General features: G+C 51.1%; 1 protein-coding gene across 1 annotated transcript; it reads right to left on the bottom strand.

Annotated features, from left to right (window-relative positions):
* Positions 1 to 238: 238 nt before the first annotated feature.
* Positions 239 to 39,298, bottom strand: FADS2 (fatty acid desaturase 2). The gene is made up of 12 exons (XM_032153058.2): positions 38,929 to 39,298; positions 29,735 to 29,845; positions 27,101 to 27,298; positions 26,907 to 27,008; positions 19,389 to 19,514; positions 10,503 to 10,563; positions 10,044 to 10,120; positions 4,517 to 4,614; positions 4,208 to 4,304; positions 3,801 to 3,880; positions 2,316 to 2,441; positions 239 to 1,955 (listed from the first exon to the last, which is right to left on the bottom strand). The coding sequence occupies exons 1-12, from the start codon at positions 39,133 to 39,135 to the stop codon at positions 1,904 to 1,906; spliced, it is 1,335 nt and encodes a 444-aa protein (XP_032008949.1). The 5' UTR covers positions 39,136 to 39,298; the 3' UTR covers positions 239 to 1,903.
* Between the last annotated feature and the right edge of the window lie 21,650 nt (positions 39,299 to 60,948).

The raw sequence follows: 60,948 nt of genomic DNA, 5'->3' as shown, positions 1-60,948 counted from the left end.
GTCGGCTGCTGAGAGGAGGAAGATGGGCCAATGTTTTTGGGTCATTTCCACCAAGTTCCGGGCCCCAGAATGAACTTCAGAGGCAGCAGGGAGAGGCGAGTGGGATGGCCACAGGTGAGGGAGGGGATACAGAAAGATGCAAGCATGGGGACTCCTCCTGGTGCCCAGGCCCAGCTAGGAGGCCTCATCTATCACCCAATACCATGGCCTGGCATTTGCGTGCAGAAAACACAGGAAGTGAGAATAAAATTCCTTATTTTATTTCAAAAAATGTAGGGGTGGGGAAGCAACATGATAAACATTACGATCAGCTCCCTATGGGTTCATTCTGCCTCTGCGGGAGTCGGGGCATACAGTAGCTGAGGGGGCATGCCATTGCCATGGCAACCCAGACGCTTAGCTGCAGGTCCCTCCTGGCTGCTTAGAGCTGGGGGGACTAGGTGCCCTCCCCAAAAGCCCCCATTCTGAGTTGTTGGTGCCCGCCCCTCCCCTGAATCTAAGAACTGATTAGTGGGTTAGACTGCAACAGCAGCTCAGGATGCCCCCAGGACTTCCCTCCCTCCCCTCTCACTTGCCTGTCCCATCAGCTACCAGCACCTCCAGCCCTCACCTCCTCCTCTTCTCAGCTCCACCCTGGTCCTCATGAGGTACCCCCCTCCCAGCCCCTCAGGGCAGCCTCCTCCTGAGACTCCCTCCTGCTCTGCCTCCCTGGCCCTCCCTGACAGTCAGGGCCACCGAGGCAAGGCCATGTGGTGAAAGGCAGATTGTCACAAGGCCCAGCCCCGCCGCCCACTCCTATCAGAATGCATCCTGGAGCAACAGGTTAAACACAGCAAGGGCAGGTACAGACAGGAGAGTGCCTGAGGCAGTGCCATCCACACAGCAGCCCCAAGATGGGGAGGGCTGGGATGAGACCTCCCAGCTCCAGTGCCCTCCTGCAGCCTGCAGGGCCCACGTCTCCTGGGGCCAAATGGCCAGGGATTGGCTGGCACTGCACAGCTGATAACGGAGCAATTGGAGAAGGGTCGGATTGCTCCAGAATCTTGGACCTCAGGACACCCTGAGGAAAAGCTGGGGGTGGGCTGAGCCTCCAGGCCAGCCGGCCCCTCCCTGAACATGGCCACTGCCTCTGCTGAGCCACAAGAGACGAGGAACTCCCGCTTTGGTCCCAAGGTCACAGGCTCAAGTTGGGGAGGCGGGGGAATGGGGCCCGTGAAAGCCCAGGGTCAGAGCACTCTAGCGATGGGGTGGAGGACTCTTCCAGGGCCCAAGGTTTGGGCTGGCTGTGCCCGCAGGCCTGGGGCCCCGGACATCTTAAGAGAGGCCTCGGCTATTGATCCCAGCTGCGGGAGGGAGACCCGAGCTTTGTAACAAAGCAGGCCTCTCTCTACGAAAGCGCAGAGCAATGGCGGCCGTCAGGGAGAGCGAAGCCAGGCCCGGAGGGTCAGGGGCCCTGCCCGACTAGGACCTGCCCCTACGAACCCCAAGAGCATCTGAAGAACCAAAGCGGGGGTGAGGCCTAGTGACCAGGCTGCAAGGGGAGACTCACAGGCCAGACCCATGGATCTCTGGTCTCCTCCCACCTTTAGGGGCAGAGAGTGGAGGTAGGACAGAGCCACCCCCCATGGCCACCTCTCTGCTCCTTGGAAGAAGGGGCTGGGAGGCACTGGGAGGGCCATGGCTGACGGCTGACGAGTGAGGAAGGGCAGGCCCCATGATGGCAGAGTGCTATGGGGGAGATGGGAGGGAAAAAGGAGAGGAGAAAGGGAGAAAGATCCAACATGGAGTCCGTGAGCGGTGCATACACCAGCCACTCGGACACCCCTCAGAACAAAAGCCCATCATTCCTCCGGCCATCACCCCACCTGCGCCCCTTCCCCACGGTGTCCCAGGGGCTGTGACTTCATTTGTGAAGGTACGCGTCCAGCCACAGCTTCCCAGACTTCTTCAGGGACCTGCAAAGTTGGGGATGGACCAGGGTCAGGGACCAGGATGGGTCTGGCCCCAGGGAGTGCGAAGGCTGAGGAGGCCATCATTAAGGCGGCAGGTACGTCCCCTTGGCCCTAACCAGGGCTTACCACTGCCACTGGGCCTGCGGGGCTGTCAGCTCAGAGCCCACCAGGAACCCCACGCAGAAAGGGACGGTCTTCTTGCAGCCCAGGGAGAAAAGCCCAACAGCTCCTAACGCAGGCTCAGGAGTAAGGCAGGTGCCCTGGTAGGTGACTGTGCCAGGAGGGCCCAGCCCCTCTTGTGATCCCACTGTCTGCACCACGGGTGATCCCAGGGCCCAGCGCCTGTGGACCTCCACCCCTCACCTGATGATGTCCAGCAGGGCCCTCAGTAGCGGCTTCTCCTGGTATTCAATGCCATGCTTGGCACATAGAGACTTCACCAGCGGGGCGATCTTGTGTAAGTTGTGCCGGGGCATGGTGGGGAAGAGGCTGAGGAGCGTATGGGGTGGGCAGAGCGTGAGGACTCCAGAGGGCCGTGCCGCTCCCGCTTCCTCCCACCACCCGGGCAGAGGCTGGCTGGGGCCCTCAGAGACCCTGTCCACAGCCAGGACCAGGCTCAAAGTGTGGCTCCTCGTGTGTGCCCAGTGGGGGGCCACGTGTGTGGAGGGGAGGATGCAGCCCTCCGTGAGCAGGAGGGCGTTTGTGCTCCATGGAACTGGGAAGATATTGGGTGGCCAGAGACAAAGTGTCATGTTTTTCAAAAAAGAAATGAAATAGCTGGGGAATGCTAGGAAAAGAGGCAGTGAGGTGGGGCACGGTGGCTCACACCTGTAATCCCAGCATTTTGGGAGGCCGAGGCGGGCAGATCACTTGAGGCCAGAAGTTTGAGATCAGCCTGGGCAACATGGCAAGACCTCTTCTCTACAAAAAATAAAAATAAAAAATTAGGCCGGGCGCAGTGGCTCACACCTGTAATCCCAGCACTTTGGGAGGCCGAGGCAGGTGGATCACTTGAGGCTAGGAGTTTCAGACCAGCCTGGCCAACATGGCGAAACCCCATCTCCACTAAAAATACAAAAATTAACTGGGCGTGGTGGCACATGCCTGTAATCCCAGCTACGTGGGAGGCTGAGGCCTGAGAATTGCTTGAACCTGGTAAGTAGAGGATGCAGTGAGCCGAGATTGTGCTGCTGCACTCCAGTCTGGGCAACAGAGTGAGATTTTGTCTCAAAATAAATAAATAAATAAAAGTAAAAAAGATAAAAAATTAGCTGGGCATGGTGGCATGCACCTGCAGTCCCAGCTACTCAGGAGGCTGAGGTGGGAGGATGGCTTTAGCTCAGGCATTCGAGGCTGCAGTGAGCCAAGAAAGCACCACTGCACTCCAGCCCAGGGAACAGGGTAAGACTCTGTCTCTACATTTTTTATTTTTTAATAAAAAGAAAAACAGTGACAAGAGGTGAGGCAAGGACAAGGGGCAGCAGGGCAGTCCCTCGGCCAGTGTTCCAGGCAAGCTATGTAGCCCTGCCCTGCTAGCCTCACAGGGTCGTGAGGTGCATGTGCAGGCTCCATAACTACAAAGTCCCAGGCCCACGTGGAGGGAGGTGGTTACCACTATGACCAAGTGGCATAGGACGAGGGGCACAGGATGCCCCTCGGGGAGATGGAACAGGGGACCCCCTCTCCTGACCTCAGCGGGGCTGGCTGGGAGCCTTGCTCTATATTGGGCAGAGACCTTGTCAGAGAGACAAAGAAGTGGCCCCCACATTCTGCACTCTGCCCAGATGGGGTAGTGGCCACTTCCCTCCCGCTGTGGGTCTCCCCACCTCCCCGCAGCCCCACGCTCACTGGTGCTCAATCTGGAAGTTAAGGTGTCCACTGAACCAGTCGTTGAAGAAGGACTGCTCCACGTTGCAGGTGGCTGTCAGCTGTCAGTGGAGGGGATGAGTGTCAGGGAACAAAGGAAGGCCCAACGGCCCGGCCTCATTCCCGGGGGCCCAGCCTTACCCAGGGTCTCCAGGCCACCCGTCCACGTCATACCATCCTGCCTGATGGCCTCAGCCCACCCAGATGCCCCACCTGTCCCTCTGGTGGACTCCTGCTGCCCTTTCTTGCTTAGCCCTGAAGCTCCCAACAGAAGGACACAGGCAGCCCCGGGAGGCCCAGCACAGCCCTGCGTTAGCAGGTGCAGAGCATCTGGGGCCAGGACATGGACATCGGGACCAGGCTCTGGTGAGCAGCCCTGACTTCCCTACCTGGCTACTGAACCAGTCGCGGTAGGCCTCCTGGTCAATCTCCATGACAATGTGATTCATCTGTGTGACCCACACAAACCAGTGGCTCTCCAGGAACCTGCAAGAGAACGCAGCTCAGCGCAGGGGCCTCCGGGGGCCCGGCTACGGTGGGAACAGATCCACTCTCCCAACCAGCCCAGGACAGCCCCTGCCAAAGAGCCAGGATGGGAGGTCCCCGGGCAAAGTGGAGCCGTCTGAGCCTCTTCTCATGCCAAAGCCATCATCAGCACCAGTGGAGGGCCCAGGGATGAATCAGCAAAGCCCAGGCACCTGATGAAGTTGAGGAAAAGGAGGGCTCCCAGGATGCCGTAGAAAGGGATGTAGGTGACGAAGAACCGGATGTAGTAGCTGATGGCCCAGGCCAGGTCCTGCGGGGAAAGATGAAGTTAGGTGCAACCTGCCCTCTCCTCTGCCCTGGCACCAAGTGCCTGCCCCAGATGTGCACGCACCTCATGCTCAGGCCTCTAGAAGCTGGACCACAGCCCACCGAAACGCGATGGGCAACTACACGCCACCTGTTTGCTCGGGGTTTGCAGGGCTGCCTTTGTTTCTCGGGAAATGCTGAGAGTTCTAGCATCAGGAAGTGACTGTGCCCTGTCCGAGAGAAACGGACCCTCCTGCTGAGGGGCAGCCATGGGGTAGGGGTGGGGGTCAGCAGCCCTCTCGTGGGTCAAGGGCGATTCTGAAGGTGCGCCCCCAACCCTGGGCCAGCTCCCCAACCGTCCCCCAGTCCTGTCCCTGCTCCTCAGCACCTGGGTCTCCTCCTGGCCTCTCCTTCCAGCAGGACAGAGGGCTTGGAGGGGTAGGGAAGGTCAGAGGTACCATCGTCCCTACCTCAGGGCTCTCGCAGCAGAGGCTGGCCCCCCCCATGCCCCAGTGTCATCCTGTGCCCCTCCACTCTCCTCTCCTCCCCGCCCCTGGCTGGAGTGGTGTCAGGGATTAGGCTTGGACGTCTTCTCTCATGTATTGGGAGGGTGACTTCACGGCTCCACCTTGTCCACTGCCTCTCTGCCACCCAAGTCTTGTCTCAACTGGACCACAGCAGCAGCCTCCCACAGTCCCCTGCTTGTCCTCGTGGCCATGGCAACCAGAGTGGCCTTCACTCCAAGCAGGTCCCAACTCTCCCCTGCTAAAGCCCCCATCCCACCCAGAGTCACCCACAGAGTCTCATGGGGTTAAGAACCTGTCTTTACTCAGCCCCCTGACCCAGCTCACTCCCTCCCCGGGGCCTCTGCACAGCCTGTTCCCTCTGCCAGGGTGCTCATCCTGCCGTGAGTTTAGGTATGGTGACATATGCCACAGGCTCAGCACAGGTGTCCGAGGTGGAAGGTGAGGCCAAGGGACTGCCCTGTCTCACTTCAAATGACTGAAGAACAAGGTCACATTTGTGTCTTAAAATAGATCCCCACCCACTGGAGAGGGGGAGACTAGGAAGTTATTCCAGCGGCTCAGACACGAAATGACAGAGGCCTAAACCAGAACCTACGGCACTGACAAGGAGGTGACAGATTCCAGAACTGTCAGAGGCAACGGTGGCTGCATTTGTGCCTGCTTGGCTGTGGGGAATCTAGGCTGGTCCTAGGTGATCAAAGGTCGGGTGCCAGCAGCTGAACAGGAAAGGAGGAGGGGAGCGCTCAGGAGGGGCCGGAGATGGCCTCAGAGCAGGACCTCACGTTCCAATGAGGTGGCCTTCAAGGGGACGAGGGAGGAAGACGTAGCCAGTTCTGCTCCCACTTTCCATCATACTCCTTCTATTTTGTGTGTGTGGTGCAATAGTGTGCAGTGTATCTACACATGTATGGAAACAAAATGAGGATGTGGTTATGGATTTTTTTTTTTTTTGAGACAGGATCTTGCTTTATTGCCCAAGCTGGAGTGCAGTGGTGTGATCATGACTTGTCCCAGGCTCAAGCCATACTTCTACCTCAGCCTCCCGAGTAGCTAATTTTTTTTTTTTTTTTTTTTTTTTTTGAGAGGGAGTCTCGCTCTGTCGCCCAGGCTAGAGTGCAGTGGTGCGATTTCGGCTCACTGCAAGCTCCTTCTCCTGGGTTCATGCCATTCTCCTGCCTCAGCCTCCCTAGTAGCTGGGACTACAGGTGCCCACCACCATGCCCAGATAATTTTTTGTATTTTTAGTGGAGATGGGGTTTCACCATGTTAGCTAGGATGATCTCGATCTCCTGACCTTGTAATCCACCCGCCTCGGGCTCCTAAAGTGCTGGGATTACAGGCATGAGCCACTGTGTCCGGCCTTACCTGGGTAATTTTTTTAAAGTTTTTATAGAGATGGAGGGTCTCACTTATTTGCCCAGGCTGGTCTCAAATGCCTGTGCTCAAGTGATCCTCCAGCCTTGGCCTCCCAAAGTGCTAGGATTACAGGTGTGAACCATTGCCCCGGCCCAATTTTTATTTTTAAGAGACAGGGTCTCACTCTGTTGCCCAGGCTTGAGTGCAGTGGTGTGATCACAGCTCACTGCAGCCTCAAACTCCTGGGCTCAAGCCATCCTCCTACCTCAGCCTCCAAAGTAGCTAGATTACAGGCGTGCATCACCACGCCCAGCTTTTTGTAGAGACAGGGTTTCGTCATGTTGCTCAGGCTGGTCTTAAACTCCTGGCTTCAGGTGATCCCTCCCATCTCAGCCTCCCAAAGTGCTGAGATCACAGATGTGAGCCACCATGCCTGGCCTGGACTTTTTTTGAGTGTAGAGAGCAACACATACTCAGAGACTGCTGGTTTCAGGGGCAGAGAGCCCAAGAGATCAGAAGCAGCCAGAGAGGCGGAGCGAGGGGGTTGGGAAGAAGCCAGCAGAGGTGGGGACCTGGAGGCCAACAGGAAGAAGAACTGCAGGAGGGAGTGGCCAGTGGTGTCAGATACAGCAAAATTGCAGGAGGGTGAAGCCTGGGAGCATCTCAGGATCCAGGACATGGCCCCGGGAACGGGGAACCTAGCCAGAGCGTGTAAACCTCCCCGGGAAGCCTCCTTCAAAGATCTTAGGGTTTATCACCTCTTTCCTCTAAGCCAAGGTCCCCCAACCTCCACACTATTGGCACCTGGGACAGGCTGCTTGTTGTCGTGGGCAGTTCTCCAGGGCATGACAGGGTGCTTAGCACCATCCTGGCTAGATGCCCACCAGATGCCAGTAGCACCCTCCTCTCCTGAAGTTGTGACAATTAAAAGTGTCTCCAGATACTGCCAAAGGGCAGAACAGCTCCCCTGAGAACCAGTGCCCCAGGTCATAGGTGCAATCCTGGCTCTGAAAGCCCCGCAGGCTCATCACATTGTCCCCACTCTGCCATCCCCTTTTAGGAACGTAGGGTGATTTCTTTTCATGTTGAATGCTTTGTTCCTTAGGGCACAAGCACAGTCAAAAACAAACAGAAAAAAAGAGGTTGCTCACTGCAAGCTCCGCCTCCCAGTTTCAAGTGATTCTCCTGCCTCAGCCTCCTGAGTAGCTGGGACCACAGGTGCATGCCACCACGCCCGGCTAATTTTTTGTATTTTTAGTAGAGACGGGGTTTCACCATGCTGGCCAGGCTGGTCTCGAACTCCTGACCTCATGATCTGCCCACCTCGGTCTCTCAAAGTGCTGGGATTACAAGCATGAGCGACTGCGCCTGGCAATGGGCCATTTATGAGTTAGAACAGGATTGGATGCTAGAGGCAAGGAGAGGGTATAACATGTATGAGGAGGGAAAAGACATAATGATGCTAGTCTCTAACTTGAGCCACTGGGTGGATGATGGAGCCATTCATTAACATGGAGACCATCGGAAAAGGATTAGGTTGTGGGAGAAGAGGAGAGGACTTATATTGAATATGTTGGATTTGAAATGGCTGGGACACCTCCAAATGGAGTTAGACTGGATATATGGGTCCAAGCCTTGGAGATAAAATTTGACTTGGCTGCTCTTAAATTCACAGTCAAGGTGGAAAGGACAACTTCTGTTAGCGAGCGATAAAGCAGTAATCGATAGAGTAATCAATAGGCCAAACGCAGTGGCTCACACCTGTAATCTCAGCACTTTGAGAGGCTGAGGTGGGCAGATCACCTCAGGTTGGGAGTTTGAGACCAGCCTGACCAACACGGTGAAACCCTGTCTCTACTAAAAATACAAAATTAGCCGGGTGTGGTGGCGCATGCCTGTAATCCCAGCTACTTTGGAGGCTGAGGCAGGAGAATTGCTTGAACCCAGGAGGCAGAGGTTTTGGTGAGCCGAGATCGCGCCATTATACTCCAGCCTGGGCCACAAGAGCGAAACTCCATCTCAAAAACAAACAAACAAACAAAAAACAGTTAAACAAGTCCACATTTGGTTAAGAGAGGAAAAACTTTCCCATGGCTATTGGTTGGAGCATGAGGGACAAATAGACTGTTGAGAAAGACTGGATTTTAAGCAAGCATTTCGGAAAGTGACAATTTAGTCTTTGATAATTGTCAGATAAACAATTTATCTGCCGGGCGCGGTGGCTCACGCCTGTAATCCCAGTACTTTGGGAGGCCGAGGTGGGTGGATCACGAGTCAAGAGTTCGAGACCAGCCTGGCCAACATGGTGAAACCCCATTGCCACTAAAAATACAAAAATTATTCAGGCATGGTGGCAGGCGCCTGTACTCCCAGCTACTCTGGAGGTTGAGGCAGGAGAATCGCTTGACCCCAGGAGGTGGACTTTGGAGTGAGCTGAGATTGCACCACTGCACTCCAGCCTGGGCGACAGAGCGAAACACCGTCTCAAAAAAAAAAAAAAAAAGATGACATAATTACAATGGGCCCTAATGCAATATGACCGATGTCCCTATTTTAAAAAAAGGAAAAATTTTCAAGTATCCACTTTTGGTGAAGAAAAAAAGAAAATTAAAAAATAGGCCAGGCGTGGTGGCTCATGCCTATAATCCCAGCACTTTGTGAGGCTGAGGTGGGCGGATCACTTGAGGCCAGGAGTTTGAGACCAGCCTGGCCAACATGGAAAAACCACATCTCTACTAAAAATACAAAAATTAGCTGGGCATGGTGGCTGGTGCCTGTAATCCCAGGTACCTGGGAGGCTGAGTCACAAGAATCGTTTGAACCCAGGAGGTGGAGGTTGCAGTGAGCCGGGATCACACCACTGCACTCCAGCCTGTGTGACTCTGTCTCAATAAATAAATAAATAAACCAAATAATTTTTTTAAAGAGGGAAATTTGGACACAGATACAGATACAAATATGCAGAGAGACGATGTACCGAGAGGGAGGGCAAAAGCCATCAACCATCCGATGAGAGGCCCAGAACACAGCCTTCCAGAGCCCTAAGGAATCCACCCTGCTAACACCTCAATTTTGGACTTCCCGTCTCCAGAACTGGGAGAAAACACATTGCTGCTGCTTATGCCATTCAGTTCGTGGTGCTCTGTCATACGGTCTTCGCAAATGAACACACCTGTCCTCTCAGCCAACGCCCAGCTGCTCCAACTTCAAACCAGGGTGTGGGGCAACCCAGTTCATGGGACTCGGCCCACAGGGAGTGGGGAAGGGAGACGGCTACACTTGCCTTTGAGAACTTTCTCAGGGGCCTCTGCAAAAGCAAGGGCTGCCCCAGTGGAGAGTCCCTGTGTCTGAGGGAGAGTCGAGATCTTTAGGAATGGGTCCTGGTGGCCCCAGAGGGAGTCCTTTCTTGAGAGGCGGCTACCCCAGGGAGGAGATGCATGGGGCCCCGAAAGGTCCACTGAGGCACACGAGGAGGCAGCGTAGGATAGCCGGGTCCACCTGTCCCAGTCACCCTCCTCCCCATGCCAAGCCAGCTGTGTCCCCAACTCACCACCCAGTTCTTATGGACGATCATGGTCATGATGATCTGGTACTGGAAATACATGGGGATGAGCAGTGGCGGCCCAACTGCAGGAGAGAGACAGGCACTTAGAGGCATCCATTCCACCCTGCCTGTGCTGAAAGGTCAGGGAAACCCAGGCCCAGCACTGAGCGCAGAGGCCAGCCCTGCAGATGTGGGCAGAAGCAGCCAGGGACCCCAGGGCCTGCAGAGAAGGCTGGGAGTCCTTGAGGACGTGTGTCACCCCGGGACTCTCTGAGCCTCTGTGTCCCCATCTGGTCTGTAACATGGGCTGAGGGGGTCTGCAGGGGAAGGCTGCTGTGGCCCCCACTTCTAACAAGTTAAGTGTCACTTTCTGGGTCTGAAAAAGATGTCAGGTATGAGGGAGAGAGATGCCACTCTGTGGGGAGGGGAGGGTCCCAGAGCGGTTTCGGGGCGCCGAGCACTCACTCAGGAAGAAGTATTCGTGCTGGTGATTGTAGGGCAGATATTTCAGCTTCTTCTTGCCGTACTGAGGAGAGAGGAGAGGTCATGAGCACCCAGCAGCCTCAGCTCCCAGCCTCCCATGTTCCCCAACCCCCCTGCAGCCACCATCCCTTCTATCTGCTCAGGGCACACCACTGTCCCTTTCCTGTCAATCTGCACCCTGGGCCCACCAAGCCTGGGGCCCCTCCAGCCCTCTGGGCTCCCCATGCTATAGCCAGCAGCGGCCAACACTTCCTCAGCCCTAGCTGAGCACTGGCCCAATAGCATCGATCCTCCACAAGGCCGGCACTTCTGAGGCTGAGGCTCAGCGTTAAGCCATGGCCCAAGGCCACGGGAAATAGCCCTGGCTGGGCTCAGAACCCAAAAAGCTGACTTTGAGCCCATGTGGCAGGCACTAAATAAATATTTGTTGAATGAATGTGCAACAGAGCAACTCTCGGCGGAGCATAAGCACCCAGAGGAGTTCCTAGGTCACCATGGAGAGCTCCCGGAGCCCACAGTGGCAGGGAGAACCTAGGTAAGGGCCCCAGAATTGCTGCCAGTCATCAGGCTCGGAGCATTTACCTCCCTGGAGCCTCCCTGTAATTTACAAGAGTGAATCACTCCTCCCCAGCTGGAGCCTAACCTTGAGGACAGAGGAGGCCACAGGACAGACTCCTCAAGCCACATCTGGCTACCTGAGGTCCCCATGAGGGCACCGGTTTCTTCTCCATCAGAGCCTGCACCTTGGGCAAACTGATGCCCAGAGGCTCTGAAGGAGGGCTGGGCTGGGTCCTGGGCATCGTCATTGTCCAAAGCTGCTCAGGCCACTCAGTGTGAGCCAGGCATAGGAACCACGGCCCCAGGGGATCCCTGGAGCCCTTAATTCCATGGTCCAGCCCCTAGGGACCAGCCCACCCTGCTGTTTGGGACTGAGACCAAAAGATGCCGCTCACTGAGTGGCACCTGCTCCTCTTGCTTGCAGTGTGGGGAGGCTGGGCTTGCAGCCAGCAGATGTGCTTGAGCCGACTCTACCTCTCGCCAGTGCTGAGACTGTGTGAGTCGCTTAGCCTTGCTGAGCCTTGTCTGGTATTCGAATCAGTGGTTGGTAAGAGGAGCCAATGAGAACATGGGCATAACGCCAAGTGCTGACCCCAGGACACTGCCCATCACCCTCCCTATACTCCTGGATCCAAAGGCCAGAGATGCCTCCTCCAGTAGTGTCCAGTCATACTTATTGCAGTCAGGAGGTCAAAGTGAGTTACAGAGGGAAGGAACCTTGGATGATGCCTAGGCCAGCGCCTCTGTCATCCAGGTGAGCGAAGTGATTGTCCAAATCACAGGGAGAGCACGGATTCCTGAGGGAAGAGGCCGTGGGTGGGAACAAGGTCCACCCTGTCCCCTAGACTTGCATCTTGGTGCCAATGGCCATGGTCACGGCACACCCAGCTGAAGAACCCCCAGAAACAGTCCCTTTGTTCTGTGTGGCCCCCTGAGCCTTGGCAAGGATCTCGCTCATTCCCAGAAAGGACGGCCACTTGCAGGAAGACCATCATTAAGACCAGGGCTGAGGCCGGCCATGGAGAGGTCCGAGCCAGGGAGGCCTCACAGGAGCCTTTCATGAGTCTCCAGCGGACGGAGGTGCTGGAGGAGCCAGCACTGCACACGTTGCCCTTGAGGTGGCCAGTCTCAACAGAACAGGCCCCTGAGTCCTGCTCTAAGCTTCTCCCAGAGGACAGGGAGCAGGCTCACAGCCCCAGCCTTGGCGTGCAGTGTCTCCAGCTCTGCTCAAGAGCTCCTCCCCACTGCATCTCTGTCCCACAGAGCATCCCGTCCCTCTTGGGCTGGGCCGGCTGTACTCGGAAGTGAGCACAGAGGGCAACCCAGGCAGGTCAGCAGGGGCCAGGGCATCCTATGGAGGGACTGAGGGCTGGCCACACTGTTGTGGGGGCCTGGGAGGCACCTGGGGAGTCTGTTTGGAGCTGCATGTGCACAGTAGGCAGCCTGTTCTCATGGGTGATGGTGGCCTTTGGGTGGACAACACAGGTTACAGGGGCTGCCTCTGCTGGTAAGCACTGCTGGCTCTAGTGTGCGTCCCTTCAATGCCCCAGAATGACCCTCGGGAGCCAGGGGGCCCTGCTTGCCAGGCAGCAGCAGGCCTCAGAGTGGGCCTCTGTGGGACGGTGAGCAAAATGCTCATCACAGTCACGCGCGTGTATGTACATGCGTATGGTGACATACCACTACACATCCGTACCCATCTCGATGGCCTCAGCTGCAGCGGGTCTGCTGGGGGATGGCCAGTACTCCCCTCTCAAACCAGAAAGTACAACTGTGGGCTTGGGATACGAAGCCCTGCCCTGTGGCTAACTCTCTGCTCTCATCTTTCCCACGCTCAGTTCTTTGCCAGAGCTTTGCCGTTTAAGTCATGGGAGAAGGGAAGGGAGGGAGAGGTATTCTAGAATGTACCAAGCTAGGGGGGTGAGTGCCTGGCTGTTTAATTGATCAGAAAGGTGGCGCTACCCAGCAAACGTATTTCGCAAGGGCCCCCAGGACTCGGAAGCTGTGGTTTGCAGCCAGACAGTTTGGGTTTGGACAGTGGTGTTGCCTTTTCCTTGCTGTTACCTTGAACAAGTCACTTCATGTCTCTTGACCTTAGCTGTTCCATCCATGAAAGGGGTCAATGACAGCTCCTGCCTCACGGGTTAAGCAGGGACTAAGTGACGTTGTGCACGCACACTGCCCATCGCGGTGCCGGCCCACAGACTCACTCAACAAGAGTCAGGCTTCTTCCCAACTGGGGGCTCAGATCCCCAAGTGTGGGGAGTGGAGGACCCCACGCATCTCCTCCTCCTGAGGAGTCCCCGTCACACACACACAGAAAGCCCAAGTGGCAAGGAAGACACATGACTTTCACCCGGCTGGGCTGCGGCCAAGGGTGTGGGTGGCACACACGGACCTCCCCCGATCAGGAACGGCGCCTTCCCAGGCTGCGGTTGACAGGCAGGGACGCATGCCAGGGGCAAGGGAGGGAGTGCAGCCAGCCCTGGCGGTGGGGCGGACTCTCCTGTCCTCGGCCTCTCCACGCACCTCAAGGCCAGGCTTGGATGAGGGCCTGGGGGATGCCAGGCCATGTGGAGGGGATCTTTCAGCTTTGGAACAAAATGTCTGAGGAATGACAAGGGCCCTCCTTGTCCATCGAGGGTTGGGGGCGGGGAGCTGTCGCAAAGCCCAGTCTCTGCCTCTGGGAACCTGTAAACTCACACACAGAGAGAAACAGGCGGCACGACCTCCCAGCAGGAGCAGAATGGCAAGGTCCCAGTCCAAGGTCCCTGAGAGGGCGGCATGTGTGTCCCAAGGCAGGATGGATGGCTTAACCCTGTTCATGAAGGTCTGCCTGAAGCAGGAAGCCCAGGAGGTTAGCTTCAGACAGTCAGAGCAGCAGAGATGGTTTCCCGGATGGGAGGAAGAGGAGGATCTCAGGCACGGCGCGGCTTCTGAGGCCCCTTTACACTGCTACCGGGATAATGGTCTCACCAGCCCCCTCAGAAAATGGGGATATGGCAAAAGAAGAACAAAACAAGGCTGCTGCCAGTATCACCGCTATTAAACTCAGCTCTGAAATTTCCCGTCAATGCAATAAAACCCAAAGCAGAAAACAGAGTGGAGCTATTAGAAAGAAAGAGACCACTGCAACATCCAGATTAGAAAGAAAGAGACTACTTCAAAATAAGGGTGACCACACTTTATGGATGTTGGTTTTGATGTGTGTTGTTAGGGAGGAAGGAAAGAAGGAAGGAAGGAAGGAAGGAAGGGAAAGAACGTATTTGTCGAGCAAATCTGGAACGAAAAATACGAAGAAAGAAAGAAAGAAAGAAAGAAAGAAAGAAAGAAAGGAGGAAAGAAAGAGAGAGAAAGAAAAGAGAGAAAGAGAGAAAGAAAGAGAGAAGAAAGAAAGAGTGACCACACTTTTTTTCTGTTTGTTTTGTTTTGTTTTGTTGTTGTTGTTGTTTTGAGATGAGGTCTCACTCTGTCGCCCAGGCTGGAGTGTAGTGGTGCGATCTCGGCTCACTGCAACCTCCGCCTCCCGGGTTCAAGCGATTCTCTTGCCTCAGCCTCCAGAGTAGCTGGGACTACAGGCGTGTGCCACCATGCCCAGCTAATTTTTTGTATTTTTAGTAGAGACGGGGGTTTCATTGTGTTAACCAAGATGGTCTCGATCTCCTGACCTCATGATCCGCCCGCCTCGGCCTCCCAAAGTGCTGGGATTACAGACGTGAGCCACCGCGCTGGGCCGAGAGACTACATTTTCATTATTTTCTAGGATATGATCCTAGGAAACTCAAAAGAATCAACCAAAATACAACTAGAATTATGAAGAGACGTAAGTGGACACTAGCGGGACAAAAGATAACTATCCCATTCATCGGAAGGCCATGCAAACAAAAATTTAGAAAAAAAAGAAAATTAAGATAACTACCCCAATATCCACTGCTTTCCTGAGAACTGGAGAACCCCCAATCATGATGACAAAATATAAAACGTATAAGGGTTGCGTTTTAAAAGAAACATCCATGAGACATATAAAGAAGTATAGACCTTGGCTGGGCACAGTGGCTCGTGCCTGTAATCCCAGCACTTTGGGAGGCTGAGGCAGGCGGATCACTTGAGGTCAGGAGTTCGAGACCAGCCTGGCCAACATCCGGAAGGGTGAAACCCCATCTCTACTAAAAATACAAGAATTAGCTGGGCATGGTGGCGGGCGCCTGTAGTCCCAGCTACTCAGGAGGCTGAGGCAGAAGGATGGCTTGAGCCCAGGAGGTCGAGGCTGCAGTGAACCAAGACTGCACCACTACGCTCTAGCCAAGGTGACAGAGCAAGACCTTGTCTCAAAAACAAAAACAAAAACGAGAGAGAAAGAGAAGGGTAAAGGCACCCCACTACGAGCTTCCAATAAGTTAAGTGCCAAGGATGAATGAGTGTGAGTGTGGCTCCCAAGTCATCCAGACGGTGGCCTGGGAGAGGACAGACAGCCCAGCCCAGGCCAAGCCCGGGCTCAGGGCACTCACTGCCTCATATGAAGAAGCAATGCCACCTCATGGGGGTGCTGGGAAAACTGGCCGACTCTGGAGAAAAGTGAAGGCCGAACATTATCCTACCCATATCCCATTTGGCAGAAGTTAAAGATGGAAACACAAAACCTTAAAGAACTGAAAATAATATGTATGAAGAACTTTCTAAGCACACAAGAAATGAATCTCTGGGTAAAGTGAATATACTTTGCTACATATGACAAAAAGAATCCTCTTGGACAACATCAGTAAGACCAAAATGCAGAAAATGAGGAAAAGGGCTTTACTGCAGAGCCCACGCTATTCACAGTTCCACGTGCTGGGAGCCGCCTGGCTGGGCTGCTTTGCTTATCTGTCCCCAGAGATAGGAGCCCTGGCCGGCGTCCTTGCTCTGGAGACTGGGATGGTGGCTTGAGGCCCTGGGGCCTGGCCACCCCACCTGGCCCTGCTGTGGTGTGTGGGACTGGCATGTGACAAGTCCCATCAGACCCACTGTCACTTCAGTCAAGAGACCAGAGTTCCTTCCAGGGCCGCCGGGTCCTGTGAGAGCCAGAGCACAGGTCAAAACACCAGGAACCCAGGAAGCACCAATCCTTTCCCCAGGAGTGTGAGAGAGGGGATTTCCACAGAACACCGCGGCACTGGCTGGGGACTTCCAAACGCCACTGGTAACTGAACAACCAGATCCTCACAGCCTCCCACCCCCATCTCCTGCCCCAAAGCCAGCATTCCGGAAGTGTCGGGGGTGAGAAGATGTTGGGAAAGGAGAGGCTTCTCTGGCCACCACGCACAAGAAAGACGCCTTCTTGCCAGTGCAGCTGGTGGGACTAGACTTTCTTTGTTAGAGACACAGAGGACATCTGTCAGGACAGCCAACGGCTCTACATCACAAAGCCTCGCCGAGAAAACGAAGCCTTTGTCCCCACTTATCAGAAGGCCTCAAGTTCATCAGTTCCGTTATCTAGACACCTCTAATTAAAGCTGGCAAACTGTTTCCTAGAAGAATAACAATAGCCTGTACTTTGGCAGAAAATAGAATCCGTGGCAGCTTAGAGAGGCTTCCAAAGTACAGAACTGTGGCTGATTTCCTGCGAATTGGCCATGTTACAGAAAAATCCACGTTTCTGCTCAGATAATCTCACCGGTGGAAATGAAATAAGAGAGTGTATAAACCAGAACCGGGGAGCCAGGCTGTCTCCTCGCCTTGTTCCAAGCCTTAGGCACCAAGGCTGTCGGGAATACTACTTCACTCACAGCGCCACTCCTTAGTGAGGGAAAATTGGCCTCACTTGGCAAATGCTGATTGAACCCTACTCTATACATGGCTTTGTGGCTCCTAAGATCTGCATAAAAGCAACAAGGATCTTCTAAACTTTCATTTTCATCATTAATGTATTTCCAAAAAGCAGTGCATATATTTATTTTTTTCTTGTAAATTAGGTCCCGACATAGAGGCTCTACATAAAAAAAAAAAAAATGTAATAAATAAGAACTTTTTTTGTGGAACGCATTGGTGGGGCTTTTATTCAAAAGAAATTATGGGCCGGGCACGGTGGCTCACACCCGTAATCCCAGCACTTTGGGAGGCCGAGGCGGGCGGATCACGAGGTCAGGAGTTCAAGACCAGCCTGGCCAACATGGTGATACCCCATCTCTACTAAAAATGAGAAAATTAGCCAGGCGTGGTGGTGGGCACCTGTAATCCCAACTACTTGGGAGGCTGAGGCAGCAGAATCACTTGAACCTGGGAGGTGGAGTTTGCAGTGAGCCAAGATCACGCCACTGCACTCTAGCCTGGGCAAGAGAGTGAGACTCTGTCTCAAAAAAAAGAAAGAAAGAAAGAAAGAAATTATGAATTACTAACACTCAATTTGTCTATCTTATAAAATAATGTAGGTCCTGTTATGGTTCAGAAATATAACAGAATACCATATGGCTAGAGGGAGATGAGACCCGTCTACATGAACTGGCGGGGAAGGGCATCCACATTCGCAGAGGTGGCAAGTTGCAGGATACAAAGTAGAATTTTTTTGTTTTTTATTTTTTTATTTTTGAGACAGAGTCTCGCTCTTCTGTCCCTGCTGGAGTGCAGTGGTGCAATCATAGCTCATTGCAGCCTTGAGCTCCCAGGCTCAAGTGATTCCCCCACCTCAGCCTCCCCTGCACCTGGGACCACAGACGCACACCACTACACCTGGCTAATCTTTTGTATTTTTTGCAGAGATGGGGTCTCACTATGTAGCCCAGGCTGGTCTTGAACTCCTGGGCTCAAGCACTTCTCCTACTTCAGCCTCCCAAAGCACTGGGATTACAGGTGTGAGCCACCACAGCTGGCCTAAAATTTTTGTTTGTAAAGAAACAGATATATGCATGTTTATATACACATAAAAATATCTAGAAGACTGTATAGCATCTTGTTAACAGTGGTTACCCTCAAGGGCATAAAATTTGGGGCAAAGGGGAGGTTTGACAGACTCACTTTTTTTTTTCTTTTTTGAGACAGGGCTTTGCTCTGTTACCCAGGCTGGAGTGCAGTGGTGCGATCACAGCTCACCGTAGCCTCAACCTCCTGGGCTCAGCTCAAGGGATCCACCTACCTCAGCCTCCCCAATAACTGGGACTAGGCACGTGCTACCATGCCTGGCTAACTAAAAAAAATATATTTTTTTAGAGACAGGGTCTTGCTATGTTGCCCAGGCTGAGACTCGTGTTTTAATTCTGGATATTTCTGTACTGTTTAACAGTTTATACCAAGTGTGTTCTATATTTGTAGTACTACAATGAACTAATATGAAAATAAAATGGTATAGTAAATGGAAGGCAATGGCCTAGCAGTCAAAAGGTCTGGGGCCTCACCCTAGACTGGCCACTAAATTATGTGACTCTCTCGGCTGGGCGCGTTGGCTCATGCCTGTAACACCAGCACTTTGGGAAGCCGAGGCAGGCAGATCATGAGGTCAGAAGTTCAAGACCAGCCTGGCCATGGTGAAACCCTGTCTCTACTAAAAATACAAAAATTAGTTAGCATGGTGGCACATGCCTGTAATCCCAGCTACTTGGGAGGCTGAGGCAGGAAAATTGCTTGAACCCAGGAGGCGGAGGTTGCAGTGAGCCAAGATTGTGCCATTGCACTCCAGCTCTGAGCAACAGAGCAAGACTCCAACTCGGAAAAAAAATAAATAAATTATGTGACCCTGAACGTGTTCCATCCTCTCGCTGACCTTCAATTTCTCATCCACTGGTGAAGCAGATTGGACCAAACCATGCTGAGGCTCCTCCCAGCGTACAGGATGATGATTCTCCAAATAAGGTTTGCTCAACATGAGCTAGTTGGTTGGCAACCAAGCTTGAGCCCCTGAAATCCTGCCTTCCTGCTGAACTGGAACAAGATTTCCCTCTACCCTGGGAAGAAACAAGCCAGAAAATGCTCTTCCTGGCCTAAGGGTAGGAGGGAGGCATCTACCATTCTAATGAGGAGCTGTGTCCGTATTTACAGGTGAGGCCATTCCACATACATTCCAGCCGGAACAATTCAGGGTACCTAGGAGAGGTATCTGTGTAGCAGGAGATGTGGACCGGCCTGGCTGAATGTCAGCTCTCTAGGCTTCCTTCCCTGCTCCCTGCTCAGGCCAAACACTTCCTAGGTCAACACCATCTCCTTAGTTGTACCTTGATGGGCTACCATTCGCCCAGGACAAACACTTCCTAGGTCAACACCATCCCCTTAGTCGTACCTAGATGGGCTCCCATTCACCCAGGACAAACACATCCTAGGTCAACACCATCCCCCTAGACGTACCTCAATGGGCTGCCATTCGCCCAGAACAAACACGTGCAGCATGTTCACATCGGGATCCTTGTGGAAGATGTTAGGCTTGGCATGGTGCTGGAAGTGGCGATGATTCCACCAGTTGGCAGAGGCACCCTGTGGGGAGAGAGGGGTGGCCATGCAGGCCACCAGGGAACCGAGCTCGCCTGTGGCAGGCCCTGCTTAGGAGGAGTTCCCAGAACCTTCAACCCTCGGGGATAGCACCTCAGGCCCCTACAAGGTCAGAATCCAGCCCTGCTGTGACTGAGCTCAGAGCATGGGCCAGCCCCAGATGGAGTGAAGTCACTTTCTCTCTCTAGGCTTCAGTTTCCCCGATCATAAGAAGATGATGGCGGATGAGGCGTGCTGCTGTGGGACCACATGGTGAGCGTGCCAGCAGGTGTGGGAGCCAGTCTCTACCTCTCCGCCACCAGGTGTGGAGCCAGAGCTGTGCAAGGTTTCAGGGACAGCGAGAAGTGGTCCCTACTATGTGGCCCAGAAATCTCCCTCCTGAGTATATATCCAAGAGAAATGAAAACACCAACTCATAGAGGAGTGTTCACAGCAGCATTCTTCAAAAGAATCAGAAGAGCAAAAACAACACAAGTGTCCATCAACAGATGAGTGGGTGAATGAAATGCAGACTATCCACACAATGGAATATTGTTTGGCTGTGCCATAAAACAGAACGAATGACTGACACTTGCTACAACACAGATGAGCCTGGAAAACACGCTAAGGGAAGGAAGGAGCCACAAAAGACCACATATCACATGATTCCACCGACATGAAACATCCAGAATAGGGAAATCTATAGAGACAGAAAGTTAAGCAGTTGTGTAGGGCTAGGATTGGGGTAGGGGAGGGAGTGAGGGGGTTGGGATGTGATGGCTAAGAAACGTGGGGTTTCTTTTGAGCACAATGAAGACGCTCTAAAATTGACTGTGATGATGGTTGCATAAATCTGTGAATATACTAACAGTCATTGATTTGTCTACTTTAAATGGGAAAACTGGCTGGGCGCGGTGGCTCACACCTGTAATTCCAGCACGTTGGGAGACAGAAGCGGGTGGATCACTTGAGGTCAGGAATTAGAGACCAGCCTGGGCAACGTGGTGAAACCCCGTCTCTACTAAAAATACAAAAATTAGCCAGGCATGGTTGTGGGTGCCTGTAATCCCAGCTACTTGGGAGGCTGAAGCAGGAGAATCACTTGAACCCGGGAGGCGGAGATCACACCACTGCACTCCAGCCTGGGAGACAGAGCAAGACTCTGGTTAAAAAAAAAAAAAAGGGAGAACTGTATCTCAATAAAGGATTTGGAGAGCGCAGTTGTGCTGCTATGCTGAGGGTGGGTCCTGAGATTCATGTCACCTCCCAGGAGGGCTGGAGGGAGGGCTTAACAAACAACTGCTAACATGAACAAGAAGAATTTTCCTGTTTCTAACACTCAAATAGGATCCCATGAGACAAGACGCATAACATGGATATTTCTTTTGAGGCCGCAGGTGTCCGTCTCCTCAGCTCAGAGTTATGGCCCTCAACAGTTGCCCAGCGACAGATGAAACAAAACACACTTTCCTGACCCTTTGGCATCACGACTATCCTGGTGAACTGTTGCCGGATCAATGCTTTGGCTAAGGGTCTGCAAAAAATGCCTATCTGCTAAACAAACATTTTACTTGGGAGATGCTTTTGGCACACACAGTCTATGGCCACTAATAGCCATGGGTGGGAACAGCAATGGACAGCTGTGGCCTTTGCAGTGACCTCAGGGCCCTGGAAATTGGCAGGCCTCAAAACCCATGAGAGAGAGAGAGAGAAAAAAAAAAGTCAGAGAGTGAAAGCTTAGAGGCTTCACTTTGGGAGGCTGAAGCGGGTGGATCACTTGAGGTCAGGAGTTCAAGGCCAGCCTGGCCAACACGGAGAAACCCCGTCTCTGCTAAAACTACAAAAATTATCTGGGTGTGGTGGCGGGCACCTGTAATCCCAACTACTCAGGAGTCTGAGGCAGGAGAATCCTGTGAACCCAGGAGGCCAAGATCATGCCAACTTCACTTTAGCCTGGGCAACAGAGCAAGAGTCCATCTCAAAAAAAAAGGAAAGAAAGAAAGCTTAGAGGCTTGAGGAATCAAATGACACATTTGTGTTTGTTGTCAAAAGGAACAAAATTCTTGGGAAGAATCAAATTGAAAAATCTCTGGCACAAAGAAACTGAGGAGCAAGGCATGAAACAAGTAAGCGCGATGTTTGGAGGATACCAACCCAGAGATGTTTATTGAACAAATAGATGGAGGAAAGCAAGACGGGCTGACAACAAGGAGGCAGTGAGGTAGGCAGTCCCGGTTCTCCCTGGACTTGGGATGAGATGTAATGAAAGCATTTTTTGTTCGTGCTATTCCTCTGCTATGATTCTCTTCCATTCTTTTTTTTTTTTTTTTTTTTTTTTTGAGACAGAGTTTCACTCTTGTCGCCCAGGCTGGCGTGCAGTGGTGCAATCTCAGCTCACTGCAACCTCCACCTCCCAGGTTCTCCTGCCTCAGCCTTCTGAGTAGCTGGGATTATATGCGCCTGCCACCATGCTTGGCTACTTTTTATATTTTTAGTAGAGATGGGGTTTCACCATGTTGGCCAGGCTGGTCTCAAACTCCTGAACCCAGGTGATCTGCCCACCTCGGCCTCCCAAAGTGCTGGGATTACAGGCATGAGCCACCACACCTGGCCTCTCTTCCATTCTTCTTTGCCAGGTGAAGCCGGGCTTGTCCTTCAAGAGCCCCTCCTCCCGGGCACCGGGAAGCCCATCTTGCCCGGGAACAATGGCCAGTTCCATGTTCCCAGAATGTGGTGCAGATGTTGCCTACCCTAAGCCAGCTGTAGTGCTGTGCCTGGGAGGTGAACCAAGAGACAAAGCCCTTGTCCTCACGGAGCTGCAAGGGAGGGTCTGGCCTCATCACACCAAACCAAACTGAGCTGGGGCCAGGAAAGCTAAGTGTCCACGCAGCTGGAGAAGTTGGCCAGGCAGAGTGAGGGGTGCTTTCCTGACAGAGGGAAGAGCCTAGGGGAGGCCCTGGGAGAGGAAGGGGGAGTGTGGAATGTTCCAGAAGCCAGAGGAAAGCTCCTCGGTATAACTGTGACCAGCAGTGCTGGGTGGAGCCGTATCAGAGCCTGAGGCAAAAAAAAAAAAAAGTGCACTCCTGGCTTTAATGGAAGCAAACTCATCGATAACATTTTCAAAGGCTACTTTTTGCCTTATTTCATTTTCTTTCTTTTCTCTCTCTCTTTTTTTTTTTTTTTGAGATTTCATTTTCTTTCTTTTCTCTCTCTCTTTTTTTTTTTTTGAGATGGAGTCTTCCTCTGTCACCCAGGCTGGAGGGCAGTGATGCAGTCTCGGCTCACTGCAACCTCTACCTCCCGGGTTCAAGTGATTCTCCTGTCTCAGCCTCCCGAGCAGCTGGGACTACAGGCATGTGCCACCACACCCGGAGAATTTTTTGTATTTTTAGTAGAGACGGGGTTTCACCGTGTTAGCCAGGATGGTCTCGATCTTCTGACCTTGTGATCTGCCTGCCTCGGCCTCCCAAAGTGCTAGGATTACAGGCGTGAGCCACGGCGCCCGGCCTCATTTCATTTTCAATGGAAAGAATTGCTGAGTTTGATGGCTTCTGTCAACCAAGCGATTAGCTTGAATAATTTCTATTTTTATTTTTATTTTTAATTTTTGAGATGGAGCCTCACTCTGTCACCCAGGCTGGAGTGCGGTGGCACGATCTCGGCTCACTGCAACCTCCACCTCCCTGGTTCAAGTGATTTTCCTGTCTTAGCCTCCCGAGCACCCTCGCCTGGCTTATTTTTGTTTTTTTAGTAGAGACAGGGTTTCACCATGTTGGCCAGGCTGGTCTTGAACTCCTGACCTTAAGTGATCTACCTGCCTCAGCCTCCCAAAGTGCTGGGATTACAGGCATGAGCCACCACACCCAGCCAAGCCACCTCGCCCGGCTAAGCCACCTCGCCCAGCCTTAACTAATTTTTAATTACATTCAACTGAAGCAAAAGCATAGTAAGTGCTGTTTTGGTATAAATAAAGCATTTACACTTAGAATGTTATGACTTTTAATACATCAACTTCTTCATTGTTAAATACTTTTTCAACTACTTTAATGCTCTGGAAAAAAAATCAACCATTAAAAAATGACACACGAAAATGTTTAGAGGGTTCATGTTTTTCCATTTGCCTCAGTTCATCCTGATCTTTATTTAAAATTTTGATATTTTGTTCATTGTGGATTCTTTTGCATTAATTTTGGTTTTTTAAAAAACATATTGCAGGCCAGGCGCGGTGGCTCATGCCTGTAATCTCAGCACTTTGGGAGGCCAAGGCAGGTGGATCACCTTAGATCAGGAGTTCAAGACCAGCCTGGACAACATGGAGAAACCCCGTCTCTACTAAAAATACAAAAAAATTAGCTGGGCATAGTGGCGCACACCTGTAATCCCAGCTACTCGGGAGGCTGAGGCAGGAGAATCGCTTGAACCCGGGAGACAGAGGTTTCAGTGAGCTGAGATCACGCCATTGTACTCCAGCCTGGGCGACAAGAGTGAAACTCCATCTCAAAAAACAAAACAAAACTACACTGCATTAAAACATCATTTATCTTGATAACGGAATTTGTCTGGTGTCCCCTTAGATTTTATACCCTAAGCGAGTGCCTTACTTGCTTCACCCTAATCCTGGCCCTGGTTGCCTAAGATGAGGCTGCAGAAAGTCTGGTGATGTCCATTTCCAAATGCAGCGCCCAGATGTTACTGGGTCTTTCAGCTTGCATTTATTTATTTAGAGACAGTGTCTCACTCTGTCACCCACGCTGGAGTGTAGTGGCACCATCACAGCTCACTGCAGCCTTCAAATCCCAGGCTCAAGCTATCCTCCCGCCTCAGCCTCCCCAGTAGCTGGGACTACAAGCATGCACCACCATCCCCGGCTAATTTTTTTATTTTTAGTAGAGACAGGGTCTTGCTATGTAGCCCAGGCTGTTCTCAAACTCCTGGCTTCAAGCAATCCTCCTGCCTTGACCTCCCAAAGCGCTGAGGTTATAGGCATGAGCCACTGTGCCTGGCCAAAGTTTGCATTTTATCCTAGGTACAGTGCTGAACTACGAAAGAGATCACGCTTTGGAAGAAATGTCCACTGGGCATGACACGGGCTGAAGGCAAACAGAAGGTCAGGATGTGGCGAACTCCCATTAAATCCCATTAGCAGTGCAGCCAACAGGAAGAAGGGGGTCCCAGCCTCTCACAGCCCCTGGTAACCTACTCACAGGTCTCTCCAGCTTGTGCTAAGACATCTGAGTTGGCAAGGCCCTTGAGGACCTCCCTGTAGCCAGTCCCCTTTTTCCCAGTGATGGGAAGAGACAGAGACCTACAAGATTTGTCTCCATGGCTGTGCACCTGACGAGTGCTAGAGCCAATTTCAGGCAAGCTTGACCTCCTTGCTCTGGGGCACCCCTGAGTGAGCCGCATGTCCATGTCCTTGGCCTGGCTCTGTGACACAGCACCAAGGACACAGCCAGTGGGGGCTGGTGGGCCATGAGTGGAGCCCACATCCCCAAGCCCAAAGACCCTGTTTGCTGTCATTCACATTCTACGTGGAGACCAGTCCTCTGTCCTGGCCCCGTCTCCCGCCTGATGCAAGAGCCGTGCTCTGGGGCCCCTCAAAGGCTGAAGGCAATTGGACAGGAACAGTACCCCCTGCCAGGCCCCTGCCCAGAATCTGGAAGCAGGACACAGCCCATCTTTGTTAAGTGTGTGGGGGCTAACATGGGTCAGGAGTTAAATGTTACTTTGCCATACTGAGGAGGGTTTGATCCAACAGAGAAGAGTATAAAATGAAACAAAGCACTCCACTATGTGCACCCTCTCCCTTTGCCCCTGAGATTCTGGACAGAGACCAGGTTCTCAGGCCACTTCAGGCTCAGGGCCAGGCAAGCTGCTCACTGCGAAACTGGTGACCAGCTCGGGGTGGTTGGCCGCCAATGGGATCTGCAGCCCGCAAGCCAAGGGCCCCGTTGCGGTCTGGGTGGAAGAGGGGATAAGCTACACCCAACATGTAGCTATTCCCTCACCAGGGTGTGGAGGGATGGAGTCTTTAGGACCCAGCTTTTCTCAGGAAGCAGGTACTGTTGGGTCGTGCTGGGATGGGGATAGTCTATTTCAGAGAGCAAGTTGGCAAAGACTCATTTTCAAAACTGAGGAGATAACGCCTGTCAGATCGGAACAAGGCAGTTGGCAATTCCAGCTTGTCTTTCTACAAACGTGCTGAGACCCTGTGGTCTGCTTCCTTATCTAGGGGGAGGTGAGAGTGGAACTTCCTTAACTCCTGCGCTTCTAACGACTTTTGTCCTTTGGGCCAGCTGATCATTCCATAGTTTGGTGTCCCCTATCTGAGGCCTTATAGGATGACTTTTACTTTTGTACCCCGCTTATTTCCAAAGAATATTTGAAGTGGCTTAAGATAAAAGACTCATATATAACAGAAGGCTAAAATAAGGATAGAAGCATAAATGCCAGATGAGGAAGGAGAGAATGGGGGCACCAAAAACACAGACTAAAGATAGTTGCTGTTTCAAATGCTGCTTTGTACCTCTTGGCTTCTGAGGGGAAGAGAGGAACATAATGTGTTTCTTTTTTTTTTTTTAAGAGATGGGGGGGGTAGTCTCACTATGTTGCCCAGGCTGGTCTCGAGCTCCTGGGCTCAAGCAATTCTCCTGCCTCAGCCTCCTGGGTGGCTAGGATTACAGGTGCATGCCACCACACCCAGCACAATGTATTAAAGAGCTCACATCCCCAGTGAAAGGAAGCATACCAACTCATCAAAAAAGACTGCTACAGGCTGGGCGTGGTGGCTCACGCCTGTAATCCCAGCACTTTGGGAGGCCAAGGCAGGTGGATCACAAGGTCAGAAGTTTGAGACTAGCCTGGCCAACATAGCAAAACCCCATCTCTACTAACAATACAAAAATTAGTCAGGCATGGTGGTGGGTGCCTGTAATTCCAGCTACTCGGGAGGCTGAGGCAGGAGAATTGCTTGAACCTGGAGATGGAGGTTGCAGTGAGCCAAGATCACACCATTGCACTCCAGCTTGGGTGACAAGAGCAGGACTCTGTCTCAAAAAAAAAAAAAAAATACTGCTACTTTACTGTTCCCAAACAAAAACAGATTGTTAGATGAGGCCTTAGCTAAGGAACATCAAACAATACAATCTGCTGAGCCAACAGACAAGAAACGTGTGTGCCTGTCTTCATAATGAGTAGTACACTGTGTCTTTGTGGTTTGGACCTGATCCAGAGACGGGGCTCAGGAAGGCAGCAGAATGGAGAGTCACCATGGCCCTCAGCATAGGCACACCTGCCTTGTCACCCTGTAGCCTCAGAACACTGAGCAGAGAGGAATCCTGGTCCCTCTGTCTCAACTGCTGTCCAACAGGACAGATGCCCAGGGCTGCTGACACTTACCTTTAAGTGGCCAATGACGAACTTGTGGACAAGGTGGTTCCACTTGGGTTTTCTGTAGACAGACAGGTGGCCATAATCGTGTTGCAGCCATCCAGCTTGGGCCTGGGGAGAGAGGGTCACACATGCTGTCACAGCCTCAGCAAACAGGCACCAGGCCTCTGTCAGCTGGTGGAGGTGAGGGTGTCACGCCTCACCTGAGAGGTAGCAAGAACAAAGGCCGTGATGAGGGTAGGAATCCAGCCATTGCCAAAGTAAAAGACAGTGAACCACGCAATGCTCTCCAAGGCGATGATGTGGGCCAGGAGGAGGAGGAAGAACACGTGGTTGGTCTTGAACAGGTTCATGTCCTCAGCCGTCTTCCTCAGGGCCCGGAAGTCCTCAGTGATCTTTGACTGTTGACCAAGAGCACAGGGAAAGGAGTCAGCCACCAGCCACTCTGGAGGGAACATAGGTCTCAGGCTGCCGTTTCAACAGCCAATGCACAACCCAAAGAAGCTGTGGCAAGAGGGGGCCAAGCCACAAGCCTCGACCCTCCAGGAGTTCCTACAATAGCTGCTGTTACCACATGCCCTGCACAGCCCTGGGGCCTGTATATTTGTCCCAGCTAGGTAAGAGTGACAGAGAAAGGCTTTGACTCAAAAGCTTGCATTTTGTACACCCTGTGTTCATAGCAGCTCTATTCACATCAGGAAAAAGGTAGAAACAACCCAAAGATCTCGTGATGTATGAATGGATCAACACATGGTCTATCCATGCAATGGAATATTACTCAGCCTTGAAAAGGGAGGAAATCCTGACACACGCTACAACATGAGTGAACTTTGAAGACATCATGCTAAGGGAAACAGGCCAGTCACCAAAGCACAAATATTGTATGATTCCATATACAGGAGGTCCTTGGAGAGGTCAAATTCAGAGACAGAAAGTAGAATGGTGCCTGCCAGGGGCTGAGAGGTGGGAGAATGAGGAGTGAGTGCTTAATGGATGTGGAATTTCAATTTGGGGAAGATAAGAACTGGGTGGTGATGATGGTAACATAACAGTGTAAATGTGCTCATTTAATGCCACTGAACTGTACACGTCAAATGACTAAAATGGTTAACCACACCTTTTTAAAAAAGAAAACTTTAATCCCAGCACTTTGGGTGGCCGAGGCAGGCAGATCACCTGAGGTCAGGAGTTCGAGACCAGCCTGGCCAACATGGTGAAACCCCATCTCTACTAAAAATACAAAAATAGTCAGGCATGATCATGGGCGCCTGTAACCCCAGCTACTTGGGAGGCTGAGGCAGGAGAATTGCTTGAACCTGGAGGCGGAGGTTGCAGCGAGCCGAGACCGTGTCACTGCACTCCAGCCTGGGTAACAGGAGCGAAACTCCGTCTCAAAAAAAAAAAAAAAGAAAAGAAAAGAAAAAGAAAATTTGCATTTTCCACCACCCAACAGAGCATCACTTGCTCTGTGCACACTGTTGGGTCTTGAGGGGTTGAGTTGGGGGCAACACAAACTAGTGCAGGAGGGCGAGCTGAGGCAGGCAGGAGGGGGCTGTGAGCCTCGGGCGCGTGGAGCCAGGGAGGCAAAGCAGAGTCAAGGAGGCCCCTGGGAACACAATGGCATTGCGAGGAAGAAGGAACTTGGGACAAGAGGCAGGGGCAGGGCCGGACGGTGAGGAGAGTGGATACAAGGAGAGGAGCGGTACCCACAGGGCATGACCAGGGTGCTGTGAAGGGTGGTTCTGGTGGTGCCTGGTGGGAGCTTGGATGCTAAGTGGTGCAGGATCTGCAGCAGAAAGGGAGAGCAGTGGACAGAGCCGAGGAGCAAGGCCATGGAGGAGGGAGCTACAGGGCAGGACAAGCAAAGCTGGAGAAGCTGCAGGCCAGGAGGTGCTGGGGGTGAGAGTGGGAGATGGACCCACTTGCGAAGGAGGCAGGAGGGGACAAGCATGGGCTGGCATGGGTACGGGGCAGGTGAGCTCATGTGCCATGGAGGGAAAGGTGAGAGGAGGGGCATTGGCCTCTGGAGGCCCTGCAGGGTAGCCTGCAGCTCATCAGGAAAGCCAGAGGCAATGGGGGCGGTGGGGGACTGGCCAAGAGTCCAGGCCAGGAGAGACCCTGGTCCTGGCCTGGCTCTGCTAAGCAGAGGAGTCCAGCCCAGACTGGCAACAAGAGGAGGAAGAGCTTGCTGAGGCCAGGGTGAGACTTCCATGACCACCCTGGTCACGGCCTGTGGGTACCACTCCTCTCCTTGTAACAACTCTCCTCCCCGTCCTGCCCTGCCCCTGCCTCCTGTCCCAAGTTCCTCCTATACACCGCTCCACCATTTACATGGGGACTTCATTGTTGGACAAAACAGCCCATGAGACCTCAGGGGTTGCTATTTTCACACACTGCTGTCCTGGAAGCCCAGCACTCAGGGGGGCGTCTGACCCGCAGACAATGAACAGATGACCAGGGAATGGTCATTCTTTCTCAAAGAGGAGCCCCGGACCACACACCCCAAAGCCACTCTTGTCATCAAATGACATTTTTCAGTGTTTCTGTCCTGTCTTTCTCCTAGATTGTCACCCGGCACCTTTCTGGAAAGGGATGGAGGAGAAGAAAAATGAAACTGGCCAGGAGGGAGGAGACGCCACTAGCTGTTGTCAAATCCCGGCTCCCAGGGAGGCTCTGAGGCCCTCCCTGACCACAGGTGATCCACAGTGTCTCCTCCAGGACAAAAGCACCCCTGCCTCAGCCCCAGTTACTGGTCCTGGGGTGAGGGGAGCCTCTCTCAGACTCCCAGCCACCCCAGCCTCGTCCCCACCCCCACCCAGGTTGCAAGCCTGACTCACATTCTTGCCATGGTCCTGGCTGGGCTCCTCTGGGGCCAGTTCGCCAATCAGCAGGGGTTTCAAGAACTTGCCCACGAATTCCAGGTCAGGGTGGAAGGCGCGGAAGGCATCCTGGAGAGCAGAGGGCAGTGGTGAGGCTGAGACCCAACCTCTGTCTCCTCTCGGGCCCCAAGGGGGACAGTGCTCACCAGCAACAGCTCCATGTGTGCACCCAGACACCAAACGGGGTCTCCTGTGATCTGGCCCCAAATACCGTCTCCAGCATTTTTCCAGGACAGAGCCCTCAGTGCCCAGCACCAATGGCAATAGCCACCTGGGCTTCTGTGCTGGTGCAGGCATGCTAAACTCCCCAGGGGTTTGTGAAAAGATGCATAGGCTGCCTTTGGGCAGGTCGGGAAATGGTGACCCTCCAGGAAGGCGCACCAAGCAGACACGGGGCTCAGGGAGAACTTGAGCCTTGACTGCTCGGGGGCTGAGTGCCTTGCATGGTGCACAAACCGCACCACCCACCATCTCTTATCAGTTCCTCACCTACATGTCCAGGGTTATCAATGAAAAGGACAAGACCAAATATGACCATGGCACTGAAAATGTGCTGTGATAAAGTAAACAAAAAAATAAACACAGAATTATGTAAAAAGCATTCCCGAAAAAAAGCCTAGGAGGATCTAGGCTATCATGACACGTTAAGGTAGTTGGATTATGCCTTGCTTTATTTTCATTACTTTCCAAACTCTAACACTGCTATAATGATACACATTTTAATCTTTTTTTCCCAATTATAAAGTAAAAATGTGCTGAGTTTTGGCCAAGTTAGAAAAGGCACAGCAGAATAAAGAGGAAAATAAATATCACCCAGAAAGTGATCATTATTGCTAATATTTTAGCATTTTTCCTTCCAGCTTTTTTCTATACATATTATGCATATTACATGAATTATCTCATAAAAAATCTAGTATTTCTGTTAGAGATGAGCCAGCACCAGGCACCCCTGAGGGGATGCAATAGAATGTCCCAGTGGTGAACACTGTTTAATCTGCATCAAATCAAGCTCCCAGACATTGGTAGGATTGGCAAACCAGTCAAACTCCACCATGAGAAGCAATCAGAAAAGTCAATATAGCTGGGGAAAAAAATACAAGTTTGTGGGAAAAAAAAGTATGGAAGCATAGTCTAGATTAAAAGAGACTAAAATGATATAAAAACTGCAACTCTTGACCGGTCACAGGGGCTCGTGCCTGTAATCCCAGCACTTTGGGAGGCAGAGGCAGGAGGATCACTTGAGGCCAGGAGTTCAAGACCAGCCTGAGTAACATAGCAAGACCCCTGTCTCTACTAAAAATAAATAAAATTAGCCAGGCGTGGTGGCCTGCACCAATAACTCCTGTTACTTGGGAGGCTGAGGCAGGAAGATATAATAAGCAATGACGGTGTCACTGCACTCCAGCCTGGGCAAGAGAGTGAGACCCTGTCTCAAAAAGCAAACAGGACGGGCACAGTGGCTCATGCCTATAATCCCAGCACTTTGGGAGGCCGAGGCAGGGGGATCACCTGAAGTTAGGAGTTTGAGATCCGCCTGGGCAACATGGTGAAATCCCACCTCTGCTGAAAATACAAAAATTAGCCAGGTGTAGTGGCGCACGCCTGTAATCCCAGCTAGTCAGGAGGCTGAGGCACGAGAATCCTTTGAAACCAGGAGGCGGAGGTTGCAGTGAGCCAAGATTGCACCACTGCACTCCAGCCTGGGCGACAGAGTGAGACTTTGTCTCAAAAAACAAACAAACAAACAAACAAAACAACATCCTGCAATTCTTTAATGTGAAAGGCTCTCACTTGAAGGAAAAAAATAAGTTATACCAGGTTTTTCAGGGGTTGAATGAGAAAAAATGAATATGGACTAGATATTCGATCATTTCAAGGAATTACTATTAATTTTCTTAAATGTGACAAAGATACTGTGATGATGTTAGAGCATCTCTTCCTTTGTCTTCGGAAATGATGAAGACCTTAGGGATGTGATCACGTAATGACGCAGCTTATTTTCAAAAGGCAACTGCACATGTGTGAAGAGGAAAAACGCAAATGTGGCAAAACGTTAAGACTAGTGAATCTTGGTTGAGGATACACAGGTGTTTGCTTGTTCTTTCAACATTTCTGGATGTTGGGAAAATTTCAAAATTAAAAAGAAGAGGGGGCTGGGTGCGGTAATCCCAGCACTTTGGGAGGCCGAGGCCAGAAGTTTGAGACCAGCCTGGTCAACATGGTGAAATCCCGTCTCTACTAAAAATACAAAAAAAAAAAAAAAAAATTAGCCGGGTATGGTGGCACACACCTGTAATCCCAGCTACTTGGGAGGTTGAGGCAGGGGAATTGCTTTAGCCAGGGAGGTGGGAGATTGCAGTGAGCTGAGATCGTGCCACTGCAGTCCAGCCTGGCAACAGAGCAAGACTCCATCACACACACACAAAAAAAAAGCGTTGGGGGGAGGTGGAGAAAGTGCTAACCACTCCTGGAAATCTTTTCACCCCCACACGTAAGGATCTCCCAAGGGTAACTGCCAGTCTCCCATCATCACCTTACTGAATCCCTGGCATCAAGTCCTTTGCTTGGTCTTTGTTCTATTTGTGTCTAGAACAGACTGACAAAGCAACACTTGGTGCAGGAGAAAACTGGGCCCACGGTTTTTTAAAAAAATGCCTGTGACCTACTAGCCAAGCAGAAAAGGGATGGTAGCAGAGGATCAGGTCAAGTGTATTTTCAGGGAAAAGAGATGTGCTGTTCCAGGGCCCTGGGGAGGCAGGGAGGAGGCCCTGGGGAGGCAAGTAGAAGGCCCTGGGGGCAGGCAGGGAGGAGGGCCAGAGGGCAGGCAGGGAGGAGGCCCAGGGTGCGGGCAGGGAGGAGCCCCAGGTTGCAGTGGTGACCAGCTTTGCCAGCTCTGGGTGGGGTGATCAGTCCCCACCAGAGCCTCAGCCGCCTATGCAAAATGAGCAAGGCCCTGGGAGAGGCCTGGAGGAGCTGCCAAAGTCAGGGCCCAGGGCTGGGCCTGAAAAAGCCCCTTCATTGGTCCTCCTCACATCACACCACGGCCTTTGAGAAATGAACAGGAAGTCCCTGGTAAGGCAGTTTCCTGAGAAGCAGCTGCAGTGGCTGATAACTAATGGATTCCTCTTGCCTCATTGAAAGGCAAGACTCAGTGGCTTGCAAATAGACTCATCTCTGCTCCTGCTGCCTCCCCACACCCGAACCCTGCAGTCTAGGTTCCAGCTCCAAGGGAGCAGACAGATGACAGAGTCCTGCCTTGACCTTGGTTGCCATTTCCAGAGGGCTCTCGGGCAGCCTCATCTCCCTGAGCCCGGGAGTAATGGGCATGCGCCAGGCAGGGAGCCAGGAGTGTTGTTCATGTTACTCCCTTAGGCTTCAAGCCCCAACTTTTGAGATGAAGATGCAGGAGCACAAGGAGGCAAAGTCCTGGGCTCCAGGTGGCAGAGCCAGGATCAAATCCAGGTCCATCTGCCTCTAAGGACTCCTTTCTCACGTGCCACACACTTCCTGCTGTTTCAGAAAACCGAGCAGTCTGTTGGATCAGCTCCTTGCCCATGGTCAATATGGCAACTTTCCAAGCAGGCCTGGTGTGGACCACCTTTGAACATACCACACTCCTTTCCACACCAGGGCTGCCTCCATTCGGGACTCAGCCTCAACATCACCCTCCAAGAGGCTTTTCCCAACATCACATCCAAAAGAGCTCTCCCAGCCCTGGGCCTTCCCTGGGTCATTGCCCTGTTAGATCTTCATAGCAGTCATCAAGGTTCGTCATCAGACCGCATGACATACTCACTTGTTTATGGCCTGTGTCTCCCGCTGGAGCATAAGCCCCGGTTGGGAAGGCCTGCACCTGTCTTGTTCGCTGCAATAAACCCAGTGCCTGTAATGGGGCCTAATAAGATGGCTCACGAGGGAATGAATGGACCCAGGACCCCACAGCTGCACACACTCTGATCTCATACTTTCCCACTGTGCAGTCATGATCAGGCACTTGTCCTCTTCCGCGTTTCACACAACTTGGCTTCTGCCTCTGGAACACCAAAAGCCTTCTCCAGCATCCCCACGCTGGTTGTTGCTACAGCTGTCACCTGCTGAGGTGACACAGGCGAGCCACGGAGCCATGGGAGTGGCTTGCATACATCGGCCAGGAATCTTTACCAAACTTCGTGAGGCAGGTCCTTTTTTTAGAGATAAGAAATGAAGCGTAGGTTGGCAGAGCCACCTGCCCACTATCACACTCGGGAATGAGCTGAGAAGTTTGAGTCACATGTGGCTACCTTGAGCATTGCCTGCTATTCATACAAAGGCTTCCCTCAACATGAGCGTCCTCCTCCCTGAGAGTTGATTATATTTTGTCTCTCCCTTCACATTGCCATAAACGTGTCTCACACGCAGGCAGAAGTTCCCAGGACCTGCCGGGTTACAGAAATATCTGGCAGGTATAAGGCAGACCAGGATTCAAGGCAAGGGAGGGCCAACCCAAACATTGTCTTTGGACCAAGAATTGGAACCAGGCTCTATCGTCATGTAACAGGAGAGAAGCCAGAGACTTTTCAGGAAGAGGACCCGGGGCATGGGGAAGAGAAAGGATTGGTAAACAGGTGGAGAAAGCAGAGATGCACCCGCCTCAGCAGGGCAGGTGTGTGAGGTGGGGAGGTCAGAACACCCAGATTCTGAAGAGCATGTCACACTTCGCTCTTTGCCAGTTCCTGCTTGTGCCATCGCCCAGCTCTGATGCCAGTCAACTTCCCCACAGGGACATTTTCCCTGCCCCTGCCCCACTCCGGGTACAACTCACAGTTGCTCGCCATCCACTGAGCACCTGGTGCCAGGATTTGTTTATGGCTGTGCCCATGTCCCCTGGGAAGCAAGGCTAATCTCTGATCGAATGCTGCACAACTGGGCACTTTGCCTAGGACTTGGGAAGTGCAGCACAGGCAAGCGCAGGGCATACAGTGCAGTAGGTGGCAGCCCTGCGGACCAGAACTTTATGGAACAAGTGATCTGAGAGTGTGGAGATGCACAGGAGGGACCCTCGCGTTCTCCAGTGGAAATGAAGAGCGAGACAGGGACGCTGACTTCCTTTCTGCAGCAGAGAGATGCAGGCAGGGCAGGAAGCCCCTATACCAATGTCCCCTCCAAGGAAAGAAGCAATGGAGGCTGGTGGGGCAGTGCTCTGTGGCCAAACAGCCCCGCAGTGAGAGTCTCCCCCATAACACAGGGTCCACGCACTACCCTGAGGGCAGAAGGGCAGGGCTGCACAGCAGACAGGCCCCTACAAAGGCAACCTGGGCATGAAGAAATTGATGCCATTCACCACTTTCATCTCAGAACTGCTTCCTGGGGATGCTGAGGCTTCAGCCACAGGAATTGGACAGCTCCCACCCAGATCTCAGCTGGGAAGATGGAGCTGCCCTCCAGGCCTGGGAATTCATAAAGCTGGGGCTGGAACCCAGGTCCCCTGCCTCTAAATACTACAACCCTCCTGCCCCGTGCAAAGGAGGCCAGAGTTCCAGTTTAGATCTGTTGCGTTTTCACAAGAACAACATAGGAGCAGGTTGAAAGGTGGAACAAATCTCTGGTCTCTTCTCACCTTCCCTTGATTCTAAGAGGTCACCAATGCAGATGGGGCAGGAACAGTTGCTGAGACAAGGGCTAGGGGTAGGGGGCTGATGTCTAGACACAGAGGGTCCAGATCCAAGCCCCAGCTTGAGAGAGAGAGCAGGGGGAGCACATCCCACAGCTTCAGGTCTCTGTGAATAATTCATCTTTGTGTCTGGGCCCAACTCAGAGCCATGGAGACACTCAATTAATGTTTGATGAATTGTTGCTGAAGATGAACATTTCTGCAGTGGTGGGACTGCTGTGAAAAGAGCAGACACGCTCTTAGGGCGTGGGTGAGGGTCCCTTTTGCCCACAGGAAGGAAAAGGCGAGAGAAGCACCGCAGTACCAAAGGGAAGAGATCAGAGGTAGAAACAGGAAAGGAAGGAAGGTGAGCTGGGAGGACTTGAGGTCACATCCTGAGTTTAAGTCTAAGCACTGTCACTTGAGCCAGGTTTGATATCTCAGAGCAATGAGAGATGCCTACGGGGCTGATCTGAGTACAAAATGAGGTGATACATGTGAATGTGTTTTGTAAGCTGCAAAAATCAAGCAACCTGTATTATTATAAGCAAGGCCAGGGTTTAGCTTCTGTGGCAGGACCACGTAACAGTTGCCCCATCCTTCTAGGGAGATGGATCCTGACTACCTGGATCTTTTGCTCTTCAGAAAAAAGAAAATGCCCCATTGAGGCCGCTGATTGTCCCGAGAATGGCTTCCTTGACTTCCGACCTGTTTCCAGCCTTGTATTAGGAATGACTGCACTGTGACGGGCTCAGAACATTGCCTGGGAATGTTCCAGGGAATCCAACCTGTCTTCTGATCAGTCCCTCCCCAGACTGTGCCTCGTCCATAAATTGTCACTCCTCATGCTCTGGGGGACAAACCGTCACCCCAAGGGGCAAAGCCACTTGCTCAACAGACTAGGCAAGGGTCTCTGGATTTCAGTAGGCTGTTCCTGCCTCTCTCTTTAGGTCCCCTTTCCACATGCCCCACCCACCCCATGCTGCTCAAGGCCTTTTTCCAACCTGGTCCTGCACAGTTTAAAAAAAACAAAACAAAACAAAAAGAACCCAGCTGCTCACTCCACCGTCACCATCATTCAACTTCGTATCCCCAGTTCATGTATTTCATGCCCCAAAAGTCTTATTTTAGAAAACAGGAAGCTCTGGGGACAGGGATTGCTTTTACGTGTTGCTACACCAAATAAAGCTAGCATAGATTTAAATTTTTTCTTCCAAATTCCTCTTTGCATACTTTCCATTCTAGCTGTTTCATAATCTTTGTTCTTATTCCCGTTTGCCTGATAACACCCCATTGCATTCATCTAGTGGTTACAGTTGCTGGGTGCTTTGCCACAAATCAATCTCGTTGAAACAGGTACAGGTGTACCTTATAGATGAGGAGCTGGGGCTCAGTCAAGTGAAAACACTTAGTGGATGAGCCCAGTAATGACATCTTTCTTCAGTTCTAGATCTGTTTGCAGCCCAGGTTGGCTCCCACTCTAGCTTATGAGAGTAACAAAGCAACTAACATCCAAGATACCAGATTTATAGTCCATGAAAGTTATACAGAAAGCACTGGAGCAGGACCAGAAATGAAGAGACTATTACATTTTTATGAGACAGAGAAAGGTCAGGGAAGAGTAGGGCATCCTAGTCCTCTGCTAGGAGAAATGTGAGCACTGATTTTTGGAGGGAACTCAGTGTTAAGGTCAGGTAAGCACTGAGAACATCCAGAACAAGGAAGAAATAAATCAATCTGATATGGTAATTAAACCAGAAAGGTCAAGGCAATTGCCAGACTAAGCGCTCACATAAGAAAATATGTTTAACAATGTGGAATAATCAGACCAAATTCATCTTATTTGACTTTTCCTTCTGGAAACTTTTTGGTGAGGGCCTAGACAGGACAAGAACCTTCTACAATTTACCTATGAAATCAGAAACAGACCAGCCCAAGTCCAGCAACATACAGTGGAAAGATCCCAGCCAGGATCCAGAAGGTCCTTTACTTAGGAATTACCTTTACCCAACCTCCTCACTGGGCTGTCCAGGTGAGATCGCGCTGAAGGTACATGAAACATACCCACCTAAGTTCTAAATAGCATCACAAACCCACTGGGCTTAAGCAATGTCCACAAGCAAGTAGAACAGGATGGGGCTGAAAGCTGTAGGGAATTTCAATATCGCTGACCTTCCCAATCTTAGATAAGCCCTGGCCCTGCTGGCCCATACCACCTGTCCATCGTCCAGCTTGGGTTATGGCGGCCTGGTCTGGCCTTCCCCTAGGCCTGTCTCTATGAGATGTAAGAGGTGGGGAAGTTAAGGGTCGGGCCTACACAGCTTAGAGAGCAAAAGCCCACCAACAGTTCGGGGCATCCTAGACCTCCAGGTGGAATGATCTACGTCAAGTTCATCCCTCCTTTCTGCCTCTCTCCTATTCACTTTCCCCGATTTCTGTATCCCATCAGACCTTTTTTCTCTGCATCCAATTCACTACTTCCAAGAGCCGCCCTTTCTTCCCTCCTTTCCCCTGTTCTTTTCCCTCTGTCCCATTCGAATCCATGAGATACCAGCTGCACCTTTAAATAAATGCCAGGATTTCAGACTGGGGTCCCCGGTGTGGGCAGCTGGTGCGGGGTAATCACTGAGCCACGCATTTGGTGCGGGTAAGGTGGGCAGCCATGGCTCCAGAGAGGCCCTCTACCTTTAGGAGTGCAAGATGAGGGAAGGGCGTTCTTGGCAGGATTTAAAAACAGAGAGCCATTGAGTTGAACGCCCGAGAGTAACCTCGAGTGCAGATGGACCTGTTGCCAAGCCAGTCTAGTGCTGCTAAATCCACCGGCTCAAGGCCTCACTCGACCTGGGCTTTGCAAACCCCAGGCCGTTCTCCTTCCACCCATCCCCGACGCCGGTCCCCAAGAAGGCCGGCTCGAGCTTGGGGTGAGTCTAGATAATCCCTGGAGCGTGGGAACCCGAGCTACTGGGCGGTTTTTCCCAGGCGGCCATTGAGGAACTTCTTAGACAAGAGTCCCAGCAGGAGTGATCCCCTGCCGGGGACGAGCTTTCCTTCTCGCCACCTAGTCTGGATGGAGAGTGCGGGACAAGCTCCGAGTTCCACACCTGGCTGCCTGCGCACCCGCTCCTTTCAGCGGCGCGCAGGGGCGGCCATCTTCCCCGCTGGGGGCGCCAAAGCCGTCTGGCCCGAGCGCCCCCTTTGGGGACTCCCTGCCTCCGGACAAACCCCGAGGAAGGGGAGGACGCGTGGGTCCCGGCGCGTGCGGTAGATGCTGCCCTGTTCTCCACCGCTGGGACCTTCACCACAGCGCCGCCTCCCCGGGTCCCAGATCCGGTCTCCACCCCAGTCGGCCCAGAGGAGGAGGAGGATTGGGGAGGGGGCACGAGTGCAATAGATGCACTTTCCTTCCCTACAGGACGTCCCAAGCTCCATTCAGCGCCAGAGGTCTGTTTGGCGCCCGGGGAGCCAGGGATCCTGACTCCGCCTGCAGCAGAGAAGGGTGGCTGGGGCGCCCCCAGACCCTTACCGTTGCATCTTCTCCAGCGTAGTGCCCGATGACCCGCTGGCCCCCCGGGTGCTGGATGGACCATTTGGTGATGTTGTAAACCTTGCGGTCAATGACCAGCCACCTGTCGGTGCGCAGGTTATGCTTCTGAATCTCCTCCCAGCTGAAGGTGGGCACCGACACCTCGCGCTCGGCGGCCCCCTCGCCCTGGTTCCCTCCCTTCCCCATGCTGCCTGCCGATTGTGATGCCCCGTGCACTGCGGCCTCCCGGCGCCGGCTGCTCGCTGCACAGACGGCTGCCTCCCAGCCGGTGTGTGCAGCCCGGGCCCTCTTCGCTTTCGGCTTTTGTCTTCTCCTACTCCTCCCACCGCGCCCCCTCCCCCAGCCTCCTCGCCTGCTCTCGGGAGTGTCCCTGCCTTCCTGGCGGAGGATCCCTGGCTTCCCAGTGCCCCCAAGCGGTCCCCTTCCTCCGCCCCTCCCTCAGCCCGCCCGCTATGGACTTTTGCCTCCAGTAAAAACTCCCCGGGAGCTCAGGGCCTCGACACCTCCTCTGCCCGCCCCTCCGGCTCCCCCCGCCTCGGGTTCCACATCCTCCCGCGTTCCCCGCCGCCCGGGTTTCCACAGCGATCAGCAGAGCGCCTGCACCAATCGGGTCGCGTCGCCCCGCCTGCCATTGGCCCAGGAGGATCTTTCGAAGGCCAGCGGGCTGGAGCGGCGGGTCCCCGGCTCCCCCGCCCTCCCGCGTGGAGTCGAGCCCTGCTGCGAGGCAGGCTACGTGTCCGACCTCCTCCCTCCCCCACTCTCCGGCCCCGGGCGCCGGAGGAGATCCTAGAGGAGATCGGGTGGGGGCGACGACTGGGCTCCGCGCTCCCCGGGGCGCGTGCGCGCACGCCCGGCGCTCTGGGGGTTTGCACCTGATGCCGGCACAAAGCCGGCGCGGCCACCAGGGTGCCAGCAAGCGTCCTGGCGGGTGGACCGGCGGGCTGCGGGGCACTCAACTCCAGGGCCCTCTTGGCTAGGTGACGCGCTTCCTTGGCGCGCGGCAGTCGAGACTCCAGTATCCCACATTGTCCGCGCCATCCACATTCTGGCGCCTTTCTGCAACCTCCCTAGAGACACAAGCCGGCCTTGGATTAGAGGGCTTTGAACCCTCTAATCAGACAATCTTAGAAAAGAATTGCGGAACCTCTGCTCTGCTTTCTTGGGCTGGGCTCCATGGCTGCGGTGAGGGGGAAGAGAGGGGAAGGCAGAGGAAGGGGGCGACGAGGAACTTGCGCGGTCCTTGCCCTGGTCTCAGTAAGCTCAGTCTCTTTGGGAATCATAGAAGCAGACACATCATTGGGCAGTGATGTTGTACAGACTCCAGGAAATAAAGACTGCCGTATCAAAGGGATAGGGAGAGGGTTAAGTCTTTTAGGCGTGGGGCGAGAGGCAGGCCCCTCAGACCCCAGCTGGATGGGGCGGCTTAGTGCCTGGCGTCCTGGGGAAATGGGCCTGACTGCATCCGGAGGGCTAACGGGACAAGTGGGAAGTAAGGATGAACAGAGCGGGTGGGGTGCACGAGGCTTGGGAATCACTAGAGGAGTTATAGGGCCCTCAGATTTCAGTGGGATTTACAGGTGCCTGTGTGCTAGCACACCCTAATCATTAGATTCTCATCACAGGCTGAGAGGTAAACAGAACCCATATTATTACATCTCACTTGAAAATGGAGAGCCTGAGATTGAGAGAGATGGTCAAACGGGCCCTGCCCTATCTAAACTTCACAGGGATGCAGGGGTGGGGGGGGGATCACTCTGCCCAACTGGTGGGGTTGTACTTGGGGGGGCAGACGGGCTCCCTTTCCTCACATTCACACAGTCCCCAACCTCTCCCATCGCATTTCATGCTGGTGTCAGCCCTGAGCATCCCTCATTCACTCCACAAACTGCAGACATAAAGACAGCAAGGCCTCTCTGTCTTTGAGTGGGAGCAGACATCCCAAACAAAGGCCTTCGGTACAAGATAAGAGGATGAAGCAAGACCTCCAGAGAGTACGGTGGCCTTGATGCCTGTCAAACGTTGACGGAAATGGAACCAAGAAAATTATTTTTTCAGAAATGGATTAACACCATATAGATAACTTTAATGAACATTTGTAAAGGGTGTGGAGCTCGGAGCAAGGAGTGATATCTGAAAGGCAGAACCAGGGAGTATCTCAGAGAGGAGGCTTTGAAGGTTCAGGCCCTAAAAGGAAGCACATATGGGTGGCCTGTGTAGGGTGGCTGAGAAGCGTGGACCGGCCAGGGCCTGGGGTCCCCAGCGGCTCCCACCACAGCACTAGCCAGGGTAGGTCCTGAAAAAACATAAAAACATGTGTTGAAGACACAAATGAATGAATGAAGTTCAAAGAACGGCTCTAATGAGGCCAGCGGTAGATGGGGCTCAAATTGGGAAAAGCCCCAGCTGCCTCACTAAGGGGTAAGAAGGGAGGACTTGACTATGGAGGAGGCTTGGACATCCGTAAAGCATGTGTACTGTGATCAGATCCATGGTGTAGAAAGATAACTCCAGAGGCTGGGGCTGGACTGGGATGTAGGGGAGAAACTGTGGAACAGCGATGCGTTCAAAGATGAGGGCAGTGCTCGAGGAGAGGGGAGGGGAGGCCTGAATTAAGAGAGAACTTTAGGGGGCTGACCCCACACCAGAGACTGCCATGTGCCTCCCTGTCCTCATCTCTTTTTTTTTTTGAGACGGAGTCTCGCTCTGTCGCCCAGGCTGGAGTGCAATGGCGCGATCTCAGCTCACTGCAAGCTCTGCCTCCTGGGTTCACACCATTCTCCTGCCTCAGCCTCCTGAGTAGCTGGGACTACAGGCGCCTGCCACCACGCCCGGCTAATTTTTTTGTATTTTTAGTAGAGATGGGGTTTCACCGTGTTAGCCAGGATGATCTCGATCTCCTGACCTCGTGATCTGCCCGTCTCGGCCTCGCAAAGTGCTGGGATTACAGGCATGAGCCACCACACTCGGCCCCTGCCCTCTAATTTTTTTATTTTTTGTACAGACAGTGTCTCATTATGTTGCCCAAGCTGGTCTTGACTCCTGCTCCTGTCTTATTTCTTGCTCTCTCTGCTTGGAGAGACTGATGAGACTGTCCAGAGACAGTCTGCCCAGAGAAAACCCCGTAGTATCCATCCGACCCCAAAGGCACTTGGGAAAAGGGTTGATCTCAGAGGGTAATGAGGTTCCCATGGCTTTCTCCTGCCCCACAGAATCCTCCCACCCTCCATCCCCAAGCAGCGCCAAGGACTGCAGCTTCCTGGGGATCTTGCCAGGACCTTGTTGTGATCATCGTACTCTATTTGATCAGGGACAAAAGAGATTGGCCTGGGTGGCTTGGAGCCCAGACTCTTTCAGGCAGCCAAGTGGGTGAAAGGCTGGACTGGGTGGGGGGCATGCTTTGGGAGACAGGGCCTGGTGGGCTGGAGTCCATGCCACCAATCCCCACTGAATGGGTGAAGAAGGCTTTCCATCTTGTCCTCACAAGGAGTCTGAGGTCTGCTGGGAGACTCTCAGGGTCATGGGAGAAGAGAGACTGGCTGGTTAGAGGAAGAGTGAAAGTGAAAGGCATCCTTCAGCCACCCAGCAGCCAGCAGGGGCACGAGAGGGACTATGACACTGACACGGAGAACCTGGTGGGCAAAGGACCAGCAGAATACCTTTCCTGGCCTCTTCCATCTCTTCCTTTCCTTGGTTGATAAATAATCCTTATCAACCATTGTTTAAAAAATCTGAGTTGTGTCTTTCTCAAGCCATCACCCCTATCTATCGCAGTCCATTCATTGTCAAATTTTGTGAATGAATAGCTCTCTCTGGGTCTATTTTTTTTTTTCCTTCCTTCCTTCCTTCCTTCCTTCCTTCCTTCCAGTCAGGGTCTTGCTCTGTCACTCAGGGTGACTGCAGTGGCACAATCACAGCTCACTGCAGCCCCGACCTCCAGGCTCAAGCAATCCTCCCACCTCAGCTTCCCTGGTAGCTGAGACTACAGGCACGCACTATCATGCCTGGTTAATTTTTTAAGTTTTTGCAGACACAGGGTCTCACTATGTTGCCCAGGCTGGTCTTGAACTTCTGGACTCAAACAATCCTCCCACCTTGGCCTCCCAAAGTGTTGGGATTACAGGCGTGAGCCACTGTGCCTGGCCTCTGGGTCTACTTTCTGTCCCATCCATTTCTCAGATCATTGCAATCTTCTCTGATTCTAATCGTAAAGATAACAATCCTTCTGATTGGCTTATCAATTTAGGTGTGCAAAGGACTTTCAAACAATGGACGAAAGCATTTGCACGCTGTCTGGGGCTGAGGAAGCATTCAGTAGGTGGTGATTCTCATCCTTCTTCCTCCTAGCCTCATCCTCGTGACAAGGCTTAGGGTGGGTATTGTTACTCTGTCTTTTCAGATGAAGACACTGGCGCTTATGGAGATAAGTCTGGCCCCTCCATCTTTCCATGATAGATTGAGTCTTGGAACACAAACCCCAGACCCTGAAAGCAGCCCTCTTGGCCTGCTCCCATCAAGCCTTCTGGAACCCTCTCTGAAAGGTCAGCAAGTCCAGCCGTGCCTTCTCAGACCTCTTCGAGGCATCCAGCCGGCTGATGTCCTGAAATGCCTTGCTTTCGGATTCTCTGACGATGCACAGTTCCCAGTTTGCTGCTGGACCAACCCCCTTCCTGCCTCCTCCATTTGTTTCCCCTTCTCCTCCTCTGCCTCCTCCTCCTCCCCCCCATCCCCCCTCCTCCTCCCTTCCCCCTCCTCCTCCCTTCCCCCTCCTCCTCCCCCCTCCTCCTCCCTTCCCCCTCCTCCTCCCTTCCCCCTCCTCCTCCTCCCTGTTCCCCTCCTCCCCCTCCCCCTCCTCCCCCCTCCTCCTCCTCCTTCCCCCTCCTCGTCTTCCCCTCCAAATGCTCTGGGCCCTTGGCTTACTCGGTATTTTCTCCTTTAGGGAGATGACTGCATCTCAAATGGACATCCACAGACCTTTCCCAGGGCCAGAGCAGATTTCTAGTCAGCTCTTGCACATGCAAAACTGAGCTTCCTGCTAGCAGGTCAAAGACAATACAGCCTTCTCAGGGCAAGGGAGAGGTCGTACCAGATGTGCTCTGGGAGAGGTCGCACCAGATGTGCTCTGGGACCTATCCAGGTCTAACCCTCACTGTTTCTGGCCCCAAACTGACATCATCATCGTCCCTTCCAAAAACTGCCCCTTCCTTTTAAGTCCTTCATTTCTATTCACGGTACCACTGTTCCTCCTATGACTTGGTCTCGGAATTCCAGAATGTCTTTTGCTGCTTCTCATCTCCCACTGCCCACCCTTGAAAAAAATTGTTGTGTTCAGCAGATTGTACCCCCAATGGTGTTTTCTTCTGCCTCCGCTGCTGCCTGCGCTGGCCAAGGCTCCCTGGCAGCCAGCTGTTGCACACACTGCTGCAGGGTCATCTTGCTGGGGCCAGATCTCGCTGCACCCAAATTTTCAGTGGTTCCTTGTGGCCTAGAGAACTCAGTAGGGATGGGGGAGGAAGGAAAATGCACAGAAGTGCCACAGAAGCAGGGGCACTGCTTCTGCCCAGCCCTGATGGCTCCTCAAGTCCCCTTGGGGAAAGAGCCCTGGAACAGAAACTCAAAGACATAAACTCTAGTCCTGGCTCTGCAGCCACCCAGCTTTGAGATCAGTTTCATGTCCAGTCAAATCAGATGATTAGATCAGATGCTAAGTTGTGGCCAGCTCCAACATCATAAATATGCATAGATGTCATATCTATAGATAGGTGTGGGAATCATTTAACTTGCATCATACCAATTTTAAAAGTGCTTTTTCTATCAGTTATTTCAAATGATTGTCACAATAGCCCTTTGAGGCAAGCAGGACGTGTATATTTCTCTTTTTTACAAATGGGGAAACAGCATTGAACAGGTTAAATGAGTAGCCGGAAGTAAGCCTAGTTAGAGAACGGAGTATACTTTGGAATCAGACCAAGTCAAACTCCAATGACTTAACTTTGCAGAGCTTCAGTTTCCCTGATGTAAAATGGGGATCATAAAGTAGTGCCCACTTCTCCATATGTTGCCTCCTTTGGGTTATACCACGTTTGGGCACCAGCAGTGAGAGTCAGCCATGCCGTAAACCAGAGGCTGGGAGGTAGGTGCTGGACGCTAGCTTGGTAAGACCCTGAGAGGGTATCTCAACCTGAGACCCTCAACCCAAGAGGTTCTCTCAACCCTATCCCAGGCAAATTGTGGCCTCCTAATGCTGTGTCTCTCAGCAAACACTAAGGTGAGAGGAGGGGGCCCAGATAGAGCAAAAGGGGACCACAGGGGGATCCTCCAGGATCCAGACTCTGAGACCCTTTGGAGCTCTTTGACCCAGTAAGCATCACCCTCAAATGCTTGCATTTGTTTGTGGTGTTGGATCAGGTCTTATCATGCATATTTGTCTTGGCTGTTATCACTAAGGCACTGACCTCAGCTCTGAGAGAGGACAGATGTCTTCTGAGTCAAGTTGGTGTATGGCCAATTTTGAGAGGCTGGGGAGGGGCAGAGGAGGTGCCACCAAGGAAAGAGAGCCCATGGCAGCTATGAGGGCAGTACTGAAGCAGAGGGGGAATGTGGTCAAGGTGCCAGCAGGGCAGGAGCCCTCGGAAATACGCAGCTGGAGGCACAGGCCAAGAGACCACGGGGCAGGAGTGGTGTACCTTGGGGCAGAGAGCAGCCTGGCAACTCTCTTGCTTTACCTTAAGACAGGGAAACTCAGGCCCAGAGATTGGCTTATCCAAAGTCACACAGTAGGAAATCTGAGAGGTTTCCTATTTCTAAGACTAGGATAGTCTAGACATCTGGATCCACCCTCTCACCAAAAACACATACAAGACCTCAATAAAATACATAAAGCATCACTGAAATGCAGCAGTCACCAATTGCTTCATCTGTGCAAAGGTTTTTCGATTTGGCTGACCTGTCTCTGATGAGCTAATGTGGTAATGAGCAACATCCTCCACCTTTGGGTCTTGCCCCCAGGGGAGATGACACCCTACCCTAGCACCACCACTTAATGTCATTGGCCATCTCCATCTGAAGGCCAAGTTGAGCAGGGGGAAAGCAGATGACAGCACACTGTGGTAAGAAGGATGCCACATGGGGACAGGATAGGCTCAAGTTCATTGCCCTGGTTCTGTCTGCTTGGCTTTTTTCTTTCTGGTAAATGGCTTCCAGTAGACAGCCTCTAAATTCCTCTCTCATCTGTGATTCTGCTTTCTCCAAGGGTGGTAGGTTGCTTCAAGCCCAAGGCACCACCTCCTTTGTTCCAAGGTGGCCGACTTTGGGTGGTCAGTGTGCGCAGGAGTCAGCCCGCTCCAGTGCTGGCTACCAGAAGGAACCTCCTGCAGTCTGGAGGTCTCTGAGTCATCTGAGAATCCTGTCTGGACTGGCACCGGCAGACTGGCAAACACTAGAGACCTTCCTGCCTGTAGGAGTCTGTCCCGGAGTCCAGAGTAAAAGAGGTTGCTAGTCTCACCTCTCCTCACTGCCTGATCCAGGCCCTGACATTGGGTGTGGCGCAGGGAGGGGCTTCTTCATCCATCTCTGCCATTGCTCTAAGCCCTCAATGTCAAACCTACACCTCTCACGCCCTCAAAGAGATCCTCTGGGTCTGCCAAGTCAACTCCTCCCCCTAATTGTCTCAAAAGTGTATTTCCTCTCACCAGCCCTAGGCACTGCCGATGTCCAGCCATGTGCATATTCCTGCCAGAGTTCTGCACCCAACATTTAAGAGCCTTGGTGGTTTGGCACCTACCTCACTTTCCTGGCTCTATTCTTTCCTCCAGTCATCCTTCCCTCCGGCCATGCAGGGTGGCTCCCCATTCCCACGCATGGCCATGGCCTGCCAGTCCTCCTGGCCCTCGGTCCGTGCTCATCTCCTGGCCAGAGTGCCCTTCCCCACCTTGGCTGCCTGCAATCTATTCCACCTTAAGATCCAGCTGGTGATGGGCCTCCACTGTGGCAAAGTCAGGAGTCCTCTCTTTTGGGCTCCCAAAGCACTTCTTATATACATAGCATCAAATTATGTGTGCATCTACCTCCACCAGCCAGCCTAGAAGTTCCCTGTGAGAAGAGGCGGAGTCTGATCAGCGTGGAGTCCTCGGTGTGGGCCATGTGCTGGATGCTTATTAAACATGTGTGGAATTCAACTCTAAAGAGAGCTCTGGAGAAAGTCTGAGCCACAGGCCTCACACCTGAGCAGTGGGTGTGTCCTGTGATGTGACTCTGTGGCTGGGCTGAGCTTCCAGGTCCTGTCCAGAAGTAAACATGGTACAGCGGAGCCCCCTCTACCCACCCCACATTACATTCCAGCTTTGCCTCTCACCTGCTTACTGCACGCCCCAGGACAAAGTCGCTTCATTCATTCATTCATTCATTCATTCATTCATTGATTCATGTGTTTGTTCAGCATTTAATGGGCATCGGGGTGGCTTTGCAGTGCGTCAACTTAGCTAAGCTGAACTACATTGCCCAGAATTCCCTTGCCCAGAGGGTCGTGGGTTGGGGTTAGTGGGCCAGGAGAAAAACCTGCACAAGATTTGGAAAGCGGAAGGGTAGCACAGCTGTTTTTGCTGTGCTCTGAGGCTGTGCAGGGCAGGCGCGTGGCGGCACCTCCCCCAAGCTGTTGCTGAACGCTGGCTTACCTTATTGGCCTGGGGCAACTGCGAGGCCGGCAGGTCATCCAGCTCCTGGACCAGGTGTGTGGCTCTAGAGTGAAAATCCCCAGTTTGTCCCTCAGGGGCCTTGCATCATGGAAATTGCAGGTGGTGAGAGCTAGATACCATTCCAGTTTGTTCTTTGTCTTTCCTCCTTCACATCCAGCCTGTCTCCCTGAGCCGCCCCAGCTGACCTCAGGCCCAGCAGAGACACAGAGATAACCCCTTACATAGACTAACCAACCAGCTCCTACCACTGAGGAGTTCTGACACCTGGAGAAAGTCCTTATTCTCTATGGCTCACTGGAGTTCGGCTTCTGATGGAACCCCAGTGGATCCTCTGTGACAGGCACTCTCCTTGTCCATGGAGATAGGAAAATAAGCAAGACATCACCCCCCTGGGCCTCAGGTTCCTTACTTTTACAATAAGGATGGAGGGGCAATTGGATGATCTATCCTGAAGGTTCCCAGCTGCTCTGTCGAGGGTGTGATTGAACAAGCCCCCAAGTGAAAGGCACATAGAGCCACCGTTTGCACACCCATGGCTTAGGAAGCCGCTGCTCCTGGGAGAGAACACTGAGAGTCCAGAAGCCACCCAGAGTCCGAGCACAGTGGCTCACACCTGTAATCCCAGCACTTTGGGAGGCCGAGGCAGGCAGATCACCTGAGGTCAGGAATTCCAGACCTGCCTGGCCAACACGGTGAAACCCTATCTCTACTAAAAATACAAAAATTAGCTAGGTGTGGTGGCGGGCACCTATAATCCCAGCTACTCGGGAGGCTGAAGCAGGAGAATCACCCGAACCTGGGAGGTGGAGGTGGCCACTGCACTCCACCCTGGGCAGCAAAGTGAGACTCCAAAAATAAAGAAGCCACCCAGGAGCCAGGCTTTGATGACCTTGAGGCTGGGTCTGCCCCGGACTAAAGAGAGACCTTTGGGCTCTGATCACCTGTTAGTTTGGCCAAACAACCACTTGTTATTTTTCTTTCTGTTAATCCTGAGGTCAAAGACCTTCCATGCTCTGTGCAGGAAGTGGGAGGTTTGCAACCTCTACACTGTGCTTTTTAAACTATCAGTAGTGAAGGAATAGCTTATTAAAAAGAAAAATCCAATCTGTCACAGACTGACATTCATAAAATATAACAAAAAGGAATCATTAGAAAAATAAAATGAAAAAAATAAATACCTGAACCCAGATTTTTTTTTTTTTTTTGACAGAGTTTTGCTCTTGTCGCCCAGGCTGGAGTGCAATGGTGCGATCTCAGCTCACTGCAACCTCCGCTTCCAGGGTTCAAGCGATTCTCCTGTCTCAGCCTCGTGAATAGCTGAGATTACCGGTGTGCGCCACCACACCTGGCTAATTTTGTATTTTTAGTAGAGGCAGGGTTTCTCCATGTTGGCCAGGCTGATCTCAAACTCTTGACTTCAGGTGATCCACCAGCCTTGGCCTCCCAAAGTGCTGGGATTACAGGCATGGCCCACCACGCCCAGACCCAGATTTTTTAAAAATTAGAGCTAATAGGTGTAAAATTACACCATCAAATTGCTAGAAACATTTCTAACTGCTTACTCCCAATTCTTGCACTTACCTCATCATGAACTGGCCACCAACAATCTGTGGAAAGTGCCGATGTGTGGACCCCACCCCAAGTAAGACGTACCATGAGGCAACCCTGGCTTCCTAAAGCGTAGGCACTGTTGGTGAGGTTTCTTGCATTCTGGTGCAGAACAAAGAACATAGGCCTTAGCCTCTCACCGTGTGACCTTGCTCCGAGACCAAACCTCTCTGGGTCTCCCGTTTGACATCTGTAAAGTGGGGCATTGGTGGACCGCGGGTGATGTAAGTGACAGCACATTGTACATGCTTTCCATCATGTAGTGAAGACCGGCTGAGTCTATGCTGGGAACTGGCCGTGGCTGCTGATTGGTGGTTGGTAAAAGGGCTCTGCAAGGAGCACATTTTGGGGGTCCCAGGAGCAGGGACGGAGAAGGATCATTGTCATATCTCTCTGAGACTAAAGAAGGCCACCCATGCTTTCTCCAGGCCTGGAGACACAGAAGGGGACAGAGCAGAGAAGGGAATGTGCCTCCTTTCTGGGAGACGCACAGCACAGTTTGGGGCAGTAAGGTCTGCAGGAACCTTCTGCCTTTAGCTCGCCAAGGCTTTTGCTACTTTGGGAGTGTGGACAGGCTGGGAAGTATGGGGTCCTCTGCAGTGCTTGCTAGTGAGGGCAGCGGTGAGGCACGTTCTTAAAGGAGACCACAGTGGGCATGTTGGTGAGCCCAGATGAGATGCTCTCTGTGGGCCCCCATTATAACTGGGGGAGCCTTAAACTACAGCATGCCGGGTGGGCTCAGTGGCTCATGCCTGTAATCCCAGCGCTTTGGGAGGCCAAGACGGGCGGATCACGAGGTCAGGAAATCGAGACCATCCTGGCTAACACAGTGAAACCCTGTCTCTACTAAAAATACAAAAAAATTAGCTGGGCGTCGTGGCGGATGCCTGCAGTCCCAGCTACTCGGGAGGCTGAGACAGAAGAATGGCGTGAACCTGGGAGGCAGAGGTTGCAGTGAGCCGAGATCGCACCACTGCACTCCAGCCTGGGCAACACAGCGAGATTCCGTCTCAAAAAAAAAAAATCTACAGTATGCCTTCTCAATGGGGCAGTATCACCCCTAGAGGGGCGAAAAAGTATTGTTCTTTTAATGCATACAATATGTAAACATATATAGCATATCTACGGCTTTAACATTTCAAAGGGGGTGGTTGCAATTAAGGAGGAAAATGTCTAAGATGGCTCCTTAGGGGTGCAATAATGGAAAAAGCATTTAGACACACTAACCTAGAAGGTCTGAAGTCCTGCTCTTATGTGAATGGATGCAACAAGCCAGTGAAATTCGTTCACAGGTGCCATTGTGAGCTCACTGGCTCCCCCCGGGCTGCTAAGACCCAGGGATATCCAAATTGTGTTATTTGTAACAAAAAAACCCAAACTCCTGACTCCCTGCAAACAAGGACACCACAGGAGTCTGCAGTCTCTCCCCTGCCCGCTGTGCTTCCGTACCAGGCTGGCCTCTTCCAAAGCCCTGATCTGTCCACAGGTTACTCCTTGGCTTACTGTTATCTCTGAGCCATCTTAAGAAGCTACCAGTTCACTCCAGGTGCTGAATGAGAGGATCCAGGAGATTTAGTATAGATTGTGCTTAGCCCTAATGAGTAAATCCTGTCTCTGATTGTGTCAGCTTCCGGAACAGTACTCTAAGCCTGCGGCTATTCTGGACACATTCACTGAATGGGGATCTCTTCCCTTCCTGGCCCCTGACTCAATGGTCCCCATAGAGAGCCTGGAGGCCGTAGCACCAGCAACCTTCTTTTCTCTCTCCACCCCTCTCTTGTAGCCTCCTGATGATCCTCCGGCTTCCACTCTCAGCCTACTCCCTTCAATTTGGGTGACCTTAAAATATAGGTTGGGTCCTGTCATTTCCCGGCTAAAAGTTTCCCATTGTACTTATAATAGTCCTAATGCCTCACATCAAGGCTGCTTGATGGTTTTGAAAAGTCAAGTTCTTTCCTGTTTCATGGCCCTTGCCTAAACTGTTGCCTCTGCCCAAAATGTCCCTCCTCTCCTCCAACTCATATCTAGCTCAAAACTCATATCTCAGGTGAGTTTTCCCTGACCGCCCTGACCATTTTTTTTTTTTTTGCCACCCTGTTTGTTCTCTTCATACATATGTTTGTTTGCTGATTGATTTATTGTCTTTCTTCCCACTGGAAAGGCTGGAACTTCCTAAAGGCAGAACCCAGTCTATCTTGTTCACTGCTGTATACTCAGCCCTTTGCAGAGAGCCCAGGACATAGTAGGCATTCAATAATTAGTTGTTGGGCAAGTAAATGTATGCATGAGCAAACATTGTGCTGCAGGAAGGGGCAGGCTGGTGTGAACATACATGGGAATGGTCAAGGAACTGGAAGACTGTCCCTCACTGGGCCTGCCACCCACACCCAAACCCCAGCACTGCTATTAAGGATCCACATCGGCTGGTGACAAGAGGAGGCTGAGGTCAGAGAGGGTGCAGCCCAATATCTTCCAAGGTATAGGCCCAAGGGACCCTGGGGGACTTCATATTTTTTTTCTAATCCACAAGGCCTATTGGAAATTAACTCTGAGGTTAACTTTCAAATTTCTACCGCCTCCTTGGTAGACCTGCTCTATGAGCAGGTAGGAAGGGTGGTTCCTCCTCTGCCTGCCCTAGTGAATATGTCCCAAAGGCTGGACAGGAGGGAAGAGAAGGCTTAGTCACCACTCTTACAGTGCCAGCAATGACAGCAACACCGAGACTTTTCTAGGGTGCTTTTTATTTTCAAGGAAATGTAATGACTTCTATACAATTTCCATGAAAAATGTCTCCTCCACCTGACTCAGCCACGCTAATTCATTGTGCTATTTGTAACGCCAGTGGGTTTATGTTTTCAAGGAATTGTCATGTTTCTAATCTCCCTGATTGAGTTAGCTTAATCATCTACGCCATGCTTTGGGGAAGAAAATAGAAGGAAAGAGTGTCAAATAACTAGTGTATAGTAGAACTGTGCTTTACGGATTTTATCTCATTGATTAGTCACTACCTGAGAAGTAGGTTGTATTATTTCCATTGTACAGAAGAGGAAACATAGATTTGGGGACCATGAGTAATTTATCAAAACCACAAAGGTATTAACCGAAAAGCCATTAAGAGTTTTTCAAAAGAACAGGTTGTATTTTTCTGTCTTAAGGATATGTGATAAAAGATTTGGATTAAATGCATATATCCACTGCACAATCTACGATCAAGAAAGATTTCCTTAGAAAAGATTCAACATTAACAAAGTCAAATGACATCTGTTTATCAGCCACCAAATGAGTATTGGGAGATCTTGGCTACAGGGAAGTGAGATTAGAGATCTTTCTGTGACATAGAATGAAAACCTCACTGGACCAGGAGGCCTGAGTTCAGGTCCAGTCTCATTTTTCACACATGATGTGCCTTTCACCATCCCCTTCACCTCTCTGAGCCTCAGTTTTTTCAACAATAAAACAAAGAGGTTGAACTATATATCACTTACAAAGTTCCTTCTTGCTTGAATGTTCTGTGAGTGAATCATTCATCTTCTCTAAGACTCACTTCAACCTTCCTGGACACAGCAGTATATTTCCTGAATTCTTTTCTGCCCAGCATTACCAGGTTTCCTGGCGGCAAGTTGTGAAAATTCTGGGTCCCCATTCCCCTCTCCAGCAAATAAGTATTACCTCCACAGCCAGTATTCTTTCTTTCATGTTATTTGGATTTCACTGCTTCTCACTCACGCTGCCTCGCCTTTCCTGCCACCACCATGCTGGTCCAGGTTGTAGTTGCTTTCCAACTGGTCTCTTCCGCAGCGTCAGCTCTGGTCCAGACTGTGGATGCCACCAGACTGAGCTTATTAAGAGACCACAAAACTGTTCTCTCTGTTCTAAACTCTCAGTGATATCTCTGAAGCCAGGGCCCTTCCCTCCAACCCCTCCCAGGTCTAGTCCCAACCCATCCTCGGTGCCTCTTAACTAGTCCCTTGGAAACATGACTTCTCCTGGCCTCTTTCCTTGCCCCTAAAAAAACGGAGAGTAGATAAAGTCCTGCTCAAAGTCCTCTTTGATTGAGAATTCCCTAACTCTACCATAACCAGGCTCTCATTTGTCAGCTGCCCCTAGCATTTCCAGCACCCTGCCTGCCTACTCACTATTCTGTCTGGAATGTCTTGGGAGCAACTGACAGTGTGACTAGTAGAGACAGCGGAGGGTCTAGGCCCGTGACCTAGGCTAATTCTAGGATTCTGGGTATAATATTTAACTCCCTGAGCCTGTCTCTTCAACTGTGAAAAAGGGAAAGCCGTCCTTTTCCTGTCTCCCTTACAGATTTGTTGAGAAGATCAAATGGAGGAATGATTATAAAAGTAACACTTCCTTCTTTCCTTCCAAAAGTATCAATGCTGGGCACCAGGCCCTTTGCTGGCCATTAGGTATGTTGTGGTACACTGGGCAGATTTGGTCTCTGAGCTCAGGAAAAGTTCGCAGTGTAGAAAAGTTCGCAGAGCTATCCAATAACACTTTCTGGGAGGTAGAAATACAGTAGCCACTCATCACATGTGGCTACTGAGCCCTTGAAACATAGCAAGTATGATGGGGTCTGAATCTTTAACTTAATATAATTTTTTTTCTTTTTTCTTCTCCTTTTTAAGATGGAGTCTTGCTCCATCACCCAGGCTGGAGTGCAGTGGCGTGATCTTGGCTCACTGCAACCTCCGCCTCCTACGTTAAAGTGATTCTCCTGTCTCAGCCTCCCGAGTAGCTGGGATTACAGGCGTGTGTCACCACACCCGGCTAATTTTTGTATTTTTAGTAGAGAAGGGGTTTTGCCATGTTGGCCAGGCTGGTCTCGAACTCCTGACCTCAGGTGATCCGCCCACCTCGGCCTCCCAAAGTGCTGGGATTATAAGCGTGAGCCACCGTGCCTGACCAACTTTGTTTAATTTTTAACTAATTTCATTTTAAATAAGCACACAGGGGTAGTGGCTACTATATTGCATGGTGCAGGCCTGGACATTTAGTGAGTAAAAGAGGTATTAGGCCGGGCGTGGTGGCTCACGCTTGTAATCCCAGCACTTTGGGAAGCCGAGGCGGGCAGATCACGAGGTCAGGAGATCGAGACCATCCTGGCTAACACAGTGAAACCCCGTCTCTATTAAAAATACAAAAAAAAAAATTAGCCGGGCGTGGTGGCGGGCGCCTGTAGTCCCAGCTACTCGGAGAGGCTGAGGCAGGAGAATGGCATGAACCCGGGAGGCGGAGCTTGCAGTGAGCCGAGATGGTGTCACTGCACTCCAGCCTGGGCGACAGAGCGAGACTCCGTCTCAAAAAAAAAAAAAAAAAGAGGTATTAAAAACAAGTTAATGGAAAGTCCTAACCAGAGCAATCAGGCAAGAGAAAGAAAGAAAGAGCATCCAAACTGGAAAAGAAGAAGTCAAACTATCTCTGTTTGCTGATGATATGATCTTGGATATAGAAAACCCTAAAGACTGCTCCAAAAGATTCCTAGATTTGATAAGTGAATTCAGTAAAGTCTCAGGTTACAAAATCAATGTACACAAACCAGCAGCACTACTACATACCACAACAGTCAGGCTGAGAATCAAATCAGGAACTCAATCCCTTTAACAATAGCTACCAAAAATGTACCTAGGGATATACTTAACCAAGGAGGTGAAAGAGCTCTGCAAGGAGAACTACAAAACACTGCTGAGAGAAACCACAGATGACACAAACAAACGGAGAAACATTTCATGTTCATGGATTGGAAGGATCAACACCGTGTAAATGACCATACTGCCTCAAAGCAATCTACAGATTCAACACAATTCCTATCAAAATACCAATTTCATTTTCCACAGAATTAGAAAAAAAAACCCTGAAATTCATATAAAACCAAAATAAAAAGCCTGAACAGCCAAAGCCATCCTAAGCAAAAAGAACAAATTTGGAGATATCACATTACTCGACTTCAAATTATACTACAAGGCTATAGTTACCAAGACAGAATGATACTGGTATAAAAGTAGACGCATAGACTAATGGAATAGAATAGAGGATCCAGAAATACTTACAACCAACTTATCTTCAACAAAGCACAAAAAAAACAAAGACTGGGAAAGGACATCTTATTCAATCAATGATGCTGGGAAAACTGGATAGTCACATGTAAAAAAATGAAACTGGATCCTTGTCTCTCACCACATACAAAAATTAACTCAAGACGGACTACAAACTTAAATCTAAGGCCTGAAACCATAAAAATTCTAGAAGAAACCCCAAGAAAAACTCTTTTGGACATTGGCCTAGGCAAAGAATTTGTGACTAAGACCCCAAAAGCACATGCAACAAAAACAAAAATAAATAAATGGACTGAATTAAACTAAAAAGCTTCTGCAAAGCAAAAGAAATGATTAACAGAGTAAACAGACAACTCAAAGAGTAGGAGAAAGTATTTGCAAACTGTGCATTTGACAAAGGACTAATATACAGAATCTACAAAAAACTCAAATCAGCAAGTAAAAAACAAATAATCCTATTTAAAAAGTGGACAAACGACATGAATAGACATTTCTCAAAAGAAGATATACAAATGTCAAACATATGAAAAGTACTCAACCTCACTAATCATCAGGGAAATGCAAATTAAAACCACAATGAGATATCACCTTACCCTAGCCAGAATGGCCATTATTTAAAACTCAAAAAAAAAAAAAAAAAAAAGCCAGGCACAGTGGCTCATGCCTGTGATCCCAGCACTTTGGGAGGCCAAGGCGGGTGGATCACAGGAGGTCAGGAGTTCAAGACCAGCCTGACTAACATAGTGAAACCCCGTCTCTACTGAAAATACAAAATTAGCTGGGCATGATGGGGCATGCCTGTAATCCCAGCTACTTGGGAGGCTGAGACAGGAGAATCGCTTGAACGCAGGAGACGGAGGTTTCAGTGAGCTGAGATCTTTTCACTGCACTTCAGCCTGGGCAACAAGAACGAAACTGCTTCTCAAACAAACAAACAAACAAACAAAATGTTGGCAAGGATGTGGTGGAAAGGGAATGCTTATACACTGCTGGTGGGAATGTAAATTATTACAACCCCTGTGGAAAACAGCATGGAGATTTCTCAAGGAACTAAAAGGAGATCCACCATTCAATACAGCAATCCCACTATTGGGTATCTACCCAAAGGAAAAGAAGTCATTATATCAAAAAGACACCTGCATATGTATGTTTATTGCAGCACAATTCACAATTACAAAGATATGGAATCAACGTAAGTGCTCATCAACCAATGAGTGGATAAAGAAAATGTGACATATATATAACTACTGTGCAGCCATAAAAAGAACAAAATAATGTATTTTGCACAACTTGGAAATGGAGGCCATTATCCTAAGTGAAGTAACTCAGAAATGAAAAACTAAATACCACGTTCTCATTTATAAGTTGGAGCTAAACTATGGGTATGCAAAGGCATACAGGGTGGTACAATGGACACTGGAGATGCATAAGAGGGGTGGGGAAGTGGGGGAGGAATGAAAAACAATGTACGCTATTCATGTGACAGGCCTAAAATCCCAGACTTCACCGCTATACAATTTGATATGGTTAGGCTTTGTGTCCCCACCCAAATCTCATCTCGAATTGTAATTCCCATAATCCCCATATCCCCACGTGTCAAGGGTGAGACCAAGTGGAGGTAATTGAATCATGGGGGTGGTTCCCCATGCTGTTCTGGTGATAGTGAGTGAGTTCTCGCAAGATCTGATGGTTTTGTAAGGGGCTCTTCTCCCCTTCACAAGGCACTTCTCCTTTCTGCCAACTTGTAAAGAAGGTTCCTTGCAGGCCGGGCACAGTGGCTCATGCCTGTAATCCCAACATTTTGGGAGGTCAAGGCGGGCGGATCACTTGAGGTCAGGAGTTCGAGACCAGCACAGACAACGTGGTGAAACCCCATCTCTTCTTGTAAAAATACAAAAATTAGCCGGGTGTCGTGGCACACACCTGTAGTGTCAGCTACTCAGAAGGCTGAGGCAGGAGAATTGCTTGAACCCGGGAGGTGGAGGTTACAGTGAGCCGAAATCGCACCACTGCACTCCAGCCTGAGTGACAGAGCGAGACTCCCTCTCAAAAAAAAAAAAAAAAAAAAAGAAGATGCCTTGCTTCCTCTTCACCTTCTGCCATCACGATTGTAAGTTTCCTGAGGCCTCCCTAGCTATGCTGGACTGTGAGTCAATTAAACGTCTTTCCTTTATAAATTACTTAAGCTCGGGCGGTTCTTTATGGCAGTATGAAAATGAACTAATATACACTTCATCTATGTAACCAAAAACTACTTACACCCTTAAAGCTACTGAAATAGAAAAAAAGTTTAATAAATTCATGAATGATTTCTGAAAAAGTTAAGCATAGAAGTACCTTGTGACTCAGCAATTCACTCCTGGGTATATACCTCCCAAATTGAAAACAAGTACAGGCATTCCTTGTTTTCCTAAGCTTCACTTTATTATACCCTGCAGCTACTAAGTTTTTACAAACTGAAGGTTTGTGGCAACCCCACGTAGAGCAAGTCTATCAACACCATTTTTCCAACAGCATGTGCTCACCTCCTATCTCTGTCACATTTTGGCAATTCTTGCCTCTGTTATAGTGATCTGCGATCAGTGATCTTTAATGTTATCATTGAAATTGTTTTGGGGTTTCATGAACTGTACCCATATAAGGCAGCAAATTTAATTGATAAAAGTCGTGTGCTCACTTGAGCCCTGGAGTTTGAGATCAGCCTGGGAAACAGTGAGACTTCATCTCTACAAAAAAAATCAAAAAAATTAGCCAGATATGGTGGTGCATGCCTGTAGTCCCAGCTACTCAGGAGGCTGAGGCAGGAGGACTGCTTGAGCCCAAGATGTCAAGGTTGCAGTGAGCTGTGAGCACCACTGCACTCCAGTCTGGGCAACAGAGCAAGACCCTGTCCCCGAAAAAAAGAGTTGTGTGTGTCCTGACTGCTCCACTGACCAGCTGTTCCCCCATCTGTCTCCCTCTCCTCAGGCCTCCCTATTCCCTGAGACACAACAATATTAAAATTAAGCCAACCAATAACCCTCTAAGTGTTCAAGTGAAAGAAAGAGTCACGTGTCTGTCACCTTACATCAAAAGCTAGAAAGGATTAAGTTTAGTGAGGAACACACGTCTCTACTAAAAATACAGGTGGCGGGTGCCTGTAATTCCAGCTACTTGGGAGGCTAAGGCAGGAAAACCACTTGAACCTGGGAGACGGAGTTTGCAGTGAGCCGAGATCGCGCCACTGCACTCCAGCCTGGGCTGTAACAGAGCGAGACTCTTAAAAAAAAAAAAAGTTACGCTAAGTTGAAGGGGTGGCCTGCCCCTCCACACCTGTGGGTATTTCTAGTTGGGTGGGACGAGAGACTGAGAAAAGAAATAAGACACAGAGACAAAGTATAGAGAAACAACAGTGGGCCCAGGGGGCCGGCACTCAGCATACAGGGGACCTGCACCGGCACCGGCCTCTGAGTTCCCTCAGTTTTTATTGATTATTATTTTCATTATTTCAGCAAAAAGGAATGTAGTAGGAGAGCAGGGTGATAACAAGGAGAAGGTCAACAAAAAACATGTGAGCAAAAGAATCTATGTCATAATTAGGTTCAAGGGAAAGTACTATGCCTAGACGTGCACGTAAGCCAGATTTATGTTTCTCTCCACCCAAACATCTCAGCGGAGTAAATAATAACAAGGCAGCATTGCTGCAAATATGTCTTGCCTCCCACCATAGGGTGGTTTTTCTCCTATCTCAGAATTGAACAAATGTACAATCGGGTTTTATACTGAGACATTCAGTTCCCAGGGGCAGGCGGGAGGCAGTGGCCTTCCTCTATCTCAACTTCGAGAGGCCTTCCTCTTTTACTAATCCACCTCAGCACAGACCCTTTACGGGTGTCGGGCTGGGGGACAGTCAGGTCTTTCTCATCCCACGAGGCCATATTTCAGACTATCACATGGGGAGAAACCTTGGACAATATCCCACTTTCAAGGGCAGAGGTCCCTGCAGCTTTCCATAGTGCATTGTGCCCCTGGTTTATTGAGACTAGAGAATGGCGATGACTTTTACCAAGTATACTGCTTGTAAACATGTTAACAAGGCATGTCCTGCACAGCCCTAGATCCCTTAAACCTTGATTTCATACAACACATGTTTTTGTGAGTTCCAAGTTGGGTCAAAGTGGCTGGGGCAAAGTGGCTGGGGCAAAGCTATAAATAACAACATCTCAGCAAAGCAATTGTTCAAAGTACAGGTCTTTTTCAAAATGGAGTCTCTTATGTCTTTCCTTTCTACATAGACACAGTGACAGTCTGATCTCTCTTTTTTCCCCCACACTAAGTGAAGGAAGCCAGACGCAAAAGATCACATATTTTTCTATTCCATTTACATAAAATGGCCAGCAAGGTAAATCTTTAGAGATCATCTGTTTGCCTTGGGCTGAGGGGAAGTGGGCACTGGGGAGTGATTGCTTAAGGGTTTGGAGTTTCCCTATGAGATGATGAAATGTTTTGGAACTAGATAGAAGTGATAGTTGCACAACATTATAAATGTACTGAGTGGCCCTGAATTATATACTTAAAATGATTAATTGCATGTTATGTAAATTTCACCTCAAAAAAAGTAAATAGATGTCAATTAATACTTACTGTGATTGATATTTTAAAGGAAAAACTGGGATACTTTGGTAGAGAATAATGTGGGGCCGGGAGGGAAACTTGTATCCAAGGTTGATAAGGAAGGGCTATCCAGCTGATACCTGCAGTTGAGTAAGGACCTTGCTGTGGGAGAGTGGGGCTTCCAGCTCTCTAGGGAGGAGCTCTATGGCTGGAGGGGAGAGAGCTGGGCAGTTCTGGGAGTTGGAAGGAAGCCAGGCTGGGAGCCACAGCACACACTGGATGAGTTGGAGAGATGGTAGGGACCAGACTGTGTGGAGCCGAGGGGCCACGTTAAGGGGATCACATATGGCAGTGCCTTTCTTTTCAGACCCACAATTTATGTAGGACAACCCTCCACACCCCCCAGGAAGGGAACAACAGCATCACTGATTTTCCTATGTTTTCAGTTGAGTTGCCTTTTGTTGGAAGTGTAGCTAGGACTAGAGATGTGCACCACCACGCCCAGCTAATTTTATAATTTTTATTTATTTATTTTTTTTGTAGAGATGGGATCTCGGTGTGTTGCCCAGGCTGGTCTCAAGCTCCTGGGCTCAAGGGATCCTCTTGCTTCAGCCTCCCAAAGTGCTGGGATTACAGGCATGAGCCACTGTGCCGGGTCGGTGCTTTACACTTTGTAAAACACTTCCACTGACTTCTCATTTGATTTTCACAACCACCTGCAGATCAGCCAGGCCAGCTGCCTTCCCCCTCATTTTACGGGATGAGTCCCAAGGGTCTACTTGCTTCAAGGTCATCCAGCAAGGGTTGGGACTCAAGTCCCTGAACTCCCAGGCTCAGAGGTCTTTCTTCTGTTGCCGGTTCTCAGATGCCTCCTGGAGACCTTCCAAAGGGAAACATGCTTCTCTCCAAAGAGCATTTTACATTAATGCTAGAGTGATGGAGAGGCAGAAGGAAGGCCTGTCCTGGGAGTTTCCTAAATGAACAAGGCTGGCCCTGGCCTTAGAGAGACAGGTGCCAAAGTCCCTGGGCACAGGTGCTTCCTGAAG

This window comes from Hylobates moloch, unplaced genomic scaffold, assembly GCF_009828535.3.
Source record: "Hylobates moloch isolate HMO894 unplaced genomic scaffold, HMol_V3 SCAFFOLD_5, whole genome shotgun sequence".
In the NCBI taxonomy this organism is placed as follows: Eukaryota; Metazoa; Chordata; class Mammalia; order Primates; family Hylobatidae; genus Hylobates; species Hylobates moloch.
This window is presented reverse-complemented; position numbering and strand designations above follow the sequence as displayed.

What these genes read in the sequence shown, in the direction of transcription:
- FADS2 (XM_032153058.2), bottom strand. Translation starts at nt 39,135, where the DNA reads ATGGGGAAGGGAGGGAACCAGGGCGAGGGGGCCGCCGAGCGCGAGGTG. An exon ending in TCGTCATTGGCCACTTAAAG is followed by an intron (nt 19,515 to 26,906) that starts GTAAGTGTCAGC and finishes CTCTCCCCACAG; the next exon opens with GGTGCCTCTGCCAACTGGTG. An exon ending in GCCCTGCTGGACATCATCAG is followed by an intron (nt 1,956 to 2,315) that starts GTGAGGGGTGGA and finishes CCAACTTTGCAG; the next exon opens with GTCCCTGAAGAAGTCTGGGA.